Genomic DNA, 54,323 nt, shown 5'->3' with positions numbered 1-54,323 from the left:
GTTTTGACCGTGTTTAATAAAAAAAAAGAAGATAAATTACCCGTAGTTATTTTATTACATACCATGGTTTCTGGTTCAAATCCTGGACATATGTGCTTCATGTCTGAAACAAAGATATCTTAACTTCCTGGAGAGTTGTATCTTACGACAGATAATGATATGAAAGCACTCAGAAACTGAGTGAAGTACTTGTCACAATATTGCCAAATATGGTGCATGTTGAAATTTCGGCCCATGTTATAAGAATAAGGCCAAATAAAAAAAAATACTTGTTAAGCGTCACACCCTCATAAATTTTCAGGGGCGGGGGGACGGTTTTTTTTTTTTTTTTTTTACTTTTTATGGAGGTATATTTTTGCGTGATGGACGTTTAGGCCCACTTTTTTTTAGGACGAAACGTCAAACTTTTAAAATGCGAAACAGAACAAAATTGACTATGTATGAAATATTATTGCCGATGACAAAATTGAGTTTTGTATTGTTTATATCCAGACGTAATTAAAACATTAAATTTAATTGCCACCGAGCGAAATTGTAGGCCCTAGGCTAATCCGTCCAAGCTGCTACCGCCGCCTGCCTCACTCATCGGCCATGGTCCGCCGTCTCTCGCTCGACTCATCTATCCAGGAAATTCCCTATCGCGAGAAGCATGATGTTGGTCTCAATAATACTAAATATTGGGCTGATTTATAGTTTGAAAACAGCTTACGGCATTTCTTAAGTGAATTTTTATTCAACGTATTCATTCTTCTTTGATGAATCTTTTGCCAATTGCTGTGTAAATCAGTATTTAAAGTTGTGATGCGAAAAGTGTGTATAATTATTCCACAGGTAAACCAGGCATAAGAAAACCCATCGCCCAACAGGACCTCGTGGTGGTGTGCCGATCTCGAGCGCGAGATCATCGTAAACAAAATTGGTAGAGTCCATTATGTATGGGGTGTTTCCTATTTACGAACCTATAAAAAACGCGCTTCGACCACTGTGTAGGCAAAATATTTATTTCGTTAAATCCCTAAATTGATAATCGTGTATTCTGTAATCACGTGACTGATGATGTAATCCTCATCGACGTACTAAATGCACGTGATTTAATGTGTTGGGGGGAAAAAGCTTGCTGTTTACCACATTACATGATTCGCGGTGCTATTCGCGTTTCCTTGACGTAAATCGGCGGCGTGTAAATGAAACAATTGTTTTCACCAAAATTACCGTTGTCGACATAGAGCGATCGGTGGCTAGCTAGCGTGGCTAAGCTAAGAAAGAAGTACGTATTTTTCAAAACACCAGTCTAGCAAATATTTGCTAGTTTTGAAATTTTCAACTAGCAATTATGAAGAATCTACTAGCAAAATGCTAGTTTGCTAGCGTGAATTTTGAGCCCTGCTCTGGAGCTGGGCCGGCCGCTGAACTTTCCGTTATAGGCCTATATGGGTAAAAAAAAAATAAAAATAAAAAGAGAGGCGGCTGGATAATCAGGAGCGGGCGGTGACGCTTAACAAGTATGTTTTTTTATTTGGCCTAATGTTTCTTTTTTTATTTGTGAAATTATCAATGGTCCGATTTCCTGGAAATTCAATTGTCCGATTTCCTTGAAATTGAATAGGCATGTCCTGTATGTATATACCTATTTACACAGAAAAAATCACAAAAATTGAAAAAATAACAGTAAGTAGGCCTACTATTTTGCCAAGTAATAAAGACAAGATTGAGTGTTAAATAACAGCAATGTTTATTGTCATTTTGTATTTAAAATAGTTCTACTGTATGAATGGGTGTTAACCAATAAAGACAAAATTATCTTAACAATAAACAAACACGTTAGGTGAAATTAAAGCTTAGTTCCGGTCCCACTTAGGACGCAACGCAAGTAATTGACCAATCACAAGTGATGGTTCGAGCTGTCGCTTGTCATTGGTTAAATCATCCATTGCTTGTAATTGGTCAAATTAGTTGCGGTGCGGTAACGTCACCTTGCGTTGCAACCTTGGCAACCATGCTTAAAGGTTTTTCAATGACGTGTGGCACAAAACACTACGATACTACACAGCGCATGCGTACAAACCAATCGGCTTTGCGATAATCGATCGTCTGCAAAAATGTCGGTGTATAGTAGTATTTTATAGCTACCATAACGCCGATTGCTTTTTAAACATGCGCGGTAGTATTTGTTACACCCTATTACGTTCGGTGACGACATCATGAAATCCCAAAAGCCCCTATTCTAACGTGAAACATGGTACGGTAGCTTATAATAACATTGTAAGGAGGTACGTTACGGACGGACCTATAGCACAATTATAGGTCTATATTATTTCAGATCATTTGGTTAACTATATTACATTTGTTTATACGTCTTTATAGTTATTTTCTTAATCTAAACCAAAATATAAATAATAATACTATTTGTTGTAAATCAATAATCATGTTTTAATATGTCTTTGTGAAAATATAGAAAAGAACAATTGACATCCAACCTATTTGAAAATACAGTTAGATTTCCACAAAGAAAAGAAGAATTCATATCGAAGCTGGTTATACGAGCAAACATGAGTTGTGGAGGCACAGGCCTATATTCTATGATCCCCTACTTAAGGCCAATTTGCACATACGAGCGGTAAGCGGAAAACCGCGTAGCTTGTCCCACACGTAGAATCTGTATTTTTATCCTGAGCGGAAACCTCCCGTCCGCTCCGCGGTTGTGACGTGTGTAAGGAGTAACTTATAGATTCTATATTTTTATTACCGCTCGTCTGTGTAAATTGGCCTTTACAGTATTTCGTCGTTTTGAAGAACCGTTTGCGATAAAGTTTTTTAAACTAACAAATCTTAAAATGACTGTGGTTTTTTGGCACGTGTGTTTGAAGCTTACAAAATGATCCATGCAAATTCTTGGCCGACCAGCAGCCTAAAATATTTAAATAAATAATTTAAAATCTTAAATAAAGATTTGGTTTCTCTCCTGTATTTACAATATTTCAAAACCTTTAACTTCAGCAACCAAGTTGGCATAAATTATAAATGAAGAGGTATATATTGCAAAAATAAATAACTTAATAACTTAAATAAGTTTTAAAATAAATACATTTTTTTTTATAGAAAAGCAACTTAAATACTATAATATACTTTTAAATTAAATATTGTTGGGATATTATGATAAACACTGAATTCGCCACTCGTTAACATTGACGATACAGTGTTATTTAGTTTGTAATATGGAACGTTATAAACATATTCAAAAGGTTTGTTATTGTTAGGCCTGGGTTGGTAAGCTGCAACGAAACGGAACCAACACTTTTTTAGTAGGCTACATCATCTTTAAAGTAAAACGATATAAAAAAGGCCTAACCAGACGCCTAAAATGTGGAATATATTGGTTTAGTTATTCAGTCAGTCAGTCAGTTGGCTCTGTCAGGAATCAGTCTGTTAATCAGTCAGGCAGTTTATCAGTAAGTCTGTCGGTAATACAGTATGTCGGTCTGTTAGTCGATAAGTGTATATTCTTCAAGCAGCCGATCAGATAACCAGCTAAACAAAAGCAGTTATAAAGTAATTTAATGGATAATTGTGTACCCATATTTGCGTCCATCCAGTAAAGTATGTCTGTTTGTCTGTCTGTCTGTCTGGTAAGTCAGCAAGGTATCGTAGACAGTTTTATGTCATCCGTACGTTATAGCGACTGTCATCGGTTTCGAGTCGATCATTAGACAGTTGGTCACTTCTAGATTATTATCAACATATTTTAAATCAGAATTTATCTGAATAACATATTTCGGCCAAATTGTTTCATGTTAACTTTACCAATTGGTTGAAGGATTCGGTTTGTCAGTATATCTGTCGGTCCACTCAGTCCTGATATGTTGATTTTGAGAGGGACAACTAAACAAAGTTTAAATACAACAGAATGGGTGTGGACTTTTGTTAACTACGTTTTACAAAAAAAATTAACTTTTTTGGATGAAGGTATACATATATATATATATATGAGGACTAGTGCTGTTCCGCCGTATCACGCCGAGAGTGTTACTATCCAATCGAGTGCCTCAGTGGTCTAATGGTTAGGCAACTGCATATCAAGCAGACGGTCCGAGTTCGAGTCTCGGTTGGGGCGACTTTTTCTCATTCTCACAGATTTCCTCATCTTTATCGTTTCAAATTAATTAATTAAATTTCAGTATATCACCGGGCGGTTTAGAATTAATGTTCTTTGCCTAATGTGTTTATATATATAATATATATATATATATATATATATATATGCCTACACATATTCATAATATTTGAATTAATTAAAACAAAAATTATCAAAAATCTGCAGCAATACGGTGAATACATTGATAATACACAATACAGATAAATAAATAAAGTCGGTCAATATTACACAATAATTGTTCACCATATTATATACATTATGGTTTCGTCAGACGTCAGCCTGTTTGAATTGTAATCTAATTATAAATTAATTGTGTATGTATTATAAACAAGTCCTGATCATAAATTAAGTAAATTTCAATTCAACAATTGTTAATATCATTAAACAGTAGCACAAATATGGTTTTGGTAATGTAAACATTCTAACATCACATATATAAATGTAATGTGTTTTATCACTAGAGGACATCGGATGCGTCTGTGCTTAGTGGAGCAGGTCATGTGAACCACCAAGACAAGGGTTCGAATCTAAATATACAACACTGATCTGCTATCAAAAGGACAACAAGCCAGGTCTTCATTTAGCATTGGCGATAGTGAAATAGTTTGGTTTCGTGTAAATATATATTTAATGCTTAATTCTTAAGTATATTTTCAAGAATTTTTCTCTCTATTTGTTAAAAATAATATTTAATATTGTTATTCGATATCATTTTATATTATATTATTATCAACCTACTGAAAAGAAAAGAAAATAATTTGACAATTTGATTCAGTTTTTTACACGTTACAAAACAATTTCAGTAACATTTTGAGTCAAACCAAAAATAGTTCAAAACAGTGTTTTTTACCGATGTTCCATTATAATAGGAGGAATGAAGCAAAGATTTTTATGTGTACATTGAGCCGAATAAGACATACTTTTGTCGTGTTTGAATATCGATTATACTATCCAACAGGTAGGGTGCATTGACGATTATGAAGGCGTCTCCTTTATATAGGCCTATAGGGAATTTGAAAACCTATTTTTACCTCAAAAGAAGGCATATATTATTTCTAACGGGTTTAAAATCAATAACAAATCACACAATTCACAGAATTTATATAAAACGTATTAACAATATTCATAATGACATTATATTATTTTAAACAGTTTGTGATAAATCATCGAGAAGAACTCATTCGTTCCTTTGACCGTATTTGGAGTTGCTTTATGCGCATGCGTTGATGCTTCTTTTGGAACTTGCACGTTAAAATTTGTTTAAACGCGCGTCGGAAGTTCATATTGCACAGTGCGTAGCATATAGGGTTAATGGTACTGTTTAAATAGCAACCCCAGTATGATACAGAATACAGTCTGCTATTCACCCCGTCAGGTTTCATAGCATTTACAAGAACTAACACACTATACGGAGTCCATGTTATGATGAACGCTAGCAAAATGGCGATAAGCGTCCGGGCCGCTTTCTTCTCACGAATCAAAACAGTTCGTTTCTTTTTCACCGCGTTTGTTGCTTTGGCTTTTGTCGCGGCCGTCTTAACGGCAGTAATAGCACTCATACTTAAATTAGAATGACCAGCTCTTGAGTTTGAAGGAACACATATAGACGATGGTCTGCTTGACGTAAGATGGTGGTCAGCAGACGTCGATACTTTGGCACCACTGTCTTTATGCTGTAGAATCGTAGGAGGTGGCGTTCGCGTATACTCCACCATAGTTATCTTAGGTACATTTTCATTCTCATTTTTGGAATGTTCATCTGGAAGCTTAATTAGAATTGTATAAAGCGAAGCAGCAAAGTTATTGTCTAAATTATCACAGGTAAGAAAATTACCGTTTCGTTGATTTTGGCTAGGGGAAGATTTTGGCGATAAGTTAATCGTATTGCGAGATTTTGTGCTAGATGTATTCGTTGTCGACGTGCTCGTGCTCGGAAGGGGCGGTGATGTTCCATCACTACTGTCCTCTAACTCATCATCAACTCCTACCTCGGAATAACACAATAATTTCTTTTTCCATGACTTTTGCACATTCTCTTCTTCGTCGTCTCCGTCAGACAACAATCGTTTTGAAGGCGCGTGCTCCGTGCTCTCTCCCGCCTGCAAATGACGTAGCTCTTTCGAACGCTTTTCCGTTTCGCGCCAGATCCTATAATATATATAACACATCAGCATAACCGGTAAATAAAACGCTATACTAATTGTAACAACGTTCAGTACAGTTGATAGTGTTTTTCCTTCAGATAAAAATTGTATATAACAATCATTTTCATCTACGGTTCTTTTATTCCAACGCGGCCAACCAATAATAAGAGGAATCCAAACTAAGATTGATATACTCCAAGCAGTTGTAATCATTATTTTTGCCTTTCTAGGTGTCCTGTTAGCCCGGTAAGTCAGAGGCTTAGTTATAGAAAAGTACCTATCGAAACATATCACAACCAGGTTCATAACAGACGCATTGGAAGCCACGTAGTCAATACTTAACCAGATGTCACAGACTATTGGGCCTAGCGTCCAAGATTTCACAATGTACACCGTGTAAAGTGGCATAGAGATTGAAGCAATGATCATATCAGCTACTGACAAACTCAATAAGAAATAGTTGTTCACAACTTGTAATTGTTTGTCCATATAAAAGGACATCCATACCATCACATTAGCGGTAAATGTGAATACACTGATAAAGATGCAGGCGATAATTATGAACATCACGTGCCATGAATGTTCATGATTTGGGAAACGATCATATTCTGTTTCTGTTGTAATAATCCCCTTTGTAAATACTTCTGTAGCTGCTTTGGTGGTTGGTTCTGTAAAGTTAAATGATGTAAATGTGTCTGTACTTGGCCAGGTTCCGGTCACTATATCTGTCATTGTTCTTTACGTCTGAAAAGGGAAAAGAAATATTCATTATTCTAAATTCAATTAAAGCGATTAAATCAGTTTAAAATGAAGAAGAAGCATTCATGAGCGGATGTCATAAGCTCAGTCTACACTATCAAACAGTATATGACAAAATAATGTGATGTGCCCATATAATGGACATGATGATGTAATATCACTACCATATTTGGGCACATCTTTGGATATAGTGGATAATGTATTAATGAAACCTTGATTGTGTACCCTATTATTTACCAACAAACTCTAAGGAAAAACATTTTGTAAAACAACCCGTCTTTAGGCTAAATGGAAACTTTCTACTCTGTGGAAATGTTCTTATTGGAACAATACCATGTTCTAGTGCATTTTCTAAACGTAGAAGGAACGCCATGTTGAAGTTTTTTTTTCTCTAGATTTTTAAAGCTCGTAATTCATTTAACATTTAAGACTAAGAGCAGATGTAGGTTAAAATTATAAGTAACACCAATATGAATTTAGCAGTTAAATTGAAATTTGCTAAAATATAAAATGCGGCAATAAAATATGAAGCAACCTTTAGCTGCGGAAGGTAAGCACTATTGATTTCCTCGAAGATATATCACTACAATGTAATAGGGGCCTACATCACCAATTATTCATATCAGCTATGAGTAAAATACGAACCGGTTAACTTTTATTTAAAGATGCACGATTCTCTCTACAGTTAGAGGAAAAATGGCAATATAGAATATCTGATAAAGCTCCTAGAAAGTAGGAAGCCTTTTTGCCATTTTTCTACTCCAAATGTAAAAGTAAAAGTAAGAATATCTAAATCGTCCAAAAACATAGAAATAACTTCGAAACACTCGATATTTTAATTGTTCAATTGACAAAAGGAAAGTATATACAAACGATTATTTCGAAATGAGTAATAAATAAAGTAAATAAAGCGATAAGTAACTGAGCAGAATACTTGGTAAAATGCACAGAACGATAGATGGCGTGCTATTTACTAATCCAGCCCTTATTAAAGGTACAGATAACTCGAGATTACAAAAAAAACTTTTGTGACGTCACCGATATATCGATTTCGTGAAAATAAATAGGCATGGTATGTTGGTATCAATATAGCTATTGCAAAATAGAAAAAATCAGTACTATAAGTTGAAAATTGTGAAAGTTTTCGTGAAAACAATTAATACAGTGCATTCGTACAAAGCAAGTAGGTCAAATATTGACAAATTCTTTGTAAGTATTTTGGCAAGTAAATGAAAAGTGCGATGAGAAAAAAACAAATAAAATCATGTCATTTTAGATACGTAGGCGATCATGTGATCTCTATCTTAAACTTCCTAACAAAAACATTGATGGGAACATTTTCAATCAAAATGTCAAACGCAAAGAACCGTCTGAACATTTTATCCGTTTTTATTCCTTTCCGTAAACACGGTGATTTAAATCGCATCAAGACATTAACTTATTTCGTATTTTACACGAAGCGAATGTCGTTAAATTCTGATAAAGTTGGATTTCGAATGAATTATTGGATTATCCCATTTAATCTCAAATAAATCATCAGTATGTTTATGAATCATTTAAGTAAATGGTTATTGCTTGCTTTTAACTGATCACATTAATGTTTCCAAGTAATTGCTCGTTCGCAGCTTGTAAACTCGAATTACATGATTATTGGTAAAGTACGTTGTACAAACAAACAATAAAATGGGTCTCGTCTCGTCAATTGAAACATTATATTAATTATAGTTTTAGAGAACCCCAAACTTAAAGTTTACTTCTAGCGGCGTTTCTTTTTTGTAACCGATCCATCGATACATTTTCAACCATACATTATTTCCACTGGTGTACCGCAAACCTAACTTTACACTTAAAATGTTAAAATGTTAAATGTATTATTATGGTCCTCAAGCTTAAAGATGTATTGTCCCTTTGACTAATTCCAAAAAAAATTATTTTTTTTTAAATTTTGAAAAAAGGTGGGTCATTTTGAAGTATCATAATAGTTATTAACTTTCACCAACAATTTGTCGAGGAAAAAAATAATTTAACCGAAATACAGATGTTTTTTTGTTCAAAAAATAACTTTGACTTCCAGTCAAAGTTTTCAATCAAAACATATCTCATAATGCAACGCGCTTGTTTGGCTACTCTGTATGCATAATCATAAAACTTCCTCGCGATCTGTGTGAAAACACCTTCTCAACCGTGACGAGTTGAAAACAATCCTAATTAGCATCATGCATTATGCATACTCATGGTTTGAAATCTTTGTTTACTTTCGCTTGCAACGATTTCCCAGACGAAATGTAATCTAATTAATTTACCTGTTAATTACGTAAACTTGTTGTTTTTGGCTCGAATTTTCAACTTAAAGTGAATAACTTTAATATTACTTTGATATCGCCAGTTTAAATTTAGAATATTTATTTTTTTATTTTTTCTGTTTCAAGGGACAATACATCTTTAACTGGAAAATTCTGATTAGGCTCTTCACGGACCCACGGTAGCCAGCAGTGCAGCGCCTACCAAATCAGCACACTGGTGTTTATTCGCCATCAAGCAAACAGTTAAACAATATCTTTCTTTATGGTTTCTTGTGGAACCAACCAACAGAACAATTGCAGTTCTCTTCAGCGTAGAACAGTAATGATGATGAGACTTCACCACACAATTACTAGTTACAGCAATTAATTAATATAATTATGCAAAATTACATCAAACAAGCATGTTCTAACTCAAATTGAAGTTCTGTATGTGTAGATAATGGTGTAGATTTTAAAATGAAAGGCCTTTTTTGGTGTAAAGGCCTTTTGTAAAAATTCCTCAATCCAGCGTTTTTGGCTGCAGCAGATTTTTATTTGCCTTTGAATTGTTTTGATGTTTTTATTTAATTGAAATAAAGATACCGAGATATATAGAATATGTCAGTGATACCAAATGATAATCCAAATCAAGTCAATCAGCATTTATCAATATTTATCAATAATAATACACACTTACATGCATACCAAATTAAACCAGAGTGATAAAACATTATCCTAAAAAACATTTGATAGAGACTTCCAAACAAGAATGATATAACTGATGATTTTGACAACAATCATGTTTGATGATGATGATGATGATGATGATGATGCTGCTGATGAGGAGGAGTAAAAAACACGTTTGTGACAATGACGGTGATACGCGAGGATGTCCGTGATTGTTGTAATTACTGAAATTGATATAATAGTGATAATTTAATATTTCTTGCAGACGATATTGTTTCTTTAATTACGCACAATCATCGAGAAAAAAATGGTTACAATTTGCCAATTACCTCAATAAAAGTAGGCTAAATAATCAATGAGGAATGAGTTCAATACACTAAGACAAATGTTTGTGGTAAAGGAAGCAATTTCCGGATGCAATTCAACGAACATTTAACGGAATCAAACATCTCAATTTGTCGTTTATGTTCTATTGTTCCGTCAACAAAACGAATAATTATGTCTGAAGCATTATTATGGTAAGTGCTACGATGCGTTAACATTTCAAAATTACTGGAAATGAACGCGAATTAAAACGCAATGAATTGAAGAAACGACGTTTTCACGCGTCAGTGATTTTGAAATGCGCGTATCGATGACGTATTTGGTAATGATTTTGTGTTAAAAAAAAAATATGCTTAAGCTCTGTCTACACTATCAAACTTCATGTGACAAAACAAGGCTATATACATGGCTGCAATCGCATGCTCAAATTTGAGTTAGTGTTTACCAACCGACCGACCGACATAGTGAGGTGTAGAGTAAAACGACTAAAAATGTGATGTGCCGATAGAGGACCCGATGATGTCATATCACTGCCATATTTAAGCATATCACTACTATATTTGGGCACATCCCACTCCTTTTGTCAAACTAGTTTGATGGTGTAGACAGAGCCTTATTGTTTTTAAACGCCAACTATTGCCATAATCTTTTTTGGAATTTATTTTCAATTTACACTGTTATTCGCAATAAGTTTAATTTAACGTTCAGCACAAACACGTCTTGATCTGTCCATTAATTACCATACTAACTGCACTCAATTAAACTACTGTGTGGCTTGATTTTCCAAATTATAATAGACAGATGAAACATGAAAAATTAGGCGACAAAGTACGAATAATCAGACATCATCAGAGTGCCCAATGGCGGCTAATGAATGTCTATATCACAAACAATATTACAAAGCATAACGGCTATATTGCTTTATGACGTCATCGGTATCATTTGAAGACATTAACCAATAAAATTAAGGATAATTGAGGCGACTTCTTGCATCTTGTCTCCGCCGAAGATATAACAGATGTAGGATTAAGAAACAAACTGAAACGTACTGTTGCTTTAAAGTGGTCGTTAGAAAATGTTTCGGTCAAAATATTTACCAGATTTTAATCCGTTTAAAAAATATAAACATCCTGATTTATCTAGCCTATTACTAAAAGTAAAATAATATTTTGCTTAGTTTTAAGATTTGTGAAATTGGCCCATTGGGAACTCAAATTTGTCCACTTTCTCTTGGTGAACGCTTTAAATTATAGGCTGTTCGACGGCGGGGCTAAAGACAAAGCACCGGATAACACTCAGGATGGGTCAGCTTAGCCTAGCTAATTGAAAGTAAAAGACCCTCTTGTGTGTAACAGTTGTGTACAAGACATATGGAGAGTGTACAAATGATTAAAAGCACTTTGAAGCCGCATTTTCGGCGACGAAGCTTAACTTTATGTTGTATTTCAATACTGCCCCCTATAAGTTCATAAGTACTTTTTATTTTAAAGAGGGCGTAAGTTTTTGGGCTTATCTGAAACATTACCTAAATTTGCAGTAATTTGTAGGCTAAACAAGTATGAGTATATTGGTAAAACAACATAAGCAAGAATAAAAAAAACTGATACATTTATACATTCTAAAATTCTAGCTCAATTTGAATAGGCTTACTTAGGCCCTACCTGACACGTGACGCACACTATGCTAGTCTAGGTTCTAGACCAGAATTAGTAAAAAGATAAATATTTTGGCACATATGGCGTTTCATATGTATAATACTTGAGCTCACATTTTCACATTGTAGTTTTCAGACAAAAATCGAAACGCCGAAACACCGACTGGTGGACTAACATAAAAAATACAATAAGTACAGACTTAGGGAATCACCAGATGTCGGCCTATATCAGAGTTTAACTCAGGGGTACCAGAGTGGTCAAGTGATCATAGTAAAAAATCTTCTGCTTCACTCGGTTCTATGCAGGCTATCTCTAGTGGATAAACAGATCAAACGACTACGATACCACCGCGTTCAAACCACCCAGCACTTTCTATATTTTCAACATAATCTAATAAATAACGGATTTACCTACCTGAGCACAATAGAACAAATATCAAAAGCACAATAGATGATGTTGTATTACCCTATCCAAAACTCATCCACACAAATATCATGACGTGGTTGAAGATGACTCGAGTAAATAAAATCATTTGAAATGCTTAAACGCATATAACTGCAGAATGTAATTAAAGTCGACAAAAAAAAACAGGATTAAATTTTCATAAAATTTGCCATTTCGTGTTTGATCAACCTGATTAGATGAGAAATGACCACCGCAATCTAAGTAATACGTATGCCTATTAATATGTCATTTTAAAGGAGAATTATTTTAATTAAAATTAAGTCTTAATGAGAAAAAAGGAGAAAATAAATTGGAATGATTGATTAAAACCACCCTATATTTGTCTCGAAATATAATTTCCTAATATATTTGCTAAGTCGAGAAATATTAGTTTTTATTACAAATAAAGTTCCAATTATGAATGACTGTAGATAACGATATAACTACTAGAGTAATTTCAAAGTTGAATTGAAAACAACTTCAAATTATTCAAACTAAAATTAAAAACTCTAACGTTATTTTTTATTAATAATGAGTGTGTATATTTTCTTGGACTTCATTATTATTCTTTAATCCACCGGTTGTTATGTTGGCAGTAACCTTGATAGCAAGGAAGTCTTCGATTTATAACTATCAATTAATGAACACAAAACATAAATTTGTACGAATAATTCGATATCTAGCAGGAAATGTACATAATGTAACTGAATTGGTTAAATGGCGGGAAAACATGGGAATCGTGACTTTGCATAAATAGCAAGCAACCAGGTAAATGCGCAGACAGTTCATCTTGGCGCCACATAAGCACGTCCAAACCGCCAAGATCAGAGCATCTCACTGAAAAATCGATGGTTTGTAAGAGTAGTGCAGTCATTATTGTAACTAATTATTTCTTGATGAAATACGCGCCTACGTTTGTTGTATTACATGTCTGCTTGTTCCCAATGGAACGATTGCTTGCCCTCATATTATCATCATCGGGTTTCAGCTCTAATGATTTTGAAACGAAATTAACAAGTGTCCATAGTAACTTTGAATATACGTAGTAATTTAATACTTTCTACGTGAATGTATTTATTTAAAATATCCTATACTCTCTTTAGAAGAAACACTGGTTGTGTTATTACTGTTGTTTTCTGGCGGTAAATGGGTATAATTTATCTTCTAAACTTTAAAGCAAGTTTTCCAAATGTTAGGTTCTGCCTGGTAGAAAACAATCGTTGATTGTGCATTCACTTTCACCGCCAAAAACGGAAATCTCCGTCTTTAGAAACACATCGCCAGACCGCCAAAGACGGAAATTTCGGTCTTTACCTTTTTATTGTAGAATTGGTTAGGGACAGTAGTCTCTATAACATGCGTCAGATTAAAAGATATCTTTACTGAATACTAAAACGCAGAGAGTCAAATTACTTTTTACTAAAAAAACACCTATTTTACGTAACTTCTGAAGTATAAAACAAAAATGTTGTTTTTATTTATGATGACCCTTGACCGTTCTTATGGTAAATTTCCATTGGAATCATTATTATTCCACCTTTGAGTAAACAAACTGTAAATCTCTTCAATAACAACTATCAATTTAACGACAAAAGTATCCTTAATAATTATCCAATTTCCTTTAAAAATAACTGTAATACCCAAAACGGCAATGAAATCAAACTTTACAAGTGTGATAATTATTAGTAAATAATTTTATTTGTGTCATGAAAATGCAACCATGAAGAACTCTGATGATCTTAAGATGATTCCTTATATTCTCACTTCATTGGTTATAGCATTCATCGATTAAAAGTGTGGCGCCCTTTACCACGCTTGTTTTTAAAAGCTACCATACTTCACTGAATGGGGATATTAGTTCTGAGATGATGATTTGGCGGAAAATAAAGCGTAATTATAATTCGATTGTATTTCATTAATAATTATTTCAAAGGTATAAGTCACAGTATATTATAATTGGTAATTACTAACCGCTTGGTTGGTGAAGAGTTACTAAGGATCTTAAAGGTTGTTTTTCTCATGGAATTTGATGGAAATGGAGATGAAATTCTTGATCTCAAATCGATCTATTTTTCAAAGTATTTAAAGATGTATCTTCAAAGAGGAGTAAGTAAAATCAAATTTAAAAAGATAATGACTTATAAAAAGAGAAAAAAATAACAATTTCTTTTCTTTTAAATTATGGATTATCGGGCAAATAAATTATGTTCGCTCCAAGTTTTGGTCAAAGTGACTATGTATTATGTTATAAAATAGCAAAATCAACAACCAAAACGTATTAAATTATATTGTAAAGTTAAAACATGAGACCATTTTATCAAAGAAGTTATTTTTATCTTATGGAACAGACTTCTAATCTAAGATTTTTTTTTTAAATTAAAAAAACCTGACTTTGGAAAATCATTCACCTCAAACAAAGTTGTTAAGATACTTTTGTTGCTAAGCACTTTTCTGAATCCCCGGTATCAACTCATTGCAATTTAGCATTTCCATTCAATTCATTTATTCAAATTCAATTCATTCAATGTAGGCCTATAGGCCTATACAGCAGACAGTTTAAAACTCTGGAATGCAAAATAATAGATCTACTGGAGTCGTGTTTATTTTGGGTAAAGTACTAGAAATTAGCTGATAAACAATGTCTCTAGTTCTAGTATAATGCAAAACGGAACTTCGGGTTGTTCTACGAAAAAGATCTGTTCCTTTTTGTTTCTTGCGCATGCGTACTTTACTGGTACCGCAGTCAACTCTAAAAAGGTTCATATTCGACGTGTGGTGTTTTAAATAAATGTCTATAGCTTAGTGTAGAAAACAACTTTATTATCCGCTGCACATGCGTACATTACTAGTACCGCAGTTAATTCTCAGTAGTTTCATATTCGATGTGGGGTGTATCAAATAAACGTGTCTATAGTCACCTTATAGTGTAGATAACCACTTTATTATCCGAAATAGATTGGGATTTCTAAACGTGTCCGTGTTCTGTTCTATTTTAATGGGTCGAAAATATTTTAGATAGTATATAATGTTTGCTTGTACGCAGCTGGCCAAATTGATGTCGGAACCGGATCTGGCACGATAATCTATATCAGAGAAGAAAGACATACAATTCCAGTTTTACCAGGTACTTGGAATTAGAATACGTATCGCGATCAAGTAGGTCTAAAGTATAATTTGTTCCGTATATCACATTAAATGTTTTATCCGAACTTTGAACATTTGAGGTCTTCATCACATTTATTCATTCTTTCATAATCGATGTTTTAATCAGTGTATTACTATACTCTCTCTTATGGTAAACGAGTGGAAATGTCACTTGCTATATTTAAGAGTGAAACTGTTAATTCCACTCTAGAACTCCGAGTTTCACTCGTTAAGAGTGGTTAAAACTGTCTAAAATTGTTATCAATTGAAGGAAGTAGTTCACTCTATGAAAATCTTGAGTGACTTTTACTCTTTTAAGTTTGGTCCTTGTGCACACCGCTCGGATACCAAAATTTGATGATGATGATTATGTTGATTATATTTATCAATTTTATAGTTGTTCTTCTGAAATTATTTCAACATAATAATCAAATATAATTAAACACATTCTTATTTGATATATAATATGGCCCGTTGGCAAGTTAGTTCAAACACAGCCGTTCGTATAATCCGTCCAGACATATAACCTTGTATAGTATTCTACGCCAGTAATTAGCTTTATTTAATTATTAATCAATGAAGATCTAAGGGTACCGACTTTGTGAACGTACAGGTAATTAATGCATACGGTACCGTAATCAAATTAATTTTTAAGCTGTTTTTTTTTCTTTCCATATGCGCCAAATTGGTAATAAATAATGTATTGTTTCCACTTAATGAAATCTTTTTATCGAACACTTAGTTGGATGTAATACTCGTGTTATGTGTTCTTCGAGTACATGTCGAGTATTGCTTTAATGCCTCGGGTTTTATATTGTTCTTGCGAACTATACACGCGTGTAAATCGCGAGGAAATTACATTGAATATATTTCCTATTTTTATGTACTGTATATGTTTTTTAATTGGTCGACACAAGTATTCCGTTCAATTTCGTTTTTGCAAATTGATCCTATGAGATATGTGATCAACATGTGACGTTGTATCACGAGATTTGTCATGACACTGTATAATTTAACAAGAATAGCTACTTTTTATCACCCACTTCTTTAATGAATGACGTAACAAATTTGGATGTTTAATATAACATAAATATGACTACATAACTCTGAATGTAGTTAGTCGGACATGACGATGAAATCCGGCTATCGCCACTAATTGACAATACTGAAACATTTTCTAAATCTTAATCGCTTTCGTCAGTCTAAGTTGGAAAGCAAACTGTCTGGTTTGTATTAGTAAAGATACATCTAAAATAATGTTTCATTTAATTATTTTGGACTTGAGTTAGAAGAAGAACGGAATGGATATTTGAAAGGTGGATTGATTTGTTGTTAAATATTTCCGTTTATCCCTGTCTTTCACATATGACAAAATATCAGAATAAGATATAGGCAAATTCTGTACTACATAGTCATATATATCACATGTGATGGCTGTATGTTAATGTTAGGTGTAGATGCTAGACTTATGACCTATGACAGTATTTGCTGATACAACAGATGCGGTAGGTCTATCGATGACTAACTATGTATAATGATCGAATAACGTAGTCTATTTTGTAACGGCGATTTGAAGAAAATATTTTGGCATACATATGGCGTGTCATACCGCTTGAGCTGGAATCACAAAAAAATCAAAACGCCCGCTGTAAAAGAACCAATAATAACTAGAGCTTTGTAATATGCATGTCTAGCTGATGGTCATTACCAACAATGAAAGATTATAAAGGTGAGAAAACAATATCATGTTTGTCTAATAATGGCAATATAACATTAGTGACAATAGAACACAAACTAAAGGGTTTCGATCATTCTGATGCAACGTAATTGATAAAGCAATGAATAGGTTTACACTATCAAAAATCATGCTGCATCATACTTAAACGTGTTTAGCGTCTAAACACGACCAACCCGTTGTCAAATATGGCATTAGCAACAATAAAACACAAACTAAAATGTGTCGATCATTCTGCTGTGCAACGCAATTGACAAAGTAATGAATAGGTTTATACTATCAACAAATCATGCTGTATCATACCGTACTTAAAAACGCGTTTATCGTCTAAACAAATTATATGGAAACACGACAATCCGTTGTCAAATATGGCATTAAAACACAAACTATGTTTCGAGCATTCTGCTGCAACGTTTACACCAGGACTATAAAAAAAATCATGCTGCATCACACTTAAATGCGTCTAATATATCACCTAAACGCGTCTAATATATCACCTAAACGCGTCTAATATATCATCTAAACGCGTCTAATATATCACCTAAACGCGTCTAATATATCACCTAAACGCGTTTAATGTTGTACGATTACATTGTACATTCATTCATTTTATATGGTCAACATCATTGTCATCAAATTAATAGTAGTTTTCACATGTAAATGAGCTTAAACGAAACATTTGGGAATCCATTCCGTTAAAAAGTGGTGCTTTGAACTTTCACACACGTGCAATATCTTTACTATGGCACCTCCGAAACTGTACGTACGCATTAAAGATAGAGTCAATTAAAGGTCATATCCTCCTAATAATGTCATGATTAATGTACAGAATGTCAATAATATCGCGTCAATAATAATGCGTTACTGTACTAAGCCGTGTCGAGTAGGCTTAACGGTACGACAAGGGTCGTCTGAACGTTAAATTAAACTGACGCTATAGTGGCCTTCGCATTTACAGCCTGTCTTATAACCACTTGTCTCCCTCCTCTGATGGCCTAGTTGATTGATCTCATAATAATTTCAAGAGTATTCACAAACAATTCACATTATTTCCGGAGTTAACGGAAGATATACTTTTCGCTCCATCAAACTAAAAAAAAACATTATTTTGTGCAATTCGTCGGATTGGTAAAAGTCTGTCCATAAATAGACTCGATTACAATCTTTTTTGCTCATAATAGGGGCTTTTGAGTGAGCCTCTTGGAACATTATTTTCCTGTCTATAATGGGGGATATTTTGTCCATAATAGGGGCCTTTGAGCGAGCCTTTTGGAGCGCTTTTTCGTGTATATAATGGGGGTTAATATATGGGAGCATCCATAATACTGTATTTAAAATTATAATCATAGTCTAAAGTATGTGTGATCATTGATACTTTTAAATAGTGATCTTCATAATGTTGAGGCATCTATAAGATGGAACGTTTACGTCAAGTATTGATTCATTCATCAGTCATTACAACCTGCAGCCTCCGTGTACTTTGTATACATACTTACAGCTGGTGATCGTTTTTGATGGGCCTATTATGTGCTTGACATTCAAAGCATCGACTGGGCCCTAATTGATTCATTATCGGTTACCTGATGGATGTAACACACAACCATCTATTTGCTACATTATAAACAAAAGCTCACATGATATTATGCTTCGATTTTGAAAATTCCCAACTACGTCGTTGGCTAAACATTTAGGGCACGTTTCTCCGACACACAAGCAACGTTTCGGCCTAAATGATGTCACAGCTTATTTTCACACGTATTTTTAGACGATGCACTGACGTGATTATTATATGCGTGTGTATTTTTAAACACACATAAAGTGATGACGTAGGTACGTATTTTGCACTGATCGTAAAGTAGCTTCAAGTATTCGACAAATGACTTGTTGCTTATATAATTAAAATGACTTGTGTTGTAAGTTAATCAGCTTAAATTGCAATTACAACATTACTTTCATAGACTACTGTAATCTGTATCTTTAGGCCTAGCTAGTTTGTGTCATCACGGCTTCTAGCAAAATAGCACAGTCCAAAAAATCTTTACCGTTTCTGTTCAAGCTTATTTATTTCCACTACATAAGTTAACGTAATTTCTCTCTTCGCTTTGAAAAATCCAAAAAAGTACTAGGCCTATAGCATATTCAAACATATTTCCTTTTTAATGTACATTAGGAATATTACGTAAACATGAATGCGTGTAGGCACATGAGTAAACAAAACAAATAAGGAATGTAGGCACCCTATCTATAGGCCTAGAATAATGTACAGAACGGTGTCGTGCCATATCATATGCTCGCCGTGCGATTCCTCATAGAAAAGGATAAAAGGTAGGCCTAGGTGTTTATTTTGGTCCTTAGCTGGAAACTGAGGAAATTCAGATTAGATTACTGTAGGCAATCTACGGACCCATCGTAGCCATCGGTGCATCGCCTACCAGATCAGCACACCTATGACGATTACCTCTTTTAGGATAGTGGACCAAGTTCTTGGTGCACTGTACAAGAGACGAAGGACGAGGTAATGAAAGTAACGCATCATCTTACCCAAGGATACAATAGTATACCATGGTAAAGATAGCATCGAACCCATGCCTATCACATGCTAGTCCGATCCGATTTTAATTAACGTTATGGCTAAAGATACGACGTTTAATCAATGTACTGTAGGTTATAAAAAATGTTCATATTAAAACAAGTTGTTAAGGCTTACCGTGGTTGACATCTTGTATATAATTGGAAAAGGTCGTAATCCACTAGAAGAACACTCTCAGCAGAATATGAAGCTGCAATATTAAAGAAAAACTGTGCCATTACACGTAAAAACAGAACCGGTTACTTATACCGTATACAGAGTATAAACATACATATCTCCTACGCGTATTACTATAGAACATACTCATCTTGATAAGGTCTAGCGTTGATTGTCTGGATCAACGTCTGCCATAGATGGTCATAGCTTGATAAAATGTTACTTCTATCAAACGTCAGATCAATTAAGCAAACATCAAGGTCGATTCCAAACAAACGTGTATAAAATGTGCTCCGAGTGATTATGAATATTCATAAGAGACATAAATTGTACGCTTGATCTTACACGCGCGCGTGCTCATTATGTTGACGCGGTTACACTATTACTTTAGGTCTATACTTAATTAGTCCTTTTTTATAATTTAAAAACAGACTACCCAATCAGTTCCAATCGGGCTTTTCCGTGGTGAAATTTATCAATAATCAACAATAATTACAAATATAATAGAACAAAATATACCTTGCAAAGTTATGACAGATTTTTTTTAAATAAAACGCTCAGACTAATTTTGTACAAAACGACTAAAATATGAAGCGACAGTAGGTATTTTAAATTCAATTAGAAATAATGGTTTTAACAATAGTATGGAACGAATGATGGAAGTCACCTAAAGACCCCAGGGGCATCGTAATAATAGGTTAGCAGATGTTAATTAACCCTTCAATATTGTGGATGTGACAGCGCGAATCAATGTCAATTTTGAAGATTCTAACAATAATTAAACAGCTGACTTTTTAAATTCTAGGGCAAAAAAAAAAGAGATTACTATAGTTGGGAACTAGCCAAAATACACCCTGAATTCGAGTTGGAAAACCATGTGCTCGAGTAAGAGGCTGTGCTGTGGATGTAGTGTATAAGTGATATACGAATGCGAGTGACCGATATGAATATTTAGTAAATTAAAATGGCTAAATTAAAGTAGAACCCTTACTTTGGGACACCCCTATTTAGGGGGATACCTATTTAGGGGGATACCTATTCAGGGGATACCCTATTCAGGGAGCACACCTATTCAGGGAATACCATATTCAGGGGACACTATTCAGAGTTAACACCTACTCAGAGGAAAATATGTTGCCCAAACCTGACTGACCTAAAATTTGATCGAACCTGTGTGTGCTTTTGAAAAAAAATAATTTGCATACATTTTTAGTATGAATGACAGTTTTTAGAGAGAATACATCATTATTTATATCATTTTTTTCCTCCATGTATATGTAACACACAAAAAATAACAATACTATTATTAAGTAATGCAATTACTGTTAATTGTGGTACCAGCGACGAATTAAATTAAATTAGTTAATTAAAATTAAGTTCATTCTTCCCTGGTGGTACCATGGTGGAAAGAAGCTAATACAGTTATTAGGAGTCTAGTGCATTGGGTCTTGCTATTTGATTATAACAAAAACTCTTTAATTATTGTGGAATATCGAAGGAATCATAATGTAAAACGCAATAATATTTCTGTACGTTATTAAAGCAGCGTCTTCGGAATTTACGCCGCGTCCGTCTGCCGAGACATGATTCCATATTTTGAAGGGCCACAATCAATATGAAATCGTCTCTTTTTCCGGAGATTCCATATTCTTTGACGGACCAAATTTATGAAAAAACAAACGAGCGTGATTATTTAATACAAAGATAGTAACGTTCGAATATTTATTAATCTTAAGCTCTGTCTACACTAAGCTCTGTCTACACTATCTGTTTGATCAAAAATGATGTGCCCAAATATGGCAGTAGTATGACATCATCATGTCCATATATGGGCACATCGCATTTTTTGTCACATAAAGTTTGATAGTGTAGACAGCGCTTTATTGCTGAACATAATGTATTATCTATTTTATAATGCGAAGGTATTTCAGATTTTATATATATGATGTTACCCTTTACATAACAGATTACATATAACTAATAACTAGAGGGTTAAAAAAGCAACATATAACAAAAAAGCATATTTCTCTGACACGCTGTCGCTATAATGGTTAAATTATTACTAACAGAGCATCCGGAAAGTAAGACTTGTTATATATTAAATTTGAACTAATTCAGAAGGTGTCCTAATTTGCAAAGTAGCCCATTTCCCAGCCAATCACATTATGCGTGCAGCATTGTATTTTGAACACGAATAGAGTTATAGTTAAACCGTAAAGATATGTGATATTTAACACTTTGGTAATTGTAAGCACATGCACTTACGATGATTCGAATAATTAAGATTATTTCATCTCGAGGTGACCTAGTGAATATCTAGCCCACTTTATAATCGTCTGAAATTATTAAAGTATTAAGTGCATTGTTACGTGATTGTATGCGGATCGATGTGAACGCATACAGATATCATACTCAGTTATGTTAGGCCTATGTAAACCATTGACACATTTAGAAGGGACCACAGTCAAACTGACAAATTAAAAAACATCCATTCTCTGCTAAATTGTAAAAGATAGTTATTAGTTAATACTATACTGTTGTAACAACCAAAAACCTGAAAAAAAATGTGGGAAAACAAACATATTTAAATAATAATAATAGTTAAGGTATAAGAAGACGAATAAAAATAACATGAAAATAAATATAGAGAACAATATAATGAGGAAAATTATATTAGACACAATAGACACAGACAGATGTAACCCTAGTTAGTCGGCACTGATAGGACAGTCTTTACTAGCACAATTTACAAAGTGTTATCCATAAAAAACGGTATCAAAGAAATTTTGAGCCAACAAGTTAAAACCTATTTTAAAATACAATACATTAAAACGTATACTTATAACAAGAAAGCATGCACACATTTGTAATAACTAAAACCCGTAACGCAAACGAACTGGGTCGACAATGACTGCTTCATTAAAGGTTTAGCAAGGTATATTAAAGTATTATCACTGTAATGCGTTCAATTAGATACAACTTATTATTATTACAAACAATTGGGGTACGTATATTGGATAAAGCCAAAAACAACATGCCAGGTAATGCAATTACTGGCATATAATTAAATGGGAACATTGCTTTAGGAAATATTGCCGTTATAATGACATTTCATTTATAAACCTGGAAATTTAGTATTTTAAATAATTTAGGCTAAGCAGCAGCCTTCGAGTTTGCCTTTGGTTATTCGAATTTAAAAATGGAATGTTATTTCGCGGGTTCAAGTTCCGATAGAAACGGTACCGCTTTTTTTACGCGCGTGTTTAGATGTTGATGCAATAATGTATACGCGCGCGTCGACTTTGTGTTATCCTTCGAGGTGTTACGCAGGTGATAAATTAAGGCCAATTTACACAGACGAGCGGTAACGGTAAGCAGAAACCGGCGTAGTTGTCCCACGTAGAATCTGTATCTATCCTGTGCGGTAACCGCGTTGTGTTTTAATGGTCATAATGAATAACATAGGATTCTATATTAATATTATTACCATGGAACGGGATGCGAGATTTACAATTTTTGTTATGATTAATATTGGGTATGAAATGATTTAGAAGTATATCTGTCTTTGAATGGAGTGTTGTGTTAACCATGACAGTATGCCCGATTACGACCTGATGTCAGTTAAATAATAAAAATGTTCATTATAGACTGTATTTAACGTCAAATATTACATATTGTACTTTTATAGTTTCTGTAAACATGATCGTATAAAGCGTATTAAACCAACATTCACAGAGTGGTTAATAAAACAAACTACTCCTCCAGGAGTTGTTACGTCATTTGAATAACATGAATACTTACTTTTGAGACATAATAATTCATATTTTTTCATATAAATAATTATGAAAAAGCTATAGAAGAAACATTAACATGAAATGAGTGAAAATAACATCTTTTAATCATAATTTTCAATATCAAGAATGCAGTTTTGACCTAATCGATACAAACAAGTCATTAATGTTCATGGATATTAACGGGATGACATGAATTGCGTGCTAGTTAGTTTTCTGCATGTGAATTAAGACAATGTGTAAAGATACGAACAAGATGACTTGCAAATGCTTCTTGTACTGAAAAGGGTAGTTTTGTAGGCCGGCGAATGAGAGTTGGGTGTAGAGCTGGTGGCGGGCGGCGGTTACTAGTTTATCTTTATTGTAGGCCTACGGAGAATGTGAGAGAGGAATGGATACGGATATGTATATAGGCGAGTACAATGCGCGTTAGCTACAAGAAAGAGGGAGGAGTGTAGTGGTAAAGACCACGAGGGAAGAGTGAACTTCCCTGGTCTTTACAGTTAGTTTAATTAGTAATGCGTCAAGTATTCATGTACACGCGTTTATAGTATGGTTGGAATAGCAGTAACGCGTTACACATTTAATAAATATTATTAGTATATTGCTTATGCAACTGCTGGCAATCATCATAATGGCAACTGCAAATACGACGTATTTAAAGATATCTTGTGAGTTTATTTGAATAATTATTTGAACGTGATAAATTATACTGTTTAAATGAAACTGGATAGTGGAGTAAATATAATTTACATAATAGGTTGAACAAAAGCAATAGTCGCTATTCTATAGTGTGATCATTGTTGGTCAAAATGCATTTTTGTCATGTTGACCACGTGATCATCTGCGGGTGGAGTTCACCGTTACAAATTATACATAATGCCGTCAGAGTATAAGATGAATTTGCATATTATATAAATCGTATTGTTTTAACCCAAATCAATAGCCTAACGATCTTAAAATGTGTTAAGTTGGTCGACGCAATATCAATCGTTTGGTATTACCTTCGCGATCCAATAAATAAATAAAATAAAAGCCATCATAAAAATGACCACGATGGGACTCGAACCCACAATCTTCCGATTCGAAGTCGGACGCCTTATCCATTAGGCCACGCGGCCGCTCTTGTTTCATTAATAAATTGGAGAGCTTTTTTAACGTATAATAGGCCTATATCAAAATTAAAATTTTACTGCTTTGCCATGCGATTAAAAAATCCATATTATTACACAGTACATGTCTCTCTACTAAAAGATTGAAATCACATTTATAACTTAGAATATTTTATTTAAATGTAAAGCCAAATAATTACAGCCTCTAATTGTAAATAATAAATAAAACTATTTAATATGTTTTAATACCTGAAACCTTGGCAACAATTTTAGTTTGTTATCCAAAACAAAAAAATTATATACACTATTAATATGAATGCCAGTAATAATTGAAAAGTCGATATCATGAGGCATATGGTATTCACTATACTGTACAATAAAAGGAATCAGGGTTTCCCCCATTCAATGTTTTGTAAATTAATTAGTCCAACACCAATTGAATCAATTTATTTATTTTTATTTTCAATCTTTCTACATACCAAAAATTATAAAGTATAACAGGGGAGTAGCGGAAAAGCAAACATTCATTTAAATGGAAATCATTAAATATTATTACATTATTATAAAAAATAATGTAACAGATCCATTCAATGAAATTGTAATTGTATGCATATTTTTTATTCTTTATTTAATTCCAGACCAACATCGAATCATCGCCACTAACAGGCTGGTTAAAATCTTAATAAAATCTAAATATAATATATGGTGTGTTACATCAATGTATCATAAAGGAAATCGGGAGTTTATATTTATAAGGTCCATATTGTATCTTTAGACCAACAAAATATGTAATCAACATTCAATAAATACGATATACACTAAAGTATTTAAACAGTGAGCAGCGTGTCGCACCATGGTTGAATAACAAGGCCAACAGCCATAAGTCGCGTGCTAAAACGCATAGTGATACCGGACCGACAGACCGACCGACATAGTGAACTATAGAGTCGCGTCTACGCGACTAAAAACATTTTGTTTTATTTTCGTTATACAGTATAAAGTAAAAGTACAAACAAAAAGAACAAAAGTGACCACGATGGGACTCGAACCCACAATCTTCCGATTCGAAGTCGAAGTCCATTAGGCCACGCGGCCAATCTGGTTTCGTATATAGTATTGAATGGTAAAAATTTTTAAAAAAGAAAACATTGTTTACTGTTCAACGAATCTGAATTAACACTATCGAAACGGGACAAAAAATAGTCAGCCCATTCTCGTACACTGTTTCATATGTCTGGAGACAACAAAAACCCTGCACGTATATTGTCTGATGGACGGAAACAGGTCATGCCATTGCACTTAGTCACTCATAAATATTAACTTTAACCAGGGAAGAGTAAAATTAAAATTTATGACAACATAAATGGCGACATGTATTAATTTAAAATCAGAGAATGTAATATGATTGGTGGAAAACAGCAAAACTGTCAAATTAATAGCGCAATTATTTTTAACGGGCTCATCACACCATTCGATTATTGAACAAACCGAAGCGATCACTGCTAAAATAATTAGCGTTTGAATTTAAAAAAAAATTCCTTCTACAGACAAATCCGTCTGGGTTCACCCTTCTCTGCTTCCAACAGTTAAAAACAAATGGCATGTCCAGATAGCAGGCCTATATACACGTCCTCTTAAATGGACACCAAATTACTAGATCCAACACTGTAGGCATACAGTAAGTCAGACCCTCGATTTAAATGTTACTGTTGGCATTGACGATAGCGAAAACAATGTGAATCATACATCTAGCCTAGGCGTTTACAAATCAAACAATTAAATGGTGTATGTAACATACCATGATATTATCGTCAAATCCAGAAAACATGCTTGTGTATAGTAATCCATACGTCAATAATGACTTCCAAAACTATTGGAAATAATCTTTGAGCGTTGTACACCTTCCATAACGTCCCTCATGACTAAAAAATGGTAAAATATGATGGTAGCCTCGGACAGTAAACGCAAATATTTAACGAAACTCAACAGTCATGCAGTTGCATGCGATAAGTAAACATGCAAAACCATATGTACACAGCTAGGCCTACTTTTCTTTTAAAAAACACTCACCACAATATGGTGACACTGAGTCTTTCACAAACGCCAGCAACATCTATATATGTTTAAGTACCTTTTAAGCCTAAATTGATATACTTTCCACTCATACGGCATTGTTTAGATTTCCATAAAGGTTTATTAAATACATTTTTATATTATTTAGGAATTTATTTTCTTTAAAAATATTATTCTTGGTGAAACTCAGAAGAATTGTCATAATATTCGATATGATGTTGCATTTTCACGATATAAAATAAAACGTAATGTCGATGCAATGTTTCTTTTGATTATTGCCGTAAAAACGTGGATAAAATCAAACGACATAATCAAAGTCAATTTATAAATAATAGTATAATTGTACATTATACTACTTTGAAGGCGCTAAAACCACCCAGCGAAAGTGTTGAGAATGAATCGTTATGAAACGGTAAAGGCCACTGAAAACTCGGGTTCATTTATGTGTCAAAAGCTTTTCTTTCTTTCATAGTTAAATACAGTGCTTCAAGCAATCGGTTTAAATTGTTACGTTCAAACATGCATACGGTAGACCAATACATCGTACCTCTGAAAACTATTGGGAGGTACATCGGAGTTAACAACACACAGCACTTTACATCGGGTGTAACTCCGATACGATCTAGCGCGTGTGGACACTATCGGAGTTAACAACACGAAGGAAGGTTAACCGACCACACGAGCACTTTACGACGGGTGTAACTCCGATACGATCTAGCGCGTGTGAACACTATCGGAGTTAACAACACGAAGGAAGGTTAACCGACCACACGAGCACTTTACGTCGGGTTTAACTTCGATACGATCTAAAGCATGTGAACATTATTGAGAGGTACATAGGAGTTAACAACACGAAGGAAGGTTAACCGACCAACACGATCACTTTACATCGGGTGTAACTCGGATACGATCTAGCGCGTGTGAACACTATCGAGAGGTACATCGGAGTTAACAACATGAAGGAAGATTAACCGACCAACACGAGCACTTTACGTCGGGTGTAACTTCGATACGATCTAGCGCGTCGGAACACTATCGGAGTTAACAACACGAAGGAAGTTTAACCGACCAACACGAGTACTTTACGTCGGGTGTAACTCTGATACGATCGTGTGAACACAGTTAGAAAGACAGATGAGATAAAGTACGTTCATTCTCCATGTGAACTATACAGTACTATACATACAGTTTTGTTCTGACTAGGCATAAAACCATTTATACAGTATACCCTATTAAAGAGACACAATAGACAACAGTTTTCTTTATTAGACTGTCCCTTGAATAGGGGCTGGGCTATTTAAAAAAACCTTTTGCAGAAAGCCTTACAGTACATATTCTCCCTAAATAATCAGTAATTCCGGAATAATCAATTCCCTCTCGGCTGTAAATTTAGTTAAAGCAATGTTTTTAAACTGTCTTTCACACTGGAAATGCCTAGAGTGTATTGACAGTATTACGGAAGTGGTTGAAAGCCCAAACCACATGGAATCCCTCACTTACCATGGACAAGAGCCTCAGAGCAATATTGGTATTCAGCGCTATATAAATATTGTGATTGAATGAGTGACGTTTCATAGGTAGTTGTACTGTAATTTGTATTTCATTATTGTGATGTTCCGCCTGTTAAAATGTCAACTGTCATTCATTGTCCAAAAGACGGTTATACAGGGAGATTGCCTCTTCAAACTAGAGATTCTTTAGAATTGTAGCCTCCTTATCAACAACCGTGTCTTCTTCTTCCATTTAGGAGCAAACTTCCTTGTTGAAGTCTATTACTCCACTGGCTCTTTTGCAATTTTCTTGCATACGATATAAGACATAAACTACAGTAGGAACAACACCCCCACCTCACACCTTCTTTGGCACATCCCTATCCAGGGGACGCCCCTATTAATTGAACACTTTAGCGACTTTGCGTTCACACGACGTCTTTCGAGTATCAGAAATACATGAGCATGCGCAGAGTGGTAAATTTTCCGTCCCGATCCTCGACATCTTCGAAATTCCAGATCAACTCTGCGCTTTTGTGGAATATGTAAACATAAGCAATTATAATATTTGAAGGAGAATAAAATGTGGGGCATAGCTACTAAAGAGAGAAACAAACGTTTAATTCATACAACGAACACTCGTATATGAAATTGACTGATTTAATTGGCTAAACAAAAAGCAAGAAATGTTATACGTTCTTCATTTCTCCAAGATTTACTGGCCACGCCCACAAAACAAAATTTACAAATCTCATCTTTCCATCATTTAGTAACATATCAAATATTATTGATTTGATTTCCACTATAACGGAACTCGTACGTATTGTTTCACTTGTCTATGCGTGATATTGCTATGGTGACCATTAGAATTGACGCGTATCAATGTCTCTATCATCTCTCTGTCTTAAATAATATGGTAGTGATATTCCCAATATGGTAGTGATATGACATCATCATGTTTATATATGGGCACATTACATTTTTTTTCACATAAAGTTTGATAGTGTAGACAGAGCTTTAGCTTCCATTCATTCACGAATACAAGTTAAAGATCAACTAATTATCATTAAGACATCAATGGTGTGTAACTATGATATCACGGTACAAGGCAATGATTGAGTAAATAAAATAATTATTTACAAAAACATGTGTTTTTCTCTCCAAATATTCCGCAATAATTTCGGAAAATGAATCCGCCCAACACTAAGTTCAAATATTTTTGAGTCTCTCTCCCTCTTTTCTTTGGTATTTTTTCCTGTTGGTTCTATCGGAATACAGAAACGGAGAATCTCTCTAATTTACATTTATTTAGTCATCGTTATAATAGAATTACAGTATCTTGCAAGTTAACCATTTTTTACCTTTGACCCTTGACCCTTTTACATAAAACATAAAAAAATTATGGACAAACATATTAAATACTAATTCAAATTGAAAATCAAACATGACAATGTATAGGTCTTTAAAATATTAAGTTGTAAAGAGTCGAATTGATGTGAAAATATCAATTTCATTTGAACGCAGACAACAATTTGCTTTTTGTAGAAGCATTATTTAACCTTTAACCTTAGAATGTAGATGATAAACAAACAGTGCTTCATCTTACAATTTCAGATCTTTTATAAATCCATTATTAATAGCTGTTTAATGATACATCGTCAAGTGGTAATTTGAAATATAGTAATGCATATAAGATCAAACGAACCGCCTGTTTTACATAATTAGACAGGTGGTTTACACAATTTCAGTTAATTTACAGTATTATTTTTATTATTATTTCTAATTTTTTCCTGCTGTTTAATCTTCGTACAGTACATTCATTCAAACTTTCATCCCAATGATATGTTAACTTCTGTCTACACTATCAAACTTTATGTGACAAAAAATGTGATGTGCCCATATATGGACATGGTGATGTTATATCACTACCATATTTGATCATATCCGTACCATATTTGGGCACATCACACTTTTTATGTCCAACTAGTTTGATAGTGTAGACAGAGTTTTATACACACCGATACTCCGATGCCAGCAATGAACAATGGGAACACGTAATACACCTTTTTTTTAATACTGTTAAGCTCAGTCTACACTATCAGACTTTATGTGATAAAAATGATGTGCCTATAATGGACATGATGATGTCATAGCACTACTGTACCATCTTTAAGCATATTATCACTACATGTTTGGGCACATCACACATACAGTTTGATAGTGCAGATAAAGCTTTATACTAGGGGAGAACGTAACTGTCCTCCTGTCCTTTGTTCAACGAGATCTCTCACCACTCGATTATAGATAAAATATCTTTTTTTTTTAAATGAACGGAATCAATATTAGTCTTGAACAATTAATGTAACTAAACCCCCAAAGTTGATCTTGGTTTTTTTTTCTGAAACAAAAACTCTATCATAAACAATCAAACATTGTTATCAATATGTTTCAGATGCATCTTTAAGTGAATTCAAACGTATCTAACAAGCATCATTAGTTTTCAGGCAATTTCAATTTTATTGCTAATGTAACGTCGGTGGCAAATATCCGTATTAACCATGGGGAAAAGATACCGCGAATTGTAGCAAGTTGACATTAGATTTCCGTGTATTTTATTGCCCTTCCCTGATATTAACGGAACAATACAATTTACAAAACCTATTATGGAACGCTATAATGACATTTTTTTTATGTTGGTTGGGAGAGGGTACGAGGAACGATTGAACAACATTGCTGCTGCGTACTTGTACGAGTTCATAGTCTAAACATGTTGTACTCCCTCCCGCCCACTTCGTAAATCACACCATTAAGACCTACAATATTGCTCTAAACTGTCAATACATGTCTAATGATATAACATTGTCCACGTGATCAATTACCAAGCTAACGCAAAAGTTGAACATCACGTTCAAGGCGTACAAATCGAAAACTGAGAAAGTTAATGTTTTTATAATTATACGGTTACACTTTTACCATAACAGGCAATATACTTGCGAGTACAATTCGAGGACTAAAATACTAAAGTGCACTTTAATATAACGTGATTGACTGTTGGTCACATTTATTACGTGCGTGTCACATACATACTTTATTTTATTTAATTCAATTTGCAGGTAATTTCAGGCACAAATATAAATTGACAACGGTGCAGCACCCCGAGTATTATTGTATACTTCAAGAAAAATTCAAGTAAAAAAAAAACATATGGTTAATTGATTATTGATTTGAATTGATTACATCATCACTAGCCCAAACCAACACGCGCACGTTTAAGGATCAATGAACACGCGCGCGTTCAAATATCGATAAACACGCGCGCGTTCAAATATCGTTGAACACCAGCGCGTTTAAAGATTGTTGAAATCGCGCGCATTCAAAGATCGATGAACACGCGCGCGTCAACCTTATGTCGGTGTTACTAAGGACGTTAAATTGTACATATTGAATTTAAACGTTTTAAAATATAAATAAGTAATGGACATAAGCTTTGAGTTGTAAATCATTCAAGTGTTGTTCACAAAATATCATCTGAAGATATCACTTGGGGATTCGTGAGATTTGAAAAACATCAACATCATAGTAAATAAGAGATAAGTGTTTATTGATAAAACTAAACTGCTTACATTTTAAAAAACAATTGAGCTGGATTCTATATTTGTATTACTATTTTTTTTCCTAATTAGAGCCTACACGGAATTGTTGGTATTTAATTATGATGACGATGTATGTGTGTGTATTTTTTCTTTGATGAAAGAGATTATGGTGATAAATGATGTTTTTTGGGATAAATTATTACGATGATGATGATGATGATGATGATGGATGACGATAATGATGACGACAACAATTATCATGACGAAGATAAATGATATTATATTGATCGTGATGATGTTAATGATGTGGTAAGGGTTTGTACTGCTTATGCAGTAGTGCCAGAAGACTGTAGAAAGTCGACGACATGCCGGTGAGTTGATAGTGTTGACGCGATGGTGTCTATAACGAGTTATGATAAACATGTTGGTGTTCAGATGGAGTTTATCAATGGAGGAAAACTGTGATAGGGCTAAATCTAGATCTCCACTCGGATGCAAGCAATTAGACCAATCACAATAGACAGCTCGATGAGCCATCGTGTCGCGAATGGTCAAATTACTTTCGTTGCGCTTTCGGCGTCCTTATGCGTCCAAAATGCTTGGGTCTTACTTGAGACGTAACGCAACTTAAGTGATTTGACCAATCACAAGCGATAGATAATTGGAACTGTTGCTTTTTCAAGTCGCTCGCGCGTTACGTCTACGTTCTTGCTAAAGATTGGCTTCATATCCAAAATCACAATGATTACAAAACGCATTCATGGGTGAATTTACTGAAATTTCATCAATATAATGTACTATTAATCGTATTAGCGAAGTATCTATGACGTCATATGACAATAAAGAACTGATTCTGTCGACAAAGATAATTTAATACATGTCAAAATGTCCCGATACGTAATCATGATTGACTGTTAGGATGCCCTCAATTGCGTGGTTGGTTGCCATGGAAACTGAATGTAAACAATTCTGAAAGGCTTGATACACATGCTGGCTTGATTTAGTATAAAGCAATTAGTGATGATATCGGTAACTGTTTGACAAACGCTATACATTGTATCTGCATACTAATTTAGGGCACTTAAATAAACATGCGACAATTAATGGGCGCGTGTTATAACAGCCATCTTCGTCATGTTTTTATTTGTGACATTTATTTTTAACTGCGACTCATCTGTATTTGTTTATTTATTAACAATTTGACATATAGAAATGACCAATCACGAACCACGAGACCTTGTAACAGAAACGAGCTAATAACTTCACGTCAAATAGTTTGCATCTGATCAGTAGTAGTTCAAAAAATAAGCCTAGTAAATTTAGTACTGTAGATTATGTGGTTAGTACTGGGTTTGTGTATAAGGTATACCCATAGTCCGGTTCTGGTCAGCCACATTGTTTAATATTCGTTTAGAAAAACATTTTTGGCACAAATAGCGTGTCATAACTATACTTTTAACAAAACTCCAAATCTAAGCAGAAAGTTAATTAACGTTCAGAATATAATTTTGCGAATAATTAATAATAATAATATAATATTACAATAATTGTACAGTGATCGTATATTACAGATGTTTGCTTTTACAACAATTTATTTTTATCAAGTTTATTCAAAACCAAAACATTCCTGCCCTATCTACACTATCAAAGTTTATGTGACAAAAAAGTGTAATGTGCCCATTATAATGGACACGATGATGTCATATCACTACCATATTTGAGCATATCACTACCATATTTGAGCATATCACTACCATATTTGAGCATATCACTACCATAGTTGGACACATCACTCTTCTTTGATCAAGTTAGTTTGATAATATAAATAAAGCTTAAAATACAAAAACAAATTCAGTCGTTGCTTAAATAAAAGAAATGAAGTAATATCTGTCACCAATAGCCTCTAAAATAAAAAAAGAAGAAATAAAAACATAAAAACTAGACAACAGCATGAACACCTAATTACCAAGAAACACGAGGTAAAGCAAAATTTTAAGTAAAAAAGTAACGTTATAATAGCTGACGTCTAGATTTTTTTTAACCATTTCTATAGCATAACAAGAAATTACATGAAAATGCAAACAAATTAATTATTGATAGAATTAATAATAAATAAAAAAACAACAATCATTTATATCGTTGCAATTTTACACTTTCAATACAGCCTATTTATACTTAACTTCGGTTAAGAGCAGTTTAAACATCGAGGGTTCTCTATAGTTTAAATATGTACGAATATTGAAAAATAAATTAGGACCACTCATGTTCTTGGTCAACAGAAATTTATGCCGCCAATATTTTATGCAGACGTCTCCCTAATAACGCATACTAACCAGCTACCCCAGGCTCTCTCTGGAACTAAGTTCTTGCGGCGACTCCGTTAATTTGTATTTACATATAAACCTAACTAATCAATTCTGACAATGTCGTAAATAATTAATCCCGACATGAATGTTAGAACAAATTAAATGTTACCTTTCGACGTTTAAAAAATCCGTTTCGATTTAAAAAAAAAATATCTAACGATGATACGAAGTATAGAAATTGACGAAGAACATGAAGTGAAATCTGAGATTGAAATAACGCCGTGCGCTATACATAAGGCATCTTTACTCGATTATTGATTTTATTTGAGACATAAATATTCGTCAAATATTACGTCACATAGTTTGCTTTGCTCACGATATCAACCAATGAGATGAAAGGAAATAAGGAATGATTATGATCGCGTTGAAAGGCAACTGTCCAAAGAAAACCGGCAAAGGGATCGATCGAGTGAGAGAATTCGAGTCATCTGCAGTTAATTTCTACCCTTCACGGGCCATTAGAGGCGTTCAGAGTAGCTATTGAGCTGTTGGTCCATCTACCATTAATAACCACCGTCTAGTAATAGGAGTATTTACAATAGCTGACTGTAACAACAGTGCGAGCGAGTACAGTATTATAATCAGTATTGTACTGCGATACTATGTACATTTTTTTAGTATTCAAAAGTGCGAGTTTAGCAGTACTCTACTGTGTGCGATATTAAGATTGTTGTGTGGTATTCAGAGTAGTGCGAGCAGGTACTAGCAGTACAGAACTACTGTACTTCAACTGTATGCGATATTGTGTACATTTATTAGTATTCAGAAAAAGTGCGAGTGAGTACTAGTACACTGTACTTCTATTGTATGCGATATTATGTACATTTTATTAGTATTCAGATAAGTGCGAGCGAGTACACTGTACTCCTGTACTTCTACTGTATGCGATATTTTATTCGGAGCAGTGCGAGAACTACAGTATACGTACTATCTGAGTACGTATATGCGGTACTAGTACAGCTCTACTATTTACTGTTGGTTAAGAATGCAGTAGGCCTAGCACTTTCCTTGATATTAGTGCCCTCTCTGATACGGAATACCCTCTCTAGTGTTCCGAATATCCATATTGGAAGAGTGAAAAATGATCCCGTAAAAGTATGAAAGAAAACTTGGTTTAACCCTAGTTGTTTAGCGAAACACAACGAAAAGTAATTTTACGACGAAACCTTATCTTTTCCGATGCGCATCGAATGTAAGATTTATCATACACCGACATAAAATGCAACTATTCTCTATAGGAACGAAAACCCCCAACCAATTATACTTCATACTAGTTATATCCAAAATAATATCAAATTAAGAACATTTCTTTCACCATATCAATATTTTTTTTTTAAGCACTTAAAATAACTATGAATATTTATGAGATTCGCAATTGATGTCCACACGAACCATAAATTTTTACACACTGGAGAATTGTTTACGATGTTTACAATTTGTCGACAATTAGTATAGGCTACTTTAAGGAGTGAATAATGCACACACAAAATGATATTATTGCCAATCTGTTTCCATGGTCTGTGACAATTAACTTCAGGTAATAAAAATATACAACTTTGTGGTACCAATACACATTCAGAGTGACGAGAAAATTGAACAATTTTGATCAATTTTCTCGTTATTCATCTAATAACAAAACACATAAAAAAGGAGTAAAACAAATATTAAAAAGGAGAAATAGACCTACAGGAAAAACCAAGGGGCTTGTGGTAAGAAGTCCACTAAAAACTATAGTTTGTGGAAAACCCAATAAACATTGAGAATGAGACAAGCGGTTGTTTTTTGATATTTTATGTGGCTCCATAATAACAACATCGTCAATGTCTAACGAACATTTTGGAAAAAATTGTATATAAATTGTAACATAATTTAAAAGAAATGTAATTAAATGATGTACAAACCTTTGATTATGTTCTTTTACTACATTTTCTTTCTTTTTATTCAGCGCGCCTGGGTAAAATAGTGATCGATGAATTGCGCTAAAAAAAGAAACAAAAACAGAACAGTTAGAAAAGTGTAACATATTTAGGAGGGATTTATGATTCAATTAATACATTTTAGTTGAGTTCTGTTTGTTTCGTATTTTCTTTTTTTTTTTACCATCATAATAAGCCAGGCCTAGCAACACCATAACATACAAAAATTGAAAAGATAAATGTCAAGCAACCACTTATTTTTACATCTTAAAAAATTGAATTAATAAATTATGTAATAAATCTAAAATGGAAAATTATTCTTTTAAATGAATCACTCGTGCATAATTATTGATTTGTCACTAAGATTTCCTTAAAAGGCTCGAAACAGTCGTTCAAAAACACATCCACAATTTGGCGCCAAACTAAAAGTGCGCCATAAAATTCCTAGTGAGATTATAAATCGATGTAGGCCTAAATATGATCGTAAATATGTTTCCATAATAGGAATGGTTTAGCAGATCAAGTAGCCTTCTAGCTTCGTCGTCATATGGATACTATTCAGGAATAATCTACGTGCATTAAACTATTAAATATCTATTTTATTTTCTACTGAAAATGGTGTCAAACCTTTCTAGGTGAATAAAACCCTCTTTGGTTTTGAGTATTACAAAAAATAGGCTAAATACATTCGCAGAACTCATTTTAACAGACAAAAAATTCCGCTAGGAAATTCAGAAAAAAAACCTAAAGCAGACGATACAACAATTATTACCGCCAAAAGATACTTTAAAGAACTATACACTACAGCCGACTCAAAATATGATAAACAATCAAACTGCCAAAAATGTCTCGTTTGCTCGTTGTTCTATAGCGCCAACAATGAGCAATTTGTACAAAAACTTTTAGGAAGATAATAATTGTGGGTGAGCCGCGCTGAGTGACAAAGAGAGAGTAGGCCTAAACGTTACGCCAAAGGGTCAATTGAAACATATACCATGTTATAGATCCAGTGGATAAAGTGGTAGAAAATAATGGTCAATGTACGCCTAAAAACACATCACTGGTTGCTTTTGTCGAATAATAAAATTTCGAACGCAAGATAAGTCGGAGATGGATATTGAATAAGAACGCATAAGCAACACAAACGCATTTTACATCTCATTAATATCATTTCTGATATTTATTGCACACATATACGTGTAGATAAAATGGGCATTGAACTAAAACAAATTGCAGTCGTAGTCCATAGTTTTAAAACATGATTTACGTTAATTAAAAATGTTTTTCTCGTATGTTTTACATCCTATAGATATATACATGCATCTATATTTATGTTTATATGATTTGGTAGTGTGATAGTTGTATTTTACAGTATTATGCTTGTCGTTTAAACAGGAATGTGGTCAACAGAGAATGCCTTTCCTCGTCATAGAGGTAAATTACCTACTAATCTTATGGCTAATGGAATATTGCCGTACCACGTACCTAGGTCAGCTTATAAGCATCAAATATAGGTCTCTACACACAGCGAGTACTTAATAATAGGCGATTATCGTATGACACTATATAAACTGTGTGGCAGTTTTATGTCGAGAGGAACTAGATAGATTTGAACCAGATATTTCAACACGCTAGCCATTGTATTTACGATTAGTGGGCTAAACGTGTAACCATTCTACCAAACAGCTGACATAACGTATTTAAAAAATAGTATGTGCGAGAATGGTTGTAGTGGGAAGTGACTGTTTATTGTTCCCAAGACAGGCCTAGCCGTATGAAATCCGGGCACCATGAGTGACGGCAATGAAGCTTGAATAATGCTCTGTCTACACTATCAAACCATGGACCTCCATGGTCAAACAAGTTTTACAAAATAAAAAGGGTGATGTGCCCTAATATGGTAGTTATGTGACATCATCGTGTGGGCACATCACATTTTTTTGTCACATAAAGTTTGACAGTGTAGAAATAAGCTTAATATTACTACTGTATACTACAAAGTACAGAGATTTTTCTTTTAAAAAAAATGTCCAAAAAATGAATAGCATGACACTAGTAATGCTCAAAATGTAGAGTATAAGTCTAATAATGCACACCATTGATTTCTAAGTCAACGATAATAAGTTAAGGTGAACATTGTGTTAATGAACTGGTAATAAACTTACCTAACGAGAATACAGTTCGATTAGTTCAACATCAACTATGTAATAGTCCACAACGGTGATTACATAGCGTTAACTACTTTTAATCATATAGCATTAATCACAATGCACACATTCCGTCTTTGCCGAATTGTTTCATAAATACTCGTACTGTACTAAACGCATGTAGATTAAACGCGTTTAGATTAAACGCGTGTAGATTAAACGCGTGTAGATTAAACTGACTGCAGTTTCTCTTACCTCTTCACATCACCTGGCAAAACTCCAGAGTTTACACACATCAAACAAAAAATTGTTGTGGTAAAAACAGTAACTAACGTCCTCGATGTTGTACGGTACGCAATCATAAAATAATATGTTGATTAGATTATTAATATAGATTACTATTAGTCCATGATTAATTAAAGTTTCACATTTTTGTTTCTGTTCTGCAGCAAGGCGTTGCATCTGTGAGGTGTACAGTGTAATTTTGTAGGTCAGTTAAACAAACCGAATGTACATAAACACACAGGTGATAAAACACAACTTACGCTTCAACATGACACCTAATAATATTTTAAAGTGGTCCTCGTACGCCAGGATTACAGTATGCTAGCGTGGTTTGCTTATACGGGCGTAAAACAGATGGGCTAGGCTGTAGAAAATCAACAGAAGGATTACGTTCCATTCCTCTACGGAGAGATTGCCATCTCTAATGTCGTTTTATAATAGATCTACGGTATCGATTGACCCTAAAGAAAACAACCATTTAACCGTGTCATCTCAGAGGTTCGAATCTAACGTAATAGTTCCATATCAGTAATCTCAATTTACCCAAGAGAGAGTTTATACAATTTGTGAATGAAATTGTAAACGAATAGTTGTCGGTTTAGATTATATAACATTAAGACTTCCGCAAATCAACACGGAGATCTTCATTACTAGGACAATCTTCATTAGTGTATTAGGCCCTATATTAATAACTAATAACGTAATCTTCATTGTCATTTCGGTACAGTAATCGTCCAAGCAATACATTTTCGTCAAAATCAACTCCAATATCACAATTAATCACTCTCTTAATCATAATTATTTTTATAATGTAATCACTACAATCATTGTAATCTATCTCTCATTCATTCTCCGCATCATCCTCACATTCTTTTCTTTTGCATTATTTATCATCTCCCCATTATCGCCCGCGTAATCTTGATCGTCTGCCCGTTCCAAACTAATCGTCCAGGAATACCAGAATTTAAAGATGTTATGTTAATAGAATCCTGACCGCAAAGCTGTAAGCCAGAACAAATAAATACACACATAATAAATTAAGTTAATATTTTTGATTCAACCTCTCTTTGCAGCCTGGCCTAAATATAATATAGGTCTATGGGTTGACATTTTTGACACGTGGGCATAGTACCACAAAGTACACCACATGCGACATAATTAACACTAATGACTGTTGACAGATTGGTTACATAAAATATTTAAGTTTTACCGATTTAAATGGTACTCAAAAATATTACTATTTCAGACATTCTTAGCTCCCGGCTCTCTATCCTACAACCTTACTAAACGAGTGAAAATAATACTCGCTGTTTAGATTAAAACTGACTAAGTTTTCACTTTTTTAGAGTGATTAAAATTGTTTGAAATGATTTAATTGCTTGAAGTAGTTCACTCTATCATGAGTGAAAATCATTAATGAGTGTTGTTTAAGCACACATTTCAAACTAATTTAGAGTGGTTAAAATATTGTCTGAAATGATGTAAATTAGTTCAATCTGCGAGGAGTGAATTTCACAGTGGTCCTTTAAGCACACTCCTCGCAAGAGTGACCTCTTACTCCAACAGAGTGGAATCGCATTATTTAAAATGTGCTAGTGGTGTGTAGGGGGTATAGGGGCTGCAACATCCCCTGTCCCTGGTAGCGTCAGAATAGCCAGGGTAACCTGATTTAGGGCCTAACCATCGCTTAAAATACTAATACACGACCTTGACATAGCTATCTTGCGTCTCGAGCGCGTACATTGGACGCATACTTTTTGTGATACTATACACATTTATAAGATGTAACACATCTCTTTCGTATCTGATTATTATGATATCAACATACCACAACCGACAAGCGAGCACGAAGCAGAGAGGCATTAGAAATATAGGCCTATACATACCAACATAGGTTTTACAATATTAAATATTAGAATATTATCTTTTAAGAAGGAATTTTAAAGTTTGGTTATTTTTGTTTAAAGAAAAAGATCGAAAACATTTGACAGCAATTTAAATTTTTTTTTTAAATTTATAAATAGTTATACACATGATTGTATTAATATTATAAGCAGTGCAGAATATTATTCTTAAGCCTAGCTTTAAGTTCATTCATATAGCCTACATGAATTAGGGTAATTCCTATGGTTATACCAATCGAGTCGGCCAAGTATCTAATCATTATTAATTGACACCTACAATGGCTTCACCTGGCTGGCGCACGCTTTGGGTTTCAAAACCTGCGCAGAAGACCGTTATCAATCCCAATCTTGTCCTAACACGGACCCTCAAGCCAATCTTATGTCTGAACGTAATTATATTATCCAAATCTTATTAGAGAAACAATTTGGTTATAAGTAGGTGAAGGGGTGTATTCACATGGGAGTGATTGCACTTTGGTTGCGCAAAAATGACGGTTTAAGCGTCTTTAAGGGTCGTTTACACTTGTTCTGGTCAAGTCCGGCTCCAGTTCAGGTGCGCGTCAGATTGCGCTTACCGCGACTTTTCGTCGTGTGAAAGATCCTTAAGAACATAAATTTATAGGCCTACTTTATCATAAATTACATTTCAGTTATTTTGTGCAATTCTTTAAAACTTTATTTGTGGTTGTTAACCGAGTCCTCGCTTTCTCTCTCTTCACCTGGATTTTTATCCAGAATCATTCCTTTAAAAAATGAAAATTTTTTTTTTGCTTAAGTCAGAAGTGCTTAAGTGAAAAACATAGGCTTTATTTTATCAAAATCAGTTCTTTTTATCCTACAGAACTTTGTCACTTACGATTCAAGAAAAATACGTGAAAATATTTTCTTAGGTTACTTTGCAATCTGACTTAGTAAGCAAAATATATTTGCCTAAGTCTGGTTGATAAATTTGACTCAAGGTCAAGTATAATTTACATTGATAACATGCAGCTATTACATAGAAAGTAAGATACATAGAAGTTTGTTTGGTTGATATATATATTGATCCCAATCTTTTAAAGGAGTTTATATAAAAATAGAAAAAGATCAAAATCATAACATCAAAACTTCCGTTAGAGATATGTTTTTAATACTCTACACAAATAGCAGTTTCGACACATATTTTTAGAAAAAATAATCAAAATCTGTGTACATTATACAGTACAGTATATTACTGAATCGCCGCTAATCTAGTGGGATCTCATTGGCTAACCACACTGTACGCGCTCATTCCAATTACCCATCCTAATACCGTGTAATACCGTACACTACTTACGAACAAGTTCATCCTCATCTATATTTGGTTATAATTGTGACAAAATAAGTGCTTATCTTCGATAAAAACAGGCTCAGTATTTTATATAATAGGCTTCGAAATATAGATGGCAAATTGCGGATTACGACTACTGTCGAAGCAGTAAAGTATTTCCAGCGAATCATCCAACCTAATTTCATAGGCCTAGGTAATATTAGCACATGTATTTATTCAACACCGGCTATTTTGGGAATGATTACGCTAGATAAAAACAAAAAAATTAGTAACAAGGATTAGTAGGTGGTATGAATAACCTCGCGACAAATTACTGAATTGGATGAGCGAAAAATTATTCCTCGTTCGCTAAAGTTCACTAAGTCACGCGGCTATATACATTTTGAGCCACTTATCTCGTAGTAGTCTATGAATAAATGTCCTAACAATACGATAATAATGTTTTAAAACATTTGCAAATGTGAAGACTTGCAAACATTGCAAATTTTGTACATAATATATTAAATACTACAAGAAAATATAAACAAAATGTTTAGTAGCCTATATATTCGTTCAGTCGACTAAATATGCTAATATACGAGAATAGATTTTTTTTACATAAGGTGATATTGAACAAATAACAAGATATGAAAATGTAAAAAAATATGTTTAGCATGCATTTAATAAATTATGTCAAAGTATAAATAAAATGTAATAAACAAGTGGACCATAATTACCAATTCAAACGCCCGGGTTCGAATCTCGACTGGGAGACGTTGTTCACACTCGCATGTCCACGTGCATTAATGTTTAACGTGCAGTGTGCGCACACAAATCTGCGCACTCATGGCAATTTTTTAAACGCTTAAATTGGCTGAAACGTACTCGAATTTCATAGAAAATAAATTTTGAATTTTAAGCGCGCGTACGCATGCGTTATATGCGCTACGTTGCTTCCATTGTATATAAAAAATAAATAAAATGTAGGCCTATAATAAATCTACAATGATAAATAAAAACTGATAAGATATTTGAAAAAACAAGACAAATAAGCTAATAAAAGTGAGCGTTACCCACAAAGTGAAAAAAAAAATATGTCACGGAATTTTAGTTATTTACTTAATTTTTTCAAAATATCACGAAAACAATTCATTCGTAGAAACCTCAATTAGTAAAGTAATGGACGTATACGGCCAAATACTTAATTTCCAATGTGATTATTTTGTCTGATAAGTTACGTGGTAATTGCATGTGTCATTCGTTAAATTGATAGGTTCGTAGAGAATACTAATTATGGAGAGTGTGGAATGAATGGAATTCAACCAAACTATCAAGTTCTCGCCATAATTATCACCCCACCTGTGTTTTACCAAACAAGAGTAATTAACAAACGGTTATTTTCGATATGATCTGGTTTTATTCTTGCGTAGGCTATCCGTCCTACAAACGTTTATGTAATATATGACCATTGTTAAGAATGTTTCATTTTAGAAGAGTACCAAAAACATAAATGTCACCAACCAAAAGCAACGGCAACAAATGTAACGGCAGCAAAAATAACGGCAACAAATGTAACGGCAACAAATGTAACGGCAAAAAAAAAAAAAAACAACCAACAACCAAAAGAACGAACAAGAAAACAATGATAACCACAAACACGGCAACAACAAAAAAGACAAGGGTAAAAAAATAGTTTTTGTAGCGAGACTTGCAAATTGTTCGTTAGTTCAAAATATTTCATTAAATTTATTATCACGAAATTTTTAAGATGGGCTGTTGTCCTTACTTGTTTTGGCTTTAGTCTATTTCTCACTTGTTTTGACTTAAGTCTATTCTCACTTGTTTTGACTTTAGTCTATTTCTCACTTGTTTTGACTTTAGTCTATTCTCACTTGTTTTGACTTTAGTCTATTTCTCACTTGTCTTGACTTTAGTCTATTCTCACTTGTTTTGACTTTAGTCTATACTCCCTTGTTTTGACTTTAGTCTATTCTCACTTGTTTTGACTTTAGTCTATTTCTCACTTGTTTTGACTTTAGTCTATTTCTCACTTGTTTTGACTTTAGTCTATACTCACTTGTTTTGACTTTAGTCTATTCTCACTTGTTTTGACTTTAGTCTATTCTCACTTGTTTTGGCTTTAGTCTATTCTCACTTGTTTTTGACTTTAGTCTATACTCACTTGTTTTTGACTTTAGTCTATACTCACTTGTTTTGGCTTTACGGTCTATTCTCACTTGTTTTGACTTTAGTCTATTTCTCACTTGTTTTGACTTTAGTCTATTTCTCACTTGTTTTGACTTTAGTCTATTTCTCACTTGTTTTGGCTTTAGTCTATTCTTAGGCCTACTTGTTTTGGCTTTAGTCTATTTCTCACTTGTTTTGACTTTAGTCTATTCTCACTTGTTTTGGCTTTACGGTCTATTCTCACTTGCTTTGGCTTTAGTATATTCTCACTTGTTTTGGATTTAGTCTATTCTCACTTGTTTTGGCTTTAGTCTATTCTCACTTGTTTTGACTTTAGTCTATACTCACTTGTTTTGGATTTAGTCTATACTCACTTGTTTTGGATTTAGTCTATTCTCACTTGTTTTGACTTTAGTCTATTCTCACTTGTTTTGGCCTTTGTCTATTCTCACTTGTTTTGACTTTAGTCTATTCTCACTTGTTTTGGCTTTAGTCTATACTCCCTTGTTTTGGCTTTAGTATATTCTCACTTGTTTTGACTTTAGTCTATACTCACTTGTTTTGGCTTTTGTCTATTCTCACTTGTTTTGGCCTTTGTCTATTCTCACTTGTTTTGGCTTTAGTCTATTCTCAATTCTATGGATATTATTCATTGGTGACCAAAATACGTTATTAATATTATATATATATATAATTTCAACGTCTTTCATTCGTTTATTATCGGAAATACATCTTTGAAGGTATGTAATGAAATATTATTGTTATCTCATAAGCGTTCCATAATTGAAAGTATATACGGCCACAACAAAAATGATAACAAAAGATGATGACATATGTGTTGATTGTTTTCTTAGCGTGTTCATAACTTGCGTTATTTCTAACTGAACGCTAAAGAAAATTAGTTTCAAATGAACGCGCTTGAATTGAACGAGATATTGACGTGCGTGAAACGTGTTATTAAAGTAATAAGAACAACAATAAGACAATTATGATACCTTTAGAGCTGACATGCTTTTCCAATCCTTAAAAATTAAACACGATTTCTAAAGCGTGGTTTCCACTAGAGACACAACGCAAGGACGTACGCTCAACGCAAGCGCAATGACAAGCCATTCTTCGAATAATCCATCGCTTGCGATTGGTCAAATCACTTACGTTGCGTTACGTCCTTGCGTTGCGTCGCTAGTGTGAACAAAGCTTTAGGTTTACAACTCCATCGTGAACGTTAAGCCGATTTTTTCGCGCGACTATTTTGAATCTACCATTATTATCTACATTATTTTATTATACCCCTTTACATTTTGCCGTAGCCGTATTCCGCGTAAAAACACAAGTTGTTCGCGCGGCAGCCGCGTGTCTGCTAATCTTCCTCGTAAATCCAATGAGGCCTTTCTTCAACAGCCTGAATTATCACATCAGCAACACCCGTTAAACCTATCATAGTGTCACAGAATTGTGTCAAATTTTTCTAACGGCTATTATAGACATAATTACATTAATGTTGTCGGTAAATCATAACTTAACCTGGTGTGGTATTTAACAGTAATGTGGTGAGTTACACGATTATTGTCGCGTGATGATCGACAAGATCAACATATTAGATAATGTTATTAAGTTTTTCTATCAACAATATAACACAATTGAACTTGGTTCCCACTAGAGACACAACGCAGGCACGTGTTGTAAGCGCAACGTAAATCTTGGTTTCCGCTACAGACGCAAGGATGTAACGCAACGTAAGTGAGTCGACCAATTACAAGTCAACTCCCTTGCGAATTACGTCTACATTCTCGCATTTTGTCCTAGTGGGAACCAAGCATTAAGTGATTTGAACAAGCAATATTCCTCCTGTCGCTTGTCATTTGTCAACTTGCTTACGTTGTATCTACGTCCTGCTTTCGTTACGTCTCGTCCTTGCGTTGGGTCTCGTCCTCGGCTTGCGTCTCTAGTGGGAACCAATCAAGTGAGAGCATCCGATACTAGATTTTAAGCGAATTACGCCAGGGACTTCGCGAACAACAAAAACGCAGTATTTTGTGGTACAAGATCAAAGATGGGTATATTTCGGTGGTGGGTATGCGTTAAATATGTTCCTCGTGTGTGGAGGTCCTCTAAGTGCAACTTTTTTACACAAAGCGAAATTTGAACATTCTATCTGTATCATTTGCTGTCCTATGTCTAAATTTTGAAAAATATGCCTATTTTAAAAACAATTTATTCTAATCTTAATTTATTATTTAAAATCTTTCGACATAAACAGCATATTGAACAGGAGCTACGGAGGATAAGCAAAATTATAAAAACTGTCATCAAAGATGCGCTTACCCTGTTTAACAAAAATAAGTAGGTCTGCATAATAATTGAATTTGTAATTGACCTTTGACGCAATCGCCACTAATTATTTTACTGCATAAACGATGTTTGTTTAGCTCGACTATGACATGTTTATTGATATCTGTATCAACAGATAATGTCGTATACTAACATTCATGCATATTATTTTAACCATAACATATTCAATTATCTCCAAATAGTCTCTCTTAGTGTTTAAACATATTAACTTAATAGCATTCTTTCTATTCGTCCTAGTTTAGGGGTTTATATTTTGTTCCAATAGCCCCCAACCCCCTCCACCCCCTACACACATTTTACATTTGAGAAATATGAGGATATATTAAAGGATATTTAAGAACTCAACGTCAACATTTAACATACCGTCTTATATGATATAATGTTCTACTAAAATAAATTATGAATAGAAACTTACATAAAGACGATTGGGAATAATATAAATAGTTAAAACTTTCGTAAAATACTCTTTCTTGTGGTATAATGATACCAGCTTGTTTAAAAATATATATCTTAAATATCATGTTAGAAATCATATAAAAAACTTTTACCTTTTTTATATATGACATCATTATGACGTCACGTTAATGACGGTCATTCATCAATACCGTTACGTCAGCTGATAATAATGCACTACACTAATTGCACGAAAAGCATTGCTAAACTATCGCTGTCCAATATTATGATGGCGTCAACATTAAACAAAGAATATTACAAGATATTATTTTATATAAAGAGCTACTCTATCGACTTGCAAACCACAGTTAAAGGCGCCAATCCTAATAATAATCTCATACAACAGAACGCCTTGTATCCGCTGTTAGCAATAAAACCTAAAACAATGATGGACCGTGCGTCTATAGGCATACTATTATCTCATGTTCTTTCGGTATGTAACTTACCCGACAGAACTTAATGTACCTCGGTCTACAACCACGTTGCTAAACTATATGTTGGTTTTTTCCCCCAATTTGACGGAACCCTCAATGAAATAGAATAATGGATAAAGACGACTACTTAATAATATATATATATAGCGCCTAATGGAAACATACTCCCATAATGCAGCTAGTAATCAGCGCAAAGTTGTGTCTTGCTCTAACCAGGTAACCATTTATACACCTGGATGGAGAGAGGCAAACGAATTAAAGTATCTTGCCTAGGATACAAGCAATGCGGCAGAGTTGGATTCGAACCTCGATCTCACGATCGGTAGCCCAACGTCCAACACACTGCGCCACACACCCTTCACAAAAGGGCTGTCCTTTTTTACAAGGAGTGGTACTAATGATAATTGTGTTTGGAAGTTTGAACGAAGCTCATACACTTGATCTTTGTATCATAACAGCATTAGATCTATACATTTAACATTATTTTCTAAATAATTGTTTTATTAAATATTTGTTGTTCTACATAAATAATATGTACACGTAGATGTAGTTCTGCTGCAAAGTGGGGTAGGTAGGGGAGGGGACGTGCTCATTGCAGAATGTTTTTTTAATTGTTTTTTACTTATATCTCTAGGTTCGCGCCGCGGAAATGTGGAGTTGTATTGCATTTAATTTGTTGTTTTAACACATATTTTAATTTTAATTTTAATTTTAATTTATATTAATTGTTACAACGCAATTAAGAGATGACAAAATGTGATTGTTATGATTAATGATGATGCCTATGTTGACGTGACGATATAAATCTAGTTATAATATCTTGTAATTAAGCCACAGTATAATAACACAAATCACTAGCGTCGTAGTGAAGGCCTATTCAAAGTAATAAAACGTGTGAGTATTCGACATAAGTAACAGAATATACAACATTACACTAGGACTCAGAAAACAAATGTTATGATTCAGCTGGATGCCAAAGCGTGTCGAAATGACAACTAATTGACGAGGTAAAAATACTTTGAAGACATAGCAGTAGGCCTGCATACCTGTACATGGTTCGACGCCATAAACGCTCGAATGGGCTTAGAACACGGGGATAAGGCGCACACTTACGCAAACTACTTAATTGCACCTAACTAGTAATCCGATAATGGAATAAACAAATATAAAAAATGTTTTGTTATTTTTCCAAAGATGAAATTACCAGATCTCTGCTGTTTTAATATCGGTGTATGTTACGTGATAGTGTCTCATTGTTGAATGCAAATGCTAATTGTATGGCTATTGTAAGTTCCAATACTAATTTGCTACACAAACTATGTTGATGTAGGCATCTATCTAAAGTATCGGATCAGATACTAAAAACATTGATTGTGTGGCTCACGACGGTCGAAATATAATATTTTGTTATTCCTCTACAAGTACAATAGTAACTGCATATATGAAACTAAATGGACGATGACCGATTTACTAAGGACACACTCCAGATAACCGAGTTCAATGTTTTTCTTTTCTGAAACAAATATTATGAACAACTTTCACTCGTCCTTCAGATAGAACCTGAAGGCGATGATTATGCCAAATGTCACTAGTAACTTTCGCAAATATCTGTCCAGGGAAACATTTCTTTACCAATAATAAGTGTCATCATTTAGCATTGACTTAATCCAAAACCTTGTAAGTGACAAATATAGGTATGTCTATCATTTAAAATCTTCATACGTTATGTCTGAACAATTATGGAGAAGGCCACATCTCATGGGTGATAGTATGAAGAAAAGAAGTAAAATCCCTTCCTATACTATAAAGAATAGAACAGATATAGGCCACACGTGTGAAAACGGTCAGTTGAACTTCCCGCGTGGTTTTAAAGCCTCTAAAACCCACTTGTTAAAATCATTGTAGTATCAACATGAAACATTCATGCAATAAATACCACTACTATTAATACAGAAAAAATATGAAATATAGTTGAACAAATTGAAACAGAATTTATTACACCACAATGCTCTTTTATAAGGTCCCTATTATTATGAACATACTAAAAGTCCAGAAAATCCAGGTAGGGAAAATAGGTTTGTTTAAAGTTTTGCAATAAAGTGTTTGGAATACAAGTTGTCGCAATTTTTTTATAAAGTTGTCGCAATTTGTAATAAAAGTTGTCGCACTTTGTAATAATTTGTTCGTACTTTGAAATAAAGTTGTCGCACTTTGTAATAAAATTTCCACTTTGTAATAATCTTTTCGCATTTGTAATAAAGTTTTCGCATTTGTAATACTTTTTTTGTTGTAAAAAAGTTGTCGAATTTGTAATAATTTGATACTAAAACGCTATACTTTAGTATAAGCAAACACTTACAGTGTAAACATGGACAATTTATACCTTCTCTTTTTATTATAAGAAATGGACGATATTGGAAATATTTTATAGCTTTACCACAATATTATAAGAACAAGAAACGAGCAACGTTTGAGTCCAATTAGCCCGTTTAAATTGACCCATAGATGATAAACAGTATATCTTTCCTTTTTCATTAGGAAGTATTTATTTAATGGTTACATTTCATTTTACTCACAGAGAATCCATCAATCAAAATAAAATCAATTTGTGTGTTAGAGTGGAGAATTGACTGTCTATTAAGAATGAAGAATTGGTCTATAATGGCCAAAATGGTTATTTGTAATATAATTGTCATCTTCATTCACATTATAATATTTCCGCCATCTAAACACAGTATGTATAGCAATAATTATTTTATTTTGTATCTCCATTGAGATCCAGCCACTGATACCCACAGCATTGTCATTTTTTCAGTAATTTGCCTTTGGATTTATAGCATTGTCATTTTTTCAGTAATTTGCCTTTGGATTTATATATATATATATATTTATCAATCTAAAGGCAAATTACTGAAAAAATGACAATGCTGTGGGTATCAGTGGCTGGATCTCAATGGAGATACAAAATAAAAGCGAAAAGCTAAATCAAAACGAGAAGTAAAACAGCCAGAAAAGTTAGCAGAGCTTTCGGGAAACACTAGCCCTTCATCAATGCATATATATATATATTTAAATTGTTATTTTGTTTACTTTGAAATGATAAGAAATAAATGTTATTATGATGATGATGATATGATGATATATACGTTCACAAGACATTGTCAGCGCAGCAAGCAGGAAATAATGTTCTATTTTGAAAAACACGAGAAAGCAAAAAGAGGACGGCCAGTACTAGGTTCTTCCATAAAATATTGTTTACATTCTATTGGAAAACCTTTCTTTCGTGTCCATCTATAAAGGGTCTTTCACACCTGTTTTTTCACGGTTCCGATCGGGCGCCGGAAAATGAAATGTTTCGTTTGTCACGACGCTCCACATGACTATGCACCAATCAATATGCACGTAGTATCCCCAACTAAGTGTAACTATATCAAAGTTGTGATGGCTAGAATGAAATCGAAAATCTAAAATGTATTTGTCAGACAATTGTCAGAGCTTTGCTTGACGTCGTTTCGTAACACGGCTGCGGAAAGTCTATTGTATTAAACAATTTAGAAAAGGATCGCAGAAGAAAGGGTAAATTGATGATCATTGTATCGTCATTCGTTTATTCATAATATTGTAAACACCTATCCATTTTGTCACGATTTTAATTCTCTCGGCCGGACATTGACTTGCAAAACATGTCCTCTCTTTAGCCACAGATCATATCTTAAATGACTTTTAGTTCAGCTGTTATATCTGTAATGGTGGGTGACCATCTACCCTACTTCCACCCTGTGGCTACTAAAGACCACCAACCTACAACAGCTAAATTAACCAACTGTAGGCCTCCCGTCGCTCTCACAACTTTAAGCGTCAACTTTCAATTGTATTGCGTTGATCTGACAGCTCTAAGCGTCAGCTTCAATTTTTTTTTGCGTAGATATACAGTTGGTTTATTAAAAGACAAATTGGAAGATTGACAATATTTAATTCTATTAATTTACAATCAATTTGAGACATTTATCAAAGATTTAGAGATTAAACCGGTGGTTATATCGCATCTACTGTACTTAGTCATCTCTTCCAAACAATCGTCACATATAACGATCTATGTTTGTCCAGTATCAGGCAAATTCTGTAATACAGCATCTATGTGTATCACATGGTGCCACATATGATAATCTATAAAGTATTTGTCTAGTATCGGGCACACTACGTAATACAGCGTGTATCACACGATGCCTGTCATGGAATGTTAGGTTAGTTTATATGATGCATGCATCACATGTGAAACACATGAGACGCTGTATCACAGAATATGCCTACCATACTCATGACTAATTTAGAAATAGCGGAGCAGTATCATAAACACTTCTTAATATTACCAAACTGTATCATTATTGTTGACACGGTTTTATGACACTGAAGTTTTAATCTAACGGCGGGGATTTCAAGAAACAGGTTATGATCACAAAGATTTACCGAATAATACTTGAGATTATACATAATTATTATAGATCATATTCATAATTACATTATGAATTCATGAATATAACATTAAGCCTACATAATGAACTTATTACTATTATAATAATATAGGCCTATCATAAAAATAATCTTTCATGGCTATTTAAAAAAAAATTGAAATGCGGTAATCTTAACATTCGCCACGTCATTAAATTTACAATTCTGAATTCAATTCAATTCAAAGAACATTTATTAACGTCCAAAAGACTAATAGTATAACAAAAACAACAATGGCAAGAGATAATAAAAAAAAACTGGACGAAGGCAGATCCCAAAAAGATTGCTGCTAGATAGCAGCACATATTTAATACTTTTGTAGCATATTGTTTCCTTACCACTACAGTATATCCGTTCTGTATAAACTTAATGACATTAATATAATATATATTTGTTGCTGTCAAAGACGGAGGAGAAAAGTCATCACTAGCAATAGATGAAATGCAATAGAGAAATTAGCATTTAATATAGGCCTATCGGTCGTTTTCAGAATGGGGTCCCTGGAATAAAGAAAACATCGGCGTTTTCTCCAGGTTTTTGACACAACGAACAGACTCTAACGTGCTTTCACACGATAAGGCATTTTGTGCTCTTAAAGTTTTGTTTACAATAATTGTTGTATGTGTATGTCCAGTAGCGTAGGTAGTGCAAATGGAAACGGAATGCCGACAATGGAATATCTAATACATGAATATTCATTAGAACAACAAAAACAAACTTACCAAAATGAAAAGACTCAAATGGACATCTTGAATCAGCATATATTCCAGGGTTGAAATTGAATAGTAAAAGAGTTCGTATTCATTAATTGGTATCAACACTATAATAAAAAAGGCATCTACAACATAAGTGTTGCACCAGCAATAACAAGTTCACACATCAGAAAAGCCAGGGTGGCATAATCCATTCGTCGTTGATACGTTTCTCTATCCGTGACTGTTGGCTACAGAACCATTACAATTTGATTAAAATCCGTCCGCTCCGAAGCGTTTGTCGCGGTAAATGTGCCACAATCAAGCAAGTTAACGGATATTTCCATCAAAGTCGCGCATGCGCAGTCCTCCTAAAAAAGTTAGAGTATCACGTGGGTTGCGCGTACTGTATACAAATTCAATTCGTCTCATATTTTATTTCACCTTTTCATCTTCAGTAGGCCTACATTCATCCTTAAATTTCAAATAAAAGCAACAATCAAAAAAGAACATAATATGCTTTAGAATTTTACGTAGTGGAAAAAAAATTAGGATTTGTCGTAGTGGGAACAAAGTTAGGATTTGTCGTAGTGGGAACAAAGTTAGGATTTGTAGTAGTGGGAACCGAGCTTTAGGATTGGTGGTAGTGGAATCCAATATTTAGGATGTGTCGTAGTGTGTACCCATCTTTAGGTCTGGCGTAGTGGGACCTGGCTATCAATAGCCTTGGAAGGACCAAGCCCTATGATTTTAGGATTTGTTGTAGTGCCAACCAAATTTTAGGATTTGCCGTAGTGGGAACCATGCTTTAGGAGAGCAAACAGACAGACAGACGGGCGGAAATAATTTCGAATTTTGCGTTGTTGTACAGACATACTGTAAATATACGCAACCCCTTTGTCACAAATATAATACAATAAAAAATGAGAATAACCCGACATACATTTCCACAGCATAGAAACTTCAACTATTATATTCCGGGCTAGAGGAATGTCAATATAGATATTATACCATCATCTGTTGTGTTTAAAATTCCATAGCGATCAAGCTTAATTCGGATGGTCCACAAGAATCGTATGGAACGCCCATTACGCAAAAGATTCAATATCGGATGTGATGAAAATCTACCTGATACTATAGGTTTAATTCATGTTTAGATTATAATAGTAGAAAAGAAAACATACAACTGTCGTGTGCAGTCATAGGTTATATTTATGAAAACAAAGACGAAACATAAGCTGATCTATCCTGAGTGTGCTCAGATAATGTTTTTATTTAAATACTTAGAGTACACGGTATCCAGTTGGGTGTTTGTTAGGGTGCTATAAAATTGCATGAAAGTTCACAGTAAAAGGAAATGTAAAAAAAAGGCTCACACCAGGAAGAAATTCATGGTTGATATGTTATTTTATTTTATTTCATGAATTATCCCTTTTAAACATGAATGCTTGCAGTGTTTTAGTTTAAAAGTTACTTTCTCACTCAAAATTATAACTGAAAACCGTTGATGTGCAGTGAAGTGTGCATATGATCATACGTAATAATATGAGGCGATACCCACACCGTGTAAGGCAAGTCATCCTTTAAATGGCTTTAACAAAACTTTAAACCAATCATATTCAGTTTCTCATCCATGAATGATTTTGTAATTGAATAGA

General features: G+C 33.9%; 1 protein-coding gene and 1 non-coding gene across 3 annotated transcripts; both read right to left on the bottom strand.

Annotated features, from left to right (window-relative positions):
* Nucleotides 1–5,018: 5,018 nt before the first annotated feature.
* On the bottom strand, nt 5,019–36,685 carry LOC140060280 (muscarinic acetylcholine receptor M1-like). 2 transcript variants are annotated; one of them, XM_072106425.1, is made up of 3 exons: nt 36,400–36,685; nt 20,035–20,107; nt 5,019–7,041 (listed from the first exon to the last, which is right to left on the bottom strand). In XM_072106425.1, exon 3 carries the CDS (start codon nt 7,027–7,029, stop codon nt 5,317–5,319), a length of 1,713 nt encoding a protein of 570 aa, XP_071962526.1. In that variant the 5' UTR covers nt 7,030–7,041; nt 20,035–20,107; nt 36,400–36,685; the 3' UTR covers nt 5,019–5,316. The 2 variants fall into 2 exon arrangements, with proteins under 2 accessions (XP_071962526.1, XP_071962527.1); XM_072106426.1 differs by lacking the exon at nt 36,400–36,685 and adding an exon at nt 26,775–27,014.
* On the bottom strand, nt 24,913–24,985 carry Trnar-ucg (transfer RNA arginine (anticodon UCG)). The gene has a single exon. It is a non-coding gene; the product is annotated as a tRNA-Arg (tRNA).
* Nucleotides 36,686–54,323: the final 17,638 nt, after the last annotated feature.

This window comes from Antedon mediterranea, chromosome 10, assembly GCF_964355755.1.
Source record: "Antedon mediterranea chromosome 10, ecAntMedi1.1, whole genome shotgun sequence".
In the NCBI taxonomy this organism is placed as follows: domain Eukaryota; kingdom Metazoa; phylum Echinodermata; class Crinoidea; order Comatulida; family Antedonidae; genus Antedon; species Antedon mediterranea.
The sequence above is the reverse complement of the archived record's forward strand: the minus strand, read 5'-3'. Positions and strand labels throughout refer to the sequence as shown.

Bases quoted from the DNA above. Each gene is read 5' to 3' on its own strand.
- LOC140060280 (XM_072106425.1), bottom strand. From the start codon at position 7,029: ATGACAGATATAGTGACCGGAACCTGGCCAAGTACAGACACATTTACA.